Source organism: Mya arenaria, chromosome 13 (genome assembly GCF_026914265.1).
Source record: "Mya arenaria isolate MELC-2E11 chromosome 13, ASM2691426v1".
Lineage (NCBI taxonomy): Eukaryota > Metazoa > Mollusca > Bivalvia > Myida > Myidae > Mya > Mya arenaria.
Genome location: NC_069134.1, coordinates 10,693,995 through 10,744,544, shown reverse-complemented (window position 1 = coordinate 10,744,544; position 50,550 = coordinate 10,693,995). Strand labels below are relative to the sequence as shown.

The window sequence follows — 50,550 nt, the reverse complement described above, 5'->3', positions numbered from 1 at the left end:
ACAAATATATGAAACTGAAGATTCAAAGTGTTATGAGCCGCAACTGTAGTGTTCCGTTACATTCAATGATTGGTAGAATTGATTACTAATCAGTCGTTTTAATCATTATAACTTGGGACCAATAACACAAGTCAAAAAGGCCCACTTCAAAAAGGCCCGCTACCAGAAAGACCAAGTACCAGAAAGGCCTGGTCCAGAAAGGCCAAGTACAAGGAAGGCCTGGTCCAGAAAGGCCCAGTACCAGAATGGACCTGGTCTAGAAAGGCCCAGTACTAAGGCCTGGTCCAGAAAGGCCCAGTACCAGGAAGGCCCAGTACCAGAAAAGCCCAGTACCAGAAAGGCCTGGTCCAGAAAGGCCCAGTACCAGAAAGGCCCAGTACAAGAAAGGCCTGGTCCAGAAAGTGGCCCTGAGTACCAGAGCGGCCCGGAACGAGAAAGGCCAAGTACGAGAAAGGCCCCGTACCAGAAAGGCCCAGTACCAGAAAGGTCTGGTATGAGAAAGACCCAGTACCAGAAAGGCCCAGTTCCAGAAAGGCCTGGTCCAGTAATTTTTAACATTAATATGTTTGGTTTTAAAAAATAAAAGATGTAACATATAAATAATATTAATCGCGTCCCCCTCTAAAATCGTCCAAGTTTACTTTTTATGTCATTATAGAAGAAAAAAATAAAATACACATATAATGCATCATTTCCGACAACAAATTGTTAAAATTTTCTTGATTGAAACACTGACCAAAATTGAATATCAATCATCAATTCAATTGAAGTTGAATTATGAAACAGGTATCTCTAGTGATTGCGAAGCAAAGTTTTCATAATGGTAATTATCTTTGAAATTTACCAAAAGATGAATATACAACCGGCCTAGAATTTAAAGTTAGGATTTTTAGATGTATTAACAGCCCATATGTGTTTTGTAAAACAAGGAAGTGGGCCTGTAGGCTTGATGTGTGACTATAAAATAGAATCCTACCTTTTAATAAAGTGTGTTGTGGTGATTTGTGGTCTAGCGAAAACACACTTGCATTTTTAATGCCCCACCACACTACTAAATACTGGGAGGAATGTTAAATGGGGGTCCCATGTGAAAGTGCTTTACACTGGTGCACGTTGAAGATCAAGCTCAGCTCTTACCAGGGCAACATTCTGTCTGTGCACTATGCTCCAAAAACCTAATATTACAAACAATATTATTGGAGCAATCGCCGAATGGGCCGAAAAAACTCAAAATCCCAACTCAGAAAGTGTCCATCACCTTGACCTTCAAACCCGAATATCAGATCCAGATAGGACAACCAACTAGTAAAAACCATTATAATAAAACCAAACAAATGACAAGGTCTTAACTTTAGCCAAGCCTGAATTATATTTATACCAAGGTTTTAAACCAGAGATTCATCAGTGTAAATTAATGTTATCAATAATTCTGTTTCTGGCCTAACATTAAAAGGGACGACATTGTTCTCTCTATAGCATTGGTAAACACAACACAAGAGTACCGTTCACCAATGATTTATTATAAAAATATGCAAATCTGTAAATACATAACTGTCCAAACTTTCAATAACTTTTATTTTGCAGTGTTCATCTTAGAGATATATTTTATAGCATACCCCAAAAAATACAACCGGGATTTATCTATTAAAAAACAACCTATTAAACAACATTTTAAAATCTTATGTTTTAAGGCAGCTTAATTCAGTTCATTGCTTAAAAAAATTGCATTGCTAATTATAACTCTGAAAAGATATACTGCAAAGCATATACTGTTTGAAAAATAATTCAGCACTTCACAATGGCAAAATTTATATCACAGATTTTATATCGGAAAAGTGGAATGAAAAAAGATAATATCAGCATCATAAGGTGTGTCAAACCAAAATGTTTTATTGCACCGAAAGGTTAACGTTAATCCTGCCACTACCATAGCTTTTATCCAGCGTGCCGTTAAACGTAACAGGCTGAAACTGGAAGATGTCAGGGTGACCGAAATGTGGGCATGCTGCAGCGAAGTCTGCCTTACTCCATTGGAAGGGAGGTAACTGGTCGTAAGTCGGTCCACTTATGGCAATAAACTCCAGGCGTTGGAACATCTCAGAATTTGTCAGCTGAAATCAAATACAGTGTTTGTAGGAATAGCAAATCACAATGATCTTACTTAAATGGTTTTATGCTGCAAATTAAAACTGTGAGCTCACAAAAGTGGAGTAATTTTATGCCTTAAAAATAGTAAAAGCATGGTGATAATGGTTTAAGCTTTTAGATTTACAATTTGTATGGTTCTATACATAATACAATCACCAAACAAGTTTTTCTTTCACATGAAAATCAGATATTCTACAATTTGATCTTTAAACCATAGTCTTAAATCATTACAAATTGGTAACATTCTATTCAAAAGGGCTTGTAGTACTACTATATTCAAAAACAATTATGCCAATTGACCTACTTTCATGTCAGTGCCCCCATGTGACCTATGCCCCAGGGCCCCAAACGGATATGTCCCATTAGCAGGGTTGAGGTCACACCTAGCAGAGATACCATTCTCCCCACTATAGGGCGGGGTACAGTTGCAGCGGGCCAGAGGGTCATGCTGGAAATCATTGTACCTGTAATTTAAGCATATATTTGAAATTGGGCTTACTTTCAAAATTATATAAAAAATATCAGAAAATAGATAGGATCATTGTTATATAACAGAACGTTTTTTTATTCTGGTATCAGTTTACATAATCTGAAAAACAACTTTAGGTCTAAAATTATAGCAACTTTTACTAGACACTTATACAATCATTTATATCACATATATAGAAAACTCCAGTAACTCATACTGTTCACCTCATAAGAGCCTGCATGGACTTCAAGTCAGTGACCTTGCCATGGTCTCGCTTGAAAATCTGAGCCCGGGGAGCCTTGTCGTATGTGAACCAATCTCCATACTTCTGCACGTTGTCCCAGCAACCACTCTTGTTGAAAATCTCTGGGTAAAACCTGGATTGTAGCAGATTGTTGTATTGTTGGTTTCCCCGGTAATCAATAATTTCTATGGAAGGACATTGGGATCTGACAACAGATACTCAATGGATACTTGTGGATACCCAATAAGTCATGTATGTAATACATCATACATGTCCTTTGCTTACTGTTTTTTATGTTCTATTTGCAATAAACAGCAGCAATCGATCTTAAACAAAGGCAAATGTCAAACAAACGCAACATTAGATCTTAATGAATAAGGTTTTTTCACCTGCCCTGATATACTCACGCAATATTGTAGCTTGGCCAGTAGGTCTGTTTTGTGAGCAAATCTGTCTGATCATCAAATACCACTGAGCCTCTACAATAAAATTGTATCCTCTTCTGAATTATTCTTATATACAGTAAAATTATGAAAGCAAGTATAACCTATTTATACATCTTTCATTTATTCAAAGGAATTGAACTTTAAATATTCAATATCCTTTTTTTGGTATTTGCTGTAATTTTACTTAAAATTCATCACCAAAGATTACTCTTATAACTGGAATGTTAAAAACTGCATTTTAGTGATTCATTGACAAAGAAACTTTTAATCAATTTCAAAAAATGCATGAAACCATATTTTTTACGTTACGTCCATCAGACATGTTGAACAAGAGGCACATCAGTGCCTGTGCTCCACTGGCCAAAAGGTTCAAGCAAAGATTACCTAACGAACATTTTCGTCAAGTTTCATAGAAATACAATCATCAATTTTTGAGGAGAAGTTATTTAAAAAAATTTTTTACTTTAATAGCTCTGGCTGCCATGTTGTGCAGTGGACCGAAATGATTTGGGCAATTTGAGTAAAGGAGCACCAAACAAACATTTCTGTCAAGTTTTATCGAAAAAAAGGTCATCGGTTTCGACGACAAGTCGTATAAAGTTTTTTTTATTTTTTAGCTCTGGCAGCCATGGTGTGCAGTGGACTGGAACCATTTAACAAATTTTGGTTAATGACCACCCAAGGAACATTTCTGTCAAGTTTCATCAAAATCTGATCATCGGTTTCTGAGGAGAAGTCGTTTAAAGGTTTTTCTATTTTTACCTCTGGGGGCCATCTTGTGCAGTGGACCGAAACCATTGAAGCAAATTTGATAAAGGACCATCCAAGGAACATTTCTGTTAAGTTTCATCAAAATCTGATCATCGGTTTCTGAGAAGATGTTCTTTAAAGGTTTTTCTATTTTTTTTGCCCTGGCAGCCATGTTGTGCAGCGGACCGGAACCATTTGAGCAATTTTGGTTAAGGACCACCCAAGGAACAATTCTGTCAAGTTTCATCAAAATCTGCCTATCCGTTTCAGAGGAGATGTCGTTTAAAGATTTTGCTATTTTTAGCTGTGGCGGCCATATTGTGCAATGGACCAGAACCATTTGAGCAATTTTAATAAAGGACCACCCAAGGAACATTTCTGTCAAGTTTCATCAAAATCTGCCGAACCGTTTCAGAGGAGATGTCGTTTAAAGATTTTGCTATTTTTAGCTCTGGCGGCCATATTGTGCAATGGACCGGAACCATTTGAGCAATTTTGGTAAATTTGATAAAGGACCATCCAAGGAACATTTCTATTAAGTTTCATCAAAATCTGATCATCGGTTTCTGAGAAGATGTTCTTTAAAGGTTTTTCTATTTTTTTGCCCTGGCAGCCATGTTGTGCAGCGGACCGGAACCATTTGAGCAATTTTGGTTAAGGACCACCCAAGGAACAATTCTGTCAAGTTTCATCAAAATCTGCCTATCCGTTTCAGAGGAGATGTCGTTTAAAGATTTTGCTATTTTTAGCTGTGGCGGCCATATTGTGCAATGGACCAGAACCATTTGAGCAATTTTAATAAAGGACCACCCAAGGAACATTACTGTCAAGTTTCATCAAAATCTGCCGAACCGTTTCAGAGGAGATGTCGTTTAAAGATTTTGCTATTTTTAGCTCTGGCGGCCATATTGTGCAATGGACCGGAACCATTTGAGCAATTTTGGTAAAGGACCACCAAAGGAACATTCCTGTGAAGTTTTGTCAAAATCCGCTTATCAGTTTCAGAGGAGATGTCGTTTAAAGTAAAAGTTTACGCACGCACGCACGCACTCACGACGGACAATCTGTGACGACATAAGCTCCATGGCCTTCGGCCAGTGGAGCTAAAAATTAAGCGATTAATTCGAACAATTGTTTTTTAACAAATTACTTTTAGTAAGGTGAAATTTATGCATAGCAATTTTCATAAACAGAAAAAGTACAGTATGTAAATGGATGCCTATATCTGAACAATGATTAAGTAGACAAAGGCAATAATACGGTATCTGTTCCAGCACAGTTAAAAGTCCCTTGGTAGGCGTGAAGCCGGGCAGAAAATGTCGGTAGTCCACCACCATCCACTGGTTGTTGTACCTAGTGATAGTATAAATTTATTTATAAAAATTAAACATCAAGGATGTAGGAGTTTTTTTATTCAAGGAATGCTTCCCCTGCATATTGAAGTCTTAGAAAATAATGTACAGGTCAGAGTCTGGTACAATTTTATGTAAGCACTATAGACCTGTCTGACCGTCAGACAGGTCTATAGTGCTTACATATAATTGTACCAGAACAATATCACATATGAATCATATTATGCTGTTATCTGAAGAATTTCTCTTCACACTGTTTTTTAAGAAGGCAAAGGTGTCTGTTGACCACATCGCCATCATCCACTTACCAGAACAAACATTCAAACTTGAATACAATCAATATATCTGCCACATCAGTATGTCAAAAGTTATTGCCACTGAACATAATAATGCCAGTTTTAACATTGTTACCACTCAAGCACCTTCAATTCTTCATTTATCCTTATTTTATTTAATATGAAAATGTATGACCGTAACATCTCAGCCAAGTTTGATTATGGGCAAAATCTGACCTTTAAGTAAAGAGTTATACCCTTGAATAATAAAAAAATGCTATTTTTTATATCATAGCCACCGTAGCACCTTCATTCTTCATCAATCCTATTAATTTTCAAAAAGAAAACTTATGACCATTAATAATAATAAGATATCAGCCAAGTTGCATTATGGGCCAAATCTGACCAGTAGTTCAAGAGTTATAGCCCTTGCTTTATGAAAAATATGTAATATTAAACATCTTCATTTCTTTACCAATATCTTATTAAAATGAAAATGTGTGACTCTAAGATCTTGGCAAATTTCATTTATGGGCCATGACCAGAGTTCCATATATCAGGTGACCAACCGAGGGCCTTATTGGCCCTCTTGCTAATCAAAATGATTAACAATTGAAAAGACTGCATGCAAACATAAACAACTGATCTATTTCATATAACATTTAAAGCAAGGTTTTATTCTAAAATGGTGAGTTATTATTTATCATGTTATATAATCTACATAAAATATACATTTTTTAAGAAATTTCTCCCAAAGTATTTATGTCCAACATTCATCTTTTGGATTGTCATAATGCTATATCCCACCAACTTACGTTCCACTGTTGTACTGCGAGAAGAGGGTAGCCCAGTCTTTCCCATTGGTACCCAGCCTGTTGGCCACCATGGTCCGTGTACCCTCCAAAACCGTGTTGGATGTCACATACTTGTAGAGGGACGGATTACTGTTCCCTATTGTTGTCTCTAAAGAAGCCTGTAAATAGCATTGAAAAAAGCATTTAGGATTAACAGTCATGATGATAATCCTTTCATGGCTTGTACTATAAACCACCTTACTGACATAAGTGTTTTATAGGTAACTAAGGAGACCAAACTCATGGCTCCATTTAGCCTATCATGTTTATCTAAGACAAAAAAGCTAGCAAATGAAGAAATCAATTGCACATGAAATGTAGTAGACTACGGTAGGAACACATTGAAACAAATATTTTCTATTTTTGTTGCAAAGTTTGTATTGTTTTGGATGACAAGAAATTACCATTCCAGATGAGATCAAATAGTAGTCATCTCCTGACAACAGTACTCCTGGGTAGGATGACATGGTTATCACCTTGCCTGGAACCGAGTCTGAAATATCCACTTGCATTTATATTTACCATTTGTGTTGCATTGAAAAGAAATGTAGTTCAGTGGAATTGGACTACTTGATACTAAAAAAACTAAGCTTAACAGACTCAATCAGTAAAACAAAGCACAATCCCAATACCATCAGACGACTAGTTTTATTTGCTTCAACAGCGGCTTCTAACACTGTTACAGTCAGTTTCATTACTCAAAAAAAGTATTGTTTGTCACAGCTGCGTTCTTGGGGCTTAGTTTAAAGTTGTAGCAGGGGTATGAGCCAACCTCTTCAGAAGTATGTTCCTGGTGATACAACAAAGAATTATGCCAAATCGCTGATGGTTGCAGTTTGTTACTTTTGACGGTTTTAAGATGTTACGCTTGATTAAAAATGAACTCCAAAAGGGCTCACTTAAAGCCACAAACATAACAACTTGTATCATGCTTTAAAACCCTGAAATACTAAGTTTATTTGCGAAATGTAGTTATTTCCGCAATAAGCATGGGATAGACCATAAACCATGAACAATTATATACAAGGGTTATTTCTTGTTTAATATCTGTACGGCAGCTGTGTATGGTAAAATTTGAAATAACTTTTTCTAAAGAAGATATTATATATTTTTGATGTCCCTGGTGACAAAAACATTTTATCATTGAAAAAACAAAACAAAAAAAGAATACCTCCACTCATCAAGTGAAATCCAAAGCTGTATTTTTTCAGCACCCTAAGCATGCTTTGGTAAGAATCCCAAGTGTCATGTGACACATAGAGGTCCTTGTTGCCTGGCAACAGTTTAATGAGGGCAGAACATGACCCTGATCCTTTGACTTTTGGTCTCCTGGTGGGGTTCATGGCATTGGGAATGTCCTCCATATCTCCGCTGAGTGACAGGACGCTGAAAAAAATAGGCAAGGTAATCTTTTATACGACAAGTACAGAGCTTTTTCACCATCTTTAGAAGAGGCTGGAATTCAACTACTTCCAAAAATTTTAGACATTTGTTTCCATATACACATTTGTTTCCATATTTTTTTTTGGAACAACTTTTGCAGATGTTATAGTTGTGCTTGATTCTAATTCTATGTCATTGCATTTTTTGCATAAAAGCCTGAAGTAGGTATATGCATTAAACTTTCCAAATTTAAAGTGCTTACACGTTAAACTTTCCCTAAATGAAAAGGCCAAACCTCTTCACAATTTCCGTTGAAAATGTCCTTGAAAATTATATGACTTTGGTATATTTTTAATAACATATAAAGTTGACATTCTTAATAACTAATTAATTTCGTGAGCTTTAAAGAAATAAAAATGATTTATAAGTCCATCTGACACACATACTATAAGCCAAATGGGTCAATATCTGTGGATGCATGGCCTGGCTTGTTAAAATATCCATCGGTCAGACCACGAACTTGAATAAGGAACAGCCTAACCTGTAAAACAGTATAACTCAAACATACATTTATTAAAATTATAGTATTGAATTTTTTTAAAGATTAAACAGATTTTAAATTTTAAAATAAATGTTTAGCTAAATGAATAAATTTAAAGTCAATAATGATAAGTGTGCTAACTTTATGATTTATTTCAGTATCAAGAATCTTTTACCATGTTCCAGTAATCATTTTGCTTTTCTTTTATCTGTTGCTGCATCCAAGCTAGGTTATTCTGCAGGAAGTTTCTCAACTTCTCACACCCAGGGTTCAAGGGACGCTCACAAAACTGACCTATTAAGATGAAACATTTGTACAAAAGCTATGCAATTTCAGAGAACTGCTTCTGAATACATAAGAAAAAAACCATTTGTTAAACTTTAGATACTGTCTAAAAATTAAAAGGCTGTTATAAATATCACCTGCAACAGTGTTTTGCCAGTGCATGGTAATGAGGTCCTTGGAAATGAATCCCTCAACAAGACCTGCTGCATAGGACTGGTCGCCATCATCATACGCATCATTGGTTTCAACTGACAGATAACCCCATCTAAAATATATCATATAAACACAATGAAAAAATGTAACAAGCCCTGTTACATAAAGTATTAGTCAAGGGCTAGCAGGCTTATGCTATATTCGACCACTGTATTATATACACTTCTTGCGATTAATGATAATAATTCTCCAATTATGATAATAATTCTCAATTTTAATGTCTGATATTAATATCATATTTCAAAATTGTATTGTCAACAAAAATAAAATAATTACACCAGCAGTAAACAAAGGCAGACAAAAAGGAATTATGGATTAAACTGATATCTGTAAAAAGGTATTCATAGCAAAAGCTCTTTGAACTTGAAAATTTACATAACTCTGACATAGATTTTGAAATGGTAGAATGTTTATACCAATTTGAATTAGCACAATTGTGAAGAAAGCTTTCAGCTTATTTTAAATAAACACTCTCAAATCTGCTTCTTGGGTCTAAAACACCAGAACTGAGTGTCCATTTGAGAGGCAACAAGAGCATTTCCCAACTGGGGATCAAACCCGGGACTTCTTGGTCAGGAGGTGGACACTCTAGCCCCAAGAATGTGTAAAAAGCTTTTCACTGCTTGGATTAAAGGATCATTAGCATGTCGGCACAATAAAGAATCAGTCCAAATAATTGTACGTTGGCGAAAAATTTTACGATTTTTGATATGGCAAATCCTTCACGTGCAAATTGTTTTGTACCAAAAGTGGGTAGTTGTTTGATTGAGATTCCGGGTTAAAGCATATTGCGTCCATAAAATATCATAAAAACAAGTAATAATACCAGATTATGTTATTTTATATTAGTTCCGTACACAAAAAATAAATATCCAACGAATAATTATGAGTTTGACGGGTTTTCTTCAATTCATTCTGTCAAAACATAACGATATATACATGATGGGCACCTGCAAGGCTTCAGGGCACAACTTTAAAACAATCAGAACATTTCGGCCATGGCCGAGTTGATATGATTGTATTTACGAGGTCTATCTCGAAGCTTGTCGGAGGTGGCCGACTTATTACGATTGGGTCAAGATGTTCCACTTGGCATAATTGTTGTCTGTGTCAGTCAACTTTCGTTTTGTTGGAAAGGTAAATAATGTGTTTTAATGCATAAAATGCTTGTTTTGTGCAAAATAACTTTTCATTTACATGGTAAAATATACATATAAACCTTTATGATCAATTTCAACCATAAAATACTTCACTTAATACAATTTCAATATTTTTCAAACACCCCTGGTTTTTGCACAATCCGGTTTAGACATTAGGGATTGGATGAATCTCGTATATGGCAACAGTCAATTGTAACCACGCCCCCTCCCCCCCCCCTCCCCAGGTCAGGGGGTACATCTGGGATAGCTGGGGAAATGGGCCGTGTTTTTACTTTTCAGATGGCCCCGCAGTGCCGGGTGACTGCGGTGGTTTTGTCTTATCACCAAATTTAGCTGGAAATTATCCTTATCTAGGGTCCCTTGGGTGCGGGGGCATTTGGCGGGGTTTTTACCAGCAGATTGTCCCCGCAGGAAGGAGACTTTGCCCAGACTTGACTGGACCGAAAGTCAATGTCCCCACTATTCCCCAGACCTGGGGGGGCCGTGGTTACAAATGACTGGTGCATAACACATCTATTATTTTAGACTAAATAAAGAATGTGTTGAAATTAAGCTTGCCAGTGGATGACCCAACTTGTTAGAAGAATGTGTATTTCAAGTTTAATCTTTAAGGAGCTGACTGAAATCCTACTTAGTATTTACCCAATTGATTAAAATATATGAAGCATAAATTTGACAACATTTGTATCACTTATTTCAGTATTTGAGAAAATAGAAAATTACCCGGTTTTGTTCACAAAATTGTCAAAATCAGCACGTGCAACCCAGCCTCCTGAGCAGTCGCTGTTTATCTTGAAGTTTCCACTATCATTTTTCACGACACATGCAGACTCTAAAGCATTGGCTCCTAGAAAAGCACCCAGGAACAAAAAATAAAAAACTGACAAATATGTTTGTGCTTTGGACATTTTGGATTTATCACATGATTGTCACATGATGTGTAATCGGCTACATATAACTATTATTTTGGACATCGATCATATGACGGAGAGAAAATACGACAACTCTCATGCGCACAGTTCAGAGAGAGAGCAATATTTGATAAGTATTTAGATAGCTGATTTTTTCTACATTCTGTACTTTACCCTGTGCGTAGTAGAAACACTATTGTTTTTGTTTTTATAATAATAATAATAATAATAATAATAATAATAATAATAATAATAATAATTAATAAGTGTGTGTCACGGCTTTCCTCGGCTCGGGTGGGCGGAAAAGCATTTTATTCTCTAAAGCAAACCATACAAGATTCCGCATCTAGTTTGACGCAAAAAAAATCCCGATTGACATGTGTTTTAATATTATTTCTATTTAATATCACATTGAACATGTTGCTCTGTTTTAACGAGTGCTAGTTTTGAGTGATATACTGTCCATGTGTTGAGTGATAGCAAGCGATAATCCCCTGCTTGGTGGATATGCCACGACCCGCAGAAGTGCAATTTCAATATAACTGATAGGCCCAAGTTGCTCATTTTCAGAGTAAAAAAACAACAGTTTTCCTATTTAGAAGCCTCATTAGAATACAATATATGCGCTCAACGTGACACTCTCGGGGCAGTGCTTAAAATGCAACGCAAGTGACGGGTAAATGCTGCAACTCAATGCTCAACGTCAATGTTAAACGTAATGTGGTCAGGTGGCTATCCGCAGTGCCTTAGAATGCAGATCGATGGTCATCGTCAATGTTAGACGTAATGTGGTCAGGTGTTTATCCACAGTGCTTTTGAATGCAGCTCGATGGTCATCGTCAATGTTAGACGTAATGTGGTCAGGTGGTTATCCACAGGGCTTTAGAATGCAGCTCGATGGTAATTGTCAATGTTGAACGTAATATGGTCATGCAGGTGGCTATCCATAGTGTTTTTGAATGCAGCTCGATTGTCATTGTCAATGTTAAACGCAATATGGTCATGCAGGTGGTTATCCACAGTGCTTTTGAATGCAGCTCGATGGTCATTGTCAATGTTAAACGTAATATGGTCATGCAGGTGGCTATCCATAGTGCTTTAGAATGCAGCTCGATGGTCATCGTCAATGTTAGACGTAATGTGGTCAGGTGGTTATCCACAGTGCTTTTGAATGCAGCTCGATGGTCATTGTCAATGTTAAACGTAATATGGTCATGCAGGTGGCTATCCACAGTGCTTTATAATGCAGCTCGATGGTCATCGTCAATTTTAGACGTAATGTGGTCAGGTGGCTATCCACAGTGCTTTAGAATGCAGCTCGATGGTCATCGTCAATGTTAGACGTAATAAAGTCAGGTGAATGTAACGCAGTAGTATCTAGTCATGGTGTCATTGTCAATGCTAAACAATTTTTATACATCTCTTAAGTTCATCTCTAAGTTCATAAAACACACACACACACACACACACACATACACACACGTACGCACGCACGCAGGCAGGCACGGTCACACACACACGCACGCACGCACGCGCACACACACACGTGTATATCTGGTGTTGTATGTAAACTCTATAACGACTGTTGTTGGTCGATGTAAATTAATTTTGTTAACTTTTGTCATAAATTCAAGTTATATACATGTACAAGGGTTATTCGTGAAAAGTGATGTCATAAAGTATTTATTACATAAAAATTAACAACAAAAGTTTGACATTTTTTTTTATAAAATATTATGATTTTTTGAACAACGGTGACGGGTATGTGGCCAAATGTCATTGCCGACATATCCACAACAGCATAAATTTTCAAACAGTTCGTTACCTCTCAGTATTTTTCAAAAATATTCTCCACCGAACACGATGCAATTTTTACTATTTTCCCCCCATGCATAGTAACTTCATTTTGTAATCATGTACGAATCATGTGTGTGTGTGTGTGTGTGTGTGTGTGTGTGTGTGCGTGTGTGTGTGTGTGTGTGTCGGGGGCGGGGGGGGGGGGGGGAGGTATATCGTATATCGCCGACTGAACTGCACTGGGCGTCAATGCGTCAATGTCATCAACTTGCCGTGCCGTTTAACGTCGTTTGACCTCGCCGTAGGGACTGCCTTTGTCTTGTGAAAACATTCGTTATAAATTTTGTAAAATAAATAATACATATACTGTATTAATCTACAAAATGGAAAAGTTTAATTGCGTTTTGAAAACAAAATGACATCTTATTTGAGTAGCCTTATAGTAGTATTGGTAGTCTGTTTATCAAAGCCTCGGCAATTTATTTCTTAAAATTATACATGAGATTTTTTGTTTATTCAAAGTATAAATGTATTGAAACACCGTTAATGTAGAACGTTATGTTGGTGAAAATCGTATAAAACACTGCATGGTTTACATAAATCAGAGACGTCTGTCCATAGACAGATAAAATATTACATTTAATAAATGTTTTAAGAACACAGTTTCTGTTTCTTAAATGCAACTGCAAATTAACAGTGTCATCATTACAAGAAAAATTTACTCCATCCCCAGATAAACTCTTCGTCAGCCGGACATGTTTGTCGGAACACTAAACTTTCTTCCCCGCATTTGATATACGCATTAAGAGCAGAAAATTCTCCTGGAATTTCATAGTTCTTGTAGTGTCGCCCGGCTACCTGCACATGTCGCAGTTTCGGGAGCACCTGGCAATCTGCCTCCGTCAGCTTGTCACACATGAGATATTCAGTTGACGAGTTCCTCGATTCAATGTACGAATTCAGCTTTCCTAATTCTGCTGTCAGTTCCACTCGTAGCTGGTGATCTTTGTCCTTATCCTTATTTTTCATCAGAGCTGCGAATTTCGGGAAAAAAGCCGTTGGAATACCTTCAAAACCGCTCGGAACTAATTCTGTAATAAATATGCATTTATATCAACTCTTCATTATCACCTTTTTGATCTGAGTATTAACTGGACCCATCTAAAAAATGTGACATTTAAACAAGGTTTGTATCCGGGAAACCAGATAACACGAAAGTGTACTAACCTGGCTTAGAAAAGAGCGTTGATAAATATTTCACAATTTCTTCTGAATCTGGTACAATCTTATTCCGTTCCGTTCTGTCGATTAAGACAGGCACCTTTCCATCGGGATAGAGTTTTAGAAACCATCCTGGCTTGTCCACAGTACTGACTGGGGTGACATCTATGTCCTCGGGATTAAGAACCAGTTTTGAGAACATGTTGGCGCGTTGAGAAAACGGACAGTCACCTACACACTTCCCGTCTTGCCCTGCTATAACAAGAAGTTGAAACCTTGGACCACCTCTAGACATTGTGCGTATAAATGATGTAAACCTGAAATGGCAATACAGATATATTATTATATTTTTATTAATAAATAAAAAATATATCTCTTTATCCCACCTTTCTATAAAAGTTGTATGACTGGTTTCAATAGCTGATTACAGAGTCAAACCTTCGATAAATCTTAAACAATATACCGAACGTCCGATATACTTAAGTTATCCGAAATATAATTAATTGTAAAGTAAATTCTTTGGAATGCAGAATACGATCGATGACATTTAAAGGTTTTACCTGCACAGACAACCTTTCAACCAGAGTTCATTCACTACATACACATTCAAGCTTCCCTTCAGTCACAAAGGCATCAAATTTCATTAAAATGCTTACTCATTACGTTTGTGGTGAACGTTTGTTTACAAATGATGGCCACGCCTTTCCGGTGATTATACTAATGTTGTCTCTTTAAATAAGCCCTCAAATTTCTTTTCCGTGACAATGCAGTAATGTCAATGTATGCTGTTTGTAAAGTATAAACTAGCGTGTTGTTTGCTTAACAGCACAGAGGATCTGGTAACATAAAATATCCGCAGGTCGAGCCAACACGAGAATCCTTACGACATGGTTGATCTGCATTCAGTTTCTTGCCATTTCTGTAGTTTTTAAAATTGCAAGATTACTGTTACCATGAGGGGTATATCATGGAAATCAGAACAAAATTGTACGCTGTTCTTTGTATTTTAATTTATGTATAATTTCAAATAATTGACGCATTTTTTTTTTGTGAACGAGTTCTGTAATTAATGAAGATGACGCGTACTGAATACAGTAACATGAATTTATAAGCTCAAAACTTATCATACACAACCTTTTAAGCCCTATATTTTATAAATAAAAATGTATTTTCCGAAAGGGCATATGTCCAAGATTATTATTGTCATCATTTTTTTCGAATAAAAAACAAAGCCTATTTGGTGTTGAAAAAGAGAGCTTGCAAATTTTGACGTCCTTTTTTCGATTTATTTCTTTGTCCGACTTTTGGATCATGGCAATATCTGACATATAATTTAAAAAAAATGTAAAAATTGCTTTAATTAGAAAATACGTTTTTCAATTATTGACAAATTTGTGCTAACAGTCACACCACTCAAAATTAATGTTAAGTTTACGTTCCTTGGCGGTGGTCACATCATTGTAGTAGCTAGGTGTGTTATGTTTTTTTTTAATTAAGTACAATTTAGTTTTGATTGTCGCAAGTCATGTTAGAAATATTGACTTTCTATTTGGGCAATTTATGTTCACGTCGTGCTATTAAATGCTCATGTGAGAATATACTGCCATATTGTGAATAAAAGTTTAATTTACGGACATGATTTGATAAAAAAAAATGCCAAAACACGAAACAGTTCGACTTTAAATTCAAGATATATAAAATGTCAAAGCTTAATTCACACGGTTTAAAACAAGAAGTAAAATGGCCAATAACACTGATTGAGAAATCCAAGTTGAATAAATATTGTCCACACAAATGATGTATCGCTTTAAAGCTGCACTCTCACAGATTGAACCTTTTGACAACTTTTTTTATTTTTTGTCTTGGAACGAGACACTTTTTACGAAAATCCATGGAAACCAGTTATATAAGACTGCTGACAAAAAAATAGATCGCAGATTTTTATATTTAAGTTCAAAAATTGATGTTTTATGCATTTTTCGTAAAAAAAACCCCATAAGTAACTGTTTAAGCCATAAAACATTAATTTTCGAACAGAAATATGAAAATCTACGATCTGATTTTTGTCAGCAATCTTATATCGTTGGTTTGCAGATATCTACGCAAAAATTTGCCCTTTCCAAGACAAAAAAAAGTTGTTATAATGGTAAATTTGTGAGAGTGCAGCTTTAAACAAAAACATCAGAATTAATTATTTACTTTCTTTTCAATGTGACTGGCCGTCGGTCAGACACAGCAGTTCTTTCCCTATGTCAAGTGAAAACACTGTGCTTTAAAATCGCTATATGTACGCGGCGGCGCATACTTGTCGTAACTTTTAACGACAAGAATCACAATGTTAAATTAGCAATTGTTATAATTGTAGTTGCAACTCAATTGACTGCCATCTTATCCACCCGATAGCTTCGTGGGAGAGCGTTCGGATGCGAAAGGTCGGGGTTCAAAACGTGTCACGCAAACCGAAAGTTGTTAAAACTATGGTACCGGTAGCTTCCGTCCCTTACGCTCAGCATTTAAGGGAAGTATTGGGAAATGATGTTATGGTTTAATCTAAGAAAGTTATATACCGTATATCGGTGCAATACCCGCAGCGAGCACGTTAAAGAACCAATTAAAGATGCACTCTTTATCCCAAATAAGATTTGCCACAATTGATGCAGTTGTTTTGTATACCAAAAAGAATGAATAGATGTCGAAAATAATGTTTCTTGTGAAGGGTACCGTGTTTAATTTGAAAGAAAGGTGCAGAAAACACGAAATTTCTATCTTATGAGAGGATTGTAGATCACAGTAACTCTTTTAGTACTCACCAATCATTTAATATGTTTGCGTTTTCAGCTATTAAAAACACGGTTACAGTCTTGTTATCAGTAGTTTAAATGTTCCATAAATGGATTTTGAATAAAAGTGTCCCTTTAAGGTCTCTCTTCACAGAGAGCTCGGGAATCGCATCCGGATCTCTTGTATCTCTATTCCTATATCTGGATGTGAATGGGTATTATTGCAGTTACTTCGATCTCATGTCACTAATGGCATTTAAACAAAATTCCGTGATGGAGTCACGGCAGGGTCATGCCGTAATGCAGCGAATAGGAGCTAGCAGGTCTTGACAAACTAATGGTACAAACAAACATTCACGGTATTACTAGTTCAATATTTATAGAGTTGGGAGCGTAAGTAATACCATACGTTATATCACAGACTGTTTAACAAAGAATTAAGAATGATATCTATACTAAATCACAACATAAAAAATGCACACATACGTTACTAAATAGCTCAAATTTGTAAGACATACTGTATATATAGCACAGAATAACCCATTAAAGTTATTCAACCCATTTCAAATGGGATCCTCAAGAAAAAAAAATATATGTGTTTGCCAGATCTCAGGTGTTGGCTGTTTAAGTTAGGTTTTTTCATACAAATAAATAAAACACTCTGACTAGTTAAAGAATGATTAAGTGTATGATATTAAAATTCCTCTTTACAGTTATATTACCACAGCCCGGGGAAAAACGTATGACGTACACGTACTATATATGACCAAATATCTGAGAACTACTATGCAAGCTTAAAATCAGAATGGATCACAATTAATAAAATATAAAATCTGCAAATTCTGCACACTTAACAATACCAACAATGAGGTGTGATTTCACTTTTTTTTAGTATTCTTATTTTACAACTTTTTAACTGTATTGGAAGGCGATTGGCACACGAGTGATAATCCTCTACCAAAACGATAAAAAAGTGTCTTAAAATTGTCCACCAACTTTAAATTCTGGCAATTCAACATCAAATGGTCACAAAATGGTAGTTAATTAGCTTCTCTGTGTGAAGTTCATTTCCATTCATTTTAGAGAGGAAAACTACTAATTAGTTTCAACTTCAAATCTCTACGCTGCATGCTTGCATCATATTTATACAATGAATGATAGTTTTATCTTAAATATCAAAATAAGAGTAAAATGATAAAATATTTAATTACATGACCGAATTTTTAGATAAATTTACACATTAGATTTTGTATATGGTCATGTAAGTCCCTTCAATACAAGTTATAAATAACAAAATGTATTTGAACACGATCTATGATTTTTACTTTTTTGCATTTAATCTCTGGAAAGTATAAAATAAATATAACAGTATTATGATGCATTATACATTTGATGCATGTACGATTATGTTTTAATAGTATGTATAGAGGATACTTGTATGTTTCATACGTAATATACTTGCTTTGGGTGTTCATAAGGTGAAAGATATTGCGATCTAACACTGTAACTACAACAACAACAACAACAACAATTACCTGTATTTGCCATGGTAACATTTGTTACAACAGACTATAAAGTTCAATAAAGCATCGGTAAACAAGATGGTTATGAATATTCCGTTACAATATATTTGCTTAGATAGTTCTATGCTATCGAAGTGAAATTATTACGCAATATAATAATGTGCAACTGAAATAAAGCTTCATAAACGTATTTGCGGGTTCAGTGACATGGGTAAAGTTAGTTAAACAATTCATTTTAACATTTTGAAGTAAAATGTTTTGGAGAGGAAAATTTGGATATTTGTGGTATAAGTATTTTTCTGCAAGTAAATAGATATCTAAAACAAAAAAACAAAAACAGAAACCCTAACAGATTATTATACATGTACATGTACATACATCGTTCATTCTATTTGATAGTATAAATACTGCTATGAAAACATTACCCTTTAGTGTAATCTGGCACAAATAGATACAAAGTGCGGGTCATTTACGGAAAAATATTTCTCCCACCTCAGATAAGTAGGTCCAATAATTCAACCATGCTAGAATTTTTTATCTTGCCCACGGGCGAAGATAAAACGCCCGTGTGGAACTCCCTTTTAATGGTCACCACGTTGTAATTACCTCTCTTGTTGAAGACTGTTGTCAGTATCATCATGGAAACCTTGTCTTGTGGCAATATTTAGAACGCTAATTAAGTTTTTCTCGCTTCAATTGTCACCATCAAGAAGTTTTCACGCACCTTTCAAGAAATAATGCTTCACTCTCCTCAGAACTATTTAAAGACTCGGTAAACCTCGTTTGCGCAAAACACCCTACGCTCGAGTCGGAATGAACCTGTCTTACACAATCGGCCATGGAAGATACTTATATTCTGTAGTAATCAGCACACCATGAAAATCCACGTGCAAAATACAATTGTGAACGAATGTGTTTATTTAAACTTTAAAAGTGAATGACAGTCCAGCGTGGATATAGTAGCAGCAGATAGGTTTGAGCTTTATTTTATTGTTGGGTAGGCAATTACATTTTAAATAAGAAAAAAATGCACATTTGCCTAGATTATTCAAAACCGTGATAATTTTGCTATTCAGAAGCTCTGCGAATTTAATTATATTTAGATTTTGCCAATAATATCTCGGGATCAAGGCTTGCCTTTTGGTGCGAAATTCGGAACATTCCGAGTATATAGTGGAAACTGTCTCCTATATGGTATTTTTACAAAAAGGACAATGTCTTTCGTTGTAAGGAATACCTCGTCACGCATGTGTTTCAATAGGGAATTTAAAATTACAACTCCTTAATTTATAAATTCCCAAAGCTGTAATCCGTGGAAGATTCGGTAAATAACTCTCAAGCTTATTTTTTTCTTTAAAATTACTGTATAATACACCTTTCTGCGATACGTTCATTTTCTCTTGCCAGACTTGCACATTTTGGTCTTTTAGGGTTTGTGTCACTAAAGTATAGACATTTTTGCTGGTCAACGTTTCTTGGTTATCACATAGATACGTAAATCCAGTGTTGTTCAACAACGACTTTACATAATTTAGCCAATTGAAATTTAAGCCACTTTCAGCCATTGTTCTATATATATACCAATGCTGTATATGAATCCTTTTCAATGACATGTTTGTTCCGGAAATTGATCCTAATTTTTATTTAATTGTTTTTTGTTTTTGTTTTTTTTTAAAATTGCATTTATGTGTTTTTTTTTGGAATGATTTCTTTATCTCTGATTTCATATGATCATAAACGCTCTCATTCTTTTTTATCCCGGGCCGACACGGACTACTTTTCATTTTAATAGTTGTACGTAACCTGTACAACCGGAAATAAACAATCACATGATAAACAATTTTAGTCGACACCGGTAGTACCGGAAATGAATGTCTAATCATATGAAAAACTGACTAAAAGCTACTAATTTCATGATGGATTACGAACCGCGAGGCCCAACGAAGAGCATGGGTGTTTCATCCTACCCTGTCTATTACAGTGTTTATTTATTAGCAACAACAGCGATCACAATCATTGGTAACCATGAAAAAGTGTTTTCAGTTCGACTAAAATGAAAATTATATATGGCGAAACTAGTCCAAATAATTGTACGTTGACGGATTTTTTTTTAGATTTTTGATATGGCAAATCCTTCACGTACAAATTGTTAAGTATCAAAAGTGGGTAGTTGTTCCGATCAGGATTCCGGGTTAAAGCATATAGCGTCTATAAAATATCATAAAAACAAGAAATATTACCAGATAATGTTATTTTATATTAGTTCCGTACACAAAAAATAAATATCCAACTTATAATTATGAGTTTGACGGCTTTTTTTCATTTCATTCTGTCAAAACATAACGATATATACATGAAGGGCACCTGCAAGGCTTCAGGGCACAGTTTTAAATCGCTCGGAACATTTCGGCCATGGCCGAGTTGTTACGATTGTATAACAAGGTCTATCTCGAAGCTTTGTCGGAGGAGGCCGAGTTATTAAGATTGTATCAAGTTGTTCCCCTTCGCATAATTGTTTTCTGTGTCAGTCAACTTTCGTTTTATTGGAAAGGTAAACAACTTGTTTTAATGCATGTTTAGTGCAAAATAACATTTCACTTACATGGTAAAATATGAATATAACTCTTTATGATCAATTTCAACCATAAAATACTTCACTTAAAACAATTTCAATATTTTTAAAACACCCCCGTTTTTTGCACATTCCAGTTTAGACGTTAGGGATTGGAAGAATCCCGTATAACACGTCTATTATTTTAGACTAATGGCGAAACGGACTGACTTCTGAAGTACTGTTGAAAATTTAATATTGTTAAGCCAAATATAATATACATGAGTACATTTAATTACCACTGGTAGAGCGAAGATAATTTTATATTAATTATATTAATTCCATAGTTAAGAGTTGTCATGCACATAATGAGATTAGTGACATTGAATTTTAAAATACAATATAAAGTTTACCTGGGACATAAAGCGTGCTGGTGTGCACACATACAGTGCTTTAACCAAGTGAGCTAACAGAGTGGCTGGTTCTTGCCCAACCACATAACACTTCCACATTAACCTTTCAGCCAATCCAGGCACTCTTGCCTTTTACTTCTGACACCAGTAAAGTAAACCTTGGAGGAAAAGTGCACTTGGTGTAGAGCTTAAACCTACCACCTTCGGATCATTAGCAATTGAACAAAGATTTCCATTGAACTACATATAGTTCTGGCAAATATCTGTGGAATGATTAAAACAAAACAAAAAAAAACTGTTATCCTTAGCACCCACTCAGTATGCACTCAGGGAGGCAACTTTAGTTTGTTTATTTTCTTTTAATGAATTTTGTCATTAATTGACATCAGACACTTAACTTTATTTTTTGAAGAAAAAGAATTGAAATTTTAAAAACAGTCTGATTTAAGACTTTTATTTATAGGCAAGAAACATTTGAGAGGATCTAGTCAGCGCCTTCCTGTTATGTGGTTAATCTTCATGTACATGGTATAAATAATGAAGATTAAGGCCTGTTTTTAAAGGTGATTTCATTTGGGATTAACAGCTGTCCGAGTGAAACAGGAAAATGTCCATTTGATAAATAAGTTTCTTTAAATGCCATTTAGTGTGGCCAAGTACTGTAGCTTGGAAAGCCAATATAAAAGCATATAAATATATATTCTTTCAAAAAGCCTTGAATCAAAGCATTCACCTGGACTCAAATTTTAACTAAAAAGTAAAAAGCAAATTGCAGTATTCCAATCATAGACTAAACTTGTTTTTTTATTAAGTCAAAACTACCCATCAAATATGGGATTGAATTAAAACCCAATTAAACTTGATTTGTTCAAGCTCAACTGTTGATATTTATAATTGCTACACCTTTAAATGCTGTCACCCAGACTGGGCCTGGGAGATATAATTATTATATTTAATCAGAACCGTGATTCATAATTCAATGTTATACATTGTAATTCGATGTATAATGATTAAATATAACTATAATTATTTGCAGAACTGAGTAGAATTAAAATTATTTGTATTTTGTAGCTGGTATAAGCGAAGGAATCTTTTTTTTCCAGTTGGCTACTACATATTGACTGGGCAAGGTGGAAGATTTGACATAGGATGGTAATACATGAACATCTTATGCAAACAAAAAATGTTGAAACATTCTTCTCTTTTGCAAAAGCATCTTATTTTGAACAAATATAAGTTGTCGTAAATAAGAATTTGTGCTTATTTTTTACACTGTATATAATGTCATGAGACAAAAGAGAAATTCTGCTTAACAAAATGCAAAACTTGTTCTTAGAAAAAACACTAATCTGGTTATGAATAAAAGAGAATCCAGTTTCACATGTTTTGTATGAATTGCAGGTTACTGAGCAGCATATCACCATATATGTGGGCGTGCCTTGGCATTGGTCTGGCTATTTCACTGTCAGTTGTTGGAGCAGCTTGGTAAGTCAATATTCATTATTTTTTATCCCCAGCCGAATTGAAGATTTCGGGAGGGGGATATTGGTTTGGCGCTGTCCGTCCGTCATTCCGTCCTTCTGTCTGTCCCTCCATCCGGTACCATATCTTGGAAGGCATTGATCAGAAAATGTTCAAACTTGGTCAGAATGTTCCCCTTGATCATATCTCGACTACTTTTAAAAATGGGTCACATGGGGTCAAAAACTAGGTCACTATATATATTATATATATATATATATCTAAGAAAAATCTTTTGAACATACTATAGGCATAATACATGGTCAAATATTCATGAAACTTTATCAGAATGTTTTCCTTGATGAACTCTTGGTCGTAAATAAAACTGGGTCACATATGATGAAAAACAGGTCACTAGGTCAAATCTTAGAAAAATATTGTCCAGAACCATATCATGGTAATGATTGGTCAAGTTATGTTCAAAATTGGTCATGATGTTCCCCCTTCAAAATTATGGACCACTTTAAAAAGTGGGTTACATGGGGTCAAAAACTAGGCCAGTAGGTCAAATCTTAGAAAAATCTTTGGAACATACAAGAGGAATTATACATGGTCAAATATTCATAAAACTTAATCAGAATGTTTTCCTTGATGAAATCTTGGACCAATTTAAAACTGGGTCACATATGATCGAAAATTAGGTCACAAGGTCAAATCTGAGAATTTTTTGTCCGGAATGGAAATTATTGGTCGGATTATGTTAAAACTTGGTCATGATGTACCCCTTGATGAAATATGGACCACTTGTGAAAGTGGGGCATATGGGGTCAAAAATAAGGTCACTAGGTCAAATTTTAGAAAAACACATTAGAGGCAATATGTATGGTCTAATATTCATGAAACTTGACCAGAACGTTTTCCTTGATGAACTCTTCGACATGTTTTAAACTGGGTCACATGTGATAAGAAATTAGGTCACTAGGTTTAATCTTTCAAAAATCTTGTCCGAAACTATTTTATGATGGTGATTGGTCTGATTAAGTTTAAACATGGTCAGAATGTTCTCTTAGGTTAAATTTTATGTTTTAAAAGTGGGTCATATGGGTCAACAACTAGGTCACTAGGTCATATCTTACAGAAATCTTGGGAACACTCTAGAGTGCCTTGATGAAATCTTGGAATAGTTTGAAACTAGTAGGTCATGTTGGGTCAAAATGAGGTCACTGAGTCAAATCTTATAAAAACCTTGTGGACACTCTAGAGGCTTTATTTTTTGCATATAGCAGAATGTTTGCCTTGATGAAACCTTAGATTAGTTTGGAACTGGGTAACATGGAGTCATAAACTAGGTTTCTTGGTCAATTCTAAATGTTACATTATATACAATATTTTTTTTATTTCAAACAGTTGCAATCAAACTCAAACTCATATATATATATATTTCATCAACAATTGATTTCCATTCCTTGACTTAGCCCAATCAGGCGGGGGATATCAATTCAACGATGTTGCTTGTTTAGATAAGTGCTACTGTATGACTATTATTAATTTAAATAACTTGGTAATATGTTTTTATCTACTACTAGTACTTCTTTTGACCCACTAAACAAATTTAAACATACCGCAAATGTTCACCATAGTTGTTTTATGAAAGACAAAAGCTATGTCATAATTCGGTCAGAAAAATCATTTATTATTATTAGCTATAAGATTTGGAGAAATTATATGAGTGTTACATGCTACTATATTACCATTTGTCAGAAATGATACTGTTGCCTTTCAGGGGAATATTAACCACTGGCGCAAGTATTCTTGGTGGTGGTGTAAAGGCTCCGAGAATCAAAACTAAAAACCTCATCAGTATCATCTTCTGTGAAGCTGTGGCCATTTACGGAATCATTATGGCTATTGTGATAACAAATAATATTGGGGTAATATACTTTATCATATATTGGCATGTTTTCCCAAAAGAAGTTTCAAAACAGTAATATATAAAGCAAAATTACAAAAGCAATATTAGAAGTAAGTGTTATTGATTTGAAGATAAATCATAATCATATAACCTGAAAAATTGACCATGCATGGAGTCCATATTAAAGAAATATTGAAGAGGATTATCTATTTATATGGGTCAAATAAATAATATATACTATGTATAAATATATACAGCACATATAATAGAAACCTTTGCTGGAAGTTGTGCTATTACCATCGTAAAGTAATTAGTGGAGTCTCTGTGTTACCATTCAGATGATGATACAATATTGTATTTGCTTGTATTGTTTCTTTGCAGAGTTTTAATCAATATACTGACTCTGAAGATGCTGTCCTAAAAAGTTACCAAGCAGGTGAATGTCTTCATCATTATTGTCATTGTTACATGTATTTGTATATATCAATGTTAATATAAAGGTTAGTATTTACTATTATAATAAATATGTTTGATGAACTTTACTGATCAAGTTGATAATATAATATAAGATATATATTTATATGATCAAGGTGTATATTATCCCATAGCATTGTATATTCTATCTGCAGCATATCAAAGTGTGTCTGTTTTACCATTCCACTGTAGTCATGACTTCCAGTATAATGTTTTAAAGGTTATTATGTTCCTCGCTATTGCAGGGTATAAGATGTTTGCGGCTGGCCTCACTGTTGGAGTGTGTAACATCTCTTGTGGAATCTGCGTAGGCATCGTGGGCTCCGGTGCCGCCCTTGCCGATGCCCAGAACTCCACTCTCTTTGTGAAAATCCTTATCATTGAAATCTTTGGCAGTGCTATCGGCCTGTTTGGAGTCATTGTCTCTATTCTACAGGTTTGTTAAATTATCCATGTTTGAATATGTTTGTGGCGGTGTTTTTATTTTAGCCACATTAGATTTTAGGTCTTAACCTTATGAAAGACCACAAACACAATTTTTCACTGTTTCCTTCTTTATTTATACAGTTTTAACAATTTTAATTCCAATAACAATTCACAGTTATTGTCCTAAATAGTGAATAGTAAGTAATGAATTTATTTCCAGATGTTAACACTTCTAACTATTATAATCCAACAATTTGTCATATAATACAATTTATAATTGATAGTCCGATGTTATAAACTTTTTTAAATTATTTTTATTTAACTCCTTTTAAATCACTTTTAACTCTTTTTAATTCTAACTCCTTTTAATTCACTTTTTAACTCTTTTTGATTCTAACTTTTTTTTTAACTCTTTTCTAAACGCCCAACAAAGGCCTTTTATACTATTATTTACCGCCAAAACAAACACGAAGTGCACGAGTATTGTGAGTAGCACGAATTCATGTGTTATTCGTGCAACTCCGCCGGAGCAATGACACCGTTGAATAACACCGGTAGACTCATAGCGATTAGTTACAAGGTCAACAGTGCAAATGAAAAAATGTTATACTTAAACGATTAAACTGTAATATTGTAAAAAACTTAAGGTAATACAAATTAAAGTTTAAACAAATGATAACCATATAGCATCTGTATAACATAAGAATCAATCTCAAAAGTATTGTATATTTAACTAACTCATATTAAAATAAAAGTCTGTTATTTTGCGATGTTCGCGACAATGTTTTTGTGCTGATTTGTCAGATTTATTTATTTTCAATATATCATAGAATCTTAGTTTATATTGATGAAAGTATTGTATGAATACATGGTTATACATAGCTTGATTTATAAAACAAAAAGAATCAAAGGAATGCTATAGATTTGTATTCGTAATAGTTTGTAAAGTTTGTACTTGGCATAAATACAGATTCATAATTGCTTAAATAGCCTAATGCTCTTATGCAACCAAAAAGCAATAGGAAACCATGGTGTACATTGTTTCTCCTTTTCTTTCAAATATTCATCAACAAATTGCTCTTTGAATTTCAGATTGCAGGCTCAAAGATAGGTACAGATTAGTCAGGTGGATACCTGGAGAAGAGAACAAAGAATCCTTCATGTCATGCTCCTTCTTTAGCTATGACTGATGTGAAATCCATTGGATGGTTCTTGTGACTATTTACTTTCTGTTATGTGTACATTCATTTTAGAGTAGCTGAGTTGTTACCTGGAAATAAATTTGATTTGTTTATACAGACTGTTAGTAAATGACAGATGCATCACATTTAACATTCCAGTACATTTTCCTATTAGTTGAATTTTCTCCATGATGATGTCATAGCAATAGCCTGGCTGTCTGAACTGTTGTGTATTTAGAATGTGTTACTAGTATACCTTCATTTTTAGATCATGTATGGCATTTTCACAGCCAGTTTAAAGTGATCATGACTGTCTCTTATTATAATGCTTCACACATTTGTTACACTAACTATAAATGAGTCTGGCCGATGTAATTCAAACTTTATTAAAATCTTAAAAGCTTTTCTTGTAATTGAATTCTCTGTCTGACTAAACACGTCTGTAGATTCATGCACTTGCATCAGTTAGACATTAGATAATAGCTAAAATTTACAAGCTGGTTGAATTTTGATGAAATTACTTTAGTATGTATAAAGGATGCATTAATCTGTTATTTACTGAAATGTTTTGATAAGCATCTTTAAAAAATGAACATGGGGAAAAAAGGCAAAATAAAACTAACATAACATGTTTTTCCTGATAATATTGTGTATACACCAGATAATTGATATATTGTTATGTTTACATGTAGTTGTGTATTATATGTGTATATAAAATAATAAAAGAGGATATCATTTGCTGCCTTAAAAAATACAACTTTTAACAAATTCTTTGAAAGATGAAAAGGACTGTACAGCCCTTGTGTCTATTTGTTTGGATTCCGATGAATAACTCCAAACCAACTAAACCAAGGGTCCTCAATTCTCACAAAAAGGTTTGCCATGACAAGAAGTTCACATCTTCACTTGGAAATAAAAAGGTCGAGGTAACAGTGATGTTTATCAATAGATGACCATTATCCCATAAATTAGCAGGTCTAGGGCTCTCAAATATTTGTATACTGGCCATGACAAGCAGATGGCACCTATTGAGGCCAAAAGGGCAAGGTCACACTGACCTTGAGCAACAAAAATGGTTTCCAATGAATTACTAAAAAAATCGAGAAATTTCAAATGAAGGTTGGTCATGACAATTAGATAATCCCTGTTGATATTGGGTTCAAAGGTTCAAGAATACAGTGACCTGCAATGTAATGGTCTCTGATATATATAACTAAAGACAAATGGATAGCTGAAGGTTTGAAAATTACGAGAAGATAGTTTGAGACCAAAAAATGCACCACTATTTAAGGTCAGTGTCAGAAAGACGTTCTCATTCATCAGAGGTTTGAAAATGATGAATCTGTGGTATCATAGCATCATGTACAAGCGCGCAGAAAGACTACTTGAGACTAAAAAGGGTTTAAGATAACTGATACAAATTGTCACTCAAGGTTCTTTAAATTTTACTAGGTTTGTTATGACCCGTAGATGCTGTATTAAGATAAGGGTCAAGGTCAAGGTCACAGTAAACTTTTGTAATAATTTTGTAATGCTATAAAAGGTCAATTACTTTAAAGCAGCAGGTCATGGTCTTCAATATTACGAGAAGAATAACCTTGAAGTATTTGGACCCTTATTATTTTGGGGTCAAACATTAAAGCTGCACTCTCAAAGATTAATTGTTTTGACAACTTTTTTATTATTTGTCTTGGAAAGAGAATTTTTTGCATTTATATCTGCAAACCAATGAGATAAGACTGCTGACAAAAAATCAGATTGCAGATTTTTATATTTCCAGTCGAATATTTTAAGGCTTAAACCGTTACTAACGGTTTACAAAAAAGGCATAAAACATCATTTTTTTAACTTAAATATGAAGTTCTCTGTTCTAATTTTTTGTCAGCAGTCTTATATCACTGGCTTTCATAGATTTTCGCAAAAATTGGCTCGTTCTGGGACAAAAATAAAAATGTTGTCAAAACACTCAATCTGTGAGAGTACAATTTTAAAGGGACTGTACACCAGATTGGCACCAAAAAAAGTTTTTCTGAAACGACAGTGGACAATTATTTAATAAAATGTTTTACTCTTTTATATCGTAATTGTAAAAAAAAATACCCAAATGTAACAAAAAATCATTCGGAGGCCAGGTTCGAACCGGTGTCGGCCAAATTGGATTCCAGTGTTGTATCCACTGTGTTACGAAGGCTGTCTCTAAATGGTTGGAATATTAAAAATATAATACTTACTTGGTGAGATCACGTGATAACATCGACTAGCCAATCACGCATAAGGAATTAATTCTACTAGGTAGACATACCTAGTAATCTTTTTAATGGAAAAATACGAAAAAACTGCGAAACATCAATTGATTGTAAACTATGTGGTACTTCAGTTAGTAAGTTTCAATGCATTGTACACATCGATACCAAGTTTATGTCAAGTTTTGACAATTTTCTTCTCTTTTTTTTTTTCGTTATTTCATCATACGGAGTACAGCCCCTTTAAGGTCACAGTGATCTTTACCTAGCAAAAGGTTCCATAATTGGTTTGATGGGTCACGGACATTACGGACCATGGACATTACGGATCAGATTTGGGAACATTACGGACCATCGGGTGGTTGAACTCCATCCACAAAAGTGTTTAGTCATCCATATATACCTTTTCTACCAGACACTCATCTGCCCAATAATGGAGTATGGAAGAATCATCACGGATCGTCATACCAAAGAGAACATTAGCAAAATTAAAATGTTCCAGCGCAGATCAGCCAGATGTGCAACTGGAGATCATCACAGAACTACATGCAGTAGTGCTTCTGCCATATATGTTTTAAAAGCTTCATTGACCCACCTTACAGAAAAGACGCGCGCAAGCTAAAACTGTTATTATTTATTGCATTGAGTCAACCATCAGAGAGCCATGCCCCTGACCAACCACATGTCAGCAAATACCTTGGGAGGCCATCACCAGAAAGTCCTGCTACCTTTCGCAAGGAACATGGTTTACCATAGTGTACCAACACTCCTTCTTTCCAGATGGTATCCAGTCAGTTGTTTACAGCGCCTCCCTGACACTTTCAAATCAGGGTTGCAGGCCATTCAGCTCCGACGAGTCTTGTGTACCGTTTTTACCTGCACTGTAAATATATATATTTTAACCTACACGAGATGTTCTTGGTTTGCACCTGCAAGTTTCTTTTATATATGTACGACGACCTACCAGAGTGTGGACTGTACCTATTTGGAATAAGAAAGAAGAACAGCATGCAAACTCAAAATAAAACCTAAAATGCTCATACATGTTGAACATTCCACTTTGACTGAAAAACGAACTGTCGGTAAAAATATAAATTTAGGCCCAGGTTCAAAGGTGAAATGAAATAATTCTCTTCTGGTTCTCTGGTTACTGTTATTCCATACAGTAACGATAACGATAGTGTTAGGGGAAGGAACTGCAGACTAAACACTCGAGCTACACTTTTTCTTTTTTTCAATTTTTCTTTGAGTTCCACATCCGAAATCCGAATGTTTAGCTTTTAACACAGTTAAACAATTGCATGAAATAAACAATTGTTGACTGTTAATGTTGTGAATATTTCTATGAAATATGTATATATTTAGTAAAAAAACAGTTTCTAGAATTCTTAATTTCGTAAGTATTGAGAGTTAAATGTGTTATTAGCTTATAAGTGATGCAAACATGTTGCAACACATTTCTTATATAAAAATCAAATAATAATAATAATATCATTGCAGTGAGCTAGTGCCATTTTGTTACTGTACTGGCTCAGGTCACAAATCCGAACACTTGAAGTTTTTAACAATTCTCTTGGAGAGTTTTTGTTGTAGTAAGATAAAATTGCGTATGGAACATCTTTGGTTAATGTGACAATATCTGCCAAAGTACAGATTCACGATGTCATCAATTTTATGTCGAAAATCGTTTAGTTTATGGACAGTAAATCACCCTTAAATTTATGCTATGGAGGGCAAAAATACTGAACACTTGCAAAGCGAAAATACATGGTCATACTGTACAATTATAAAAATTTGCTATATTAAATAAACACTTAGGAGTAAAGTAATTTATTGTTTCCGATGATTTTTCAAAACATGCAATTCAAATGTAAAGCGTGATTTCTATTTATAAATATCTTGAATGTAGGTCAACATAACTGCAAAACCTAAAGATGCGCGTGCCCCCTCTGACGTCATTCCCCCATGTGCTACATTTTGATCTTTAAGCCAAAAACATTGAATGGCATTTTTTTAGAAAAATACTTAACAAAACAAGATGAAATTTTGCAAGTGTGACCAAGGCAAGCCTCTGTATTGATCTAGATCATCAAATAATCGATCACGGTAAACAAACGCGTGTTTAAGCCGGTGTTGGGGATTTGTGCCCTGTTCGGAAATGTACCGTCAACCAGTATTGTTAAATTGTCAGTTTGTTCTTAAAATTTGAAAACAAACACTACCAAACGCTTATATTCAAAGTGAAGTATTGTATAGTGTCTCCCTGACAGAATTTTTTTTTTTGGCCAGCCAGAAATAATTGTTTAGATTTACAACTCTACTCACCTCAAATTAATGGCTCTCTATCAGTTAGATGGAATTTACGCATACTTGTCATCTCTTCAGAATGATATAGCACATCAGAAATCAGGAACAAAATCCTTTCAACATCCACTTATTTGGACTGCCTATGCCTATAGCAACCAACATTTGACAGCCTCATGCAATTAAGAAAATATTAACAGTGGGTGTACATGGGGTGGTAGTACAGTAGAAACTCACTAAACCGGACAAGGTCCGGACTGGGCAAAATTTCCGGTTTAGTGAGGATTCCGGTTTAGTGAAAATTTGATGTACGGAGTAAGTTTACTCAAAATATTAACCGAGTTAACCTTTAAAGGGAAGTTCAATTCTTAGACGTTTAGACAGAGGTTGAGACATGATTAAAGCATATGCAAAAGTGATAAACATAATTAAACATTTCTGCATTTTTATAATCATCTTTTTTTGGAAGTCTTAAAATAAAACAACTCGCGAAAATGACCACTTCATCACCAATCAAAGTTCTTGATTTGAGTAACAAACACACAAATTATCCGATTATCTGTAAGTTAATGCTTGTTAAGTATGTTTGATAGTTTAATTAACGCACCGCTCTAATTTGATTCAATCATAGAAGTCTTTAGATAAAACAACCCTCCAAAATGATCACTTAATAACCATTTCTAGTTCTTTATTTTATGCAACAAACAAATTAATGTTTCAATCAATTTTCTTTTCACAATTCTGATTTTCGTGCGGCAGTCAATCCACAGCGCAATCATCATTATCGAGTTAACACAACATCACAGGTGTAATATTTAACAACGCACTGGCTGTCAAAACAAAGTGACACGCGATTTGAGAATTCCTAATACACAAAATCATTTTGACATGTTGGAACAAATATAATTATGTCCGGTTTTGTCAGGTAAAATTACATTGACAACTCACACGTTTTCTCGAATTTTCGTCCGGAATTCCGGGGTTCGGGTTTTGTAGGGATTTTTTTTTATCCTCCGCCTTGAAAAGGCAAGGGGATATTGTAATGGTAGGTGCGCTTCTGTGGGTGCGTGCGTGTGTGCGTCCGTTCGTCCCACATTCATTTCTTTGCATCTCCTCTTACATTTCTCATGCGATTTCTACCAAACTTTCACAGATTGATGATCATAAAGTGAAGCAGCGCATATAGTCCGGCTTTCCCGATTTGACCATTTTTGAAAGAGTAATTGCCCTTTGCTTATTTTACATTTAAAATTGGTTTCTTCGCAACTCCTCTTACTTTTTCATGCGATTTCTACCAAACTTTCACAGATTGATGATCATAAAGTGAAGCAGCATATGGTGTCAACCTTTCCCGATTCGACCATTTTTGAAAGAATCATAAAGTGAAGCAGCGCATATAGTCCGGCTTTCCCGATTTGACCATTTTTGAAAGAGTAATTGCCCTTTGCTTATTTTACATTTAAATTTGGTTTCTTCGCAACTCCTCTTACGTTTTTCATGCGATTTCTACCAAACTTTCACAGATTGATGATCATAAAGTGAAGCAGCATATGGTGTCAACCTTTCCCGATTCGACCATTTTTGAAAGAGTAATTGCCCTTTGCTTATTTTACATTTAAAATTGGTTTCTTTGCAATTCCTCTTACGTTTTTCATGCGATTTCTACCAAACTTTCACAGATTGATGATCATAAAGTGAAGCAGCGCATATTGTCGGCCTTTCCCGATTCGACTATTTTTAAAAGAGTTATTGCCCTTTGCTTATTTTATATCTAAAATTTGTTTCTTCGCAACTGCTCTTACGTTTTTCATGCGATTTCTACCAAACTTTCACAGATTGATGATCATAAAGTGAAGCAGCGCATATAGTCGGGCTTTCCTGATTTGACCATTTTTTAAAGAGTTATTGCCCTCAGCTTATTTTACATTTAAAATTGGTTTCTTCGCAACTTCTCTTACGTTTTTCATGCGATTTCTACCAAACTTTCACAAATTGATGATCATAAAGTGAAGCAGTGCATATTGTCAGGCTTTTCTTATTTGACCATTTTTGAAAGAGTTATTGCCCTTTGCTTATTTTACATTTAAAATTGGTTTCTTTTCAACTCCTCTTACGTTTTTCATACGATTTCTACCAAACTTTCACAGATTGACTATCATTAAGTAAAGCAGCGCATATTGTCCGGCTTTCCTGATTCGACTATTTTTGAATGAGTTATTGCCCTTTGCTTATTTTACATTTAAAATTGGTTTCTTCGCAACTGCTCTTACGTTTTTCATGTGATTTCTACCAAACTTTCACAGATTGATGATCCTAAAATGAAGCAGCACATATTGTCGGGCTTTCCTGATTTGACCATTTTTGAAAGAGTTATTGCCCTTTGCTTATTTTACATTTAAAATTGGTTTCTTCTCAACTCCCTTTACGTTTTTCATGCGATTTCTACCAAACTTTCACAGATTGATGACCATAAAGTGAAGCAGCGCATATTGTCGGTCTTTCGCGGTTTTGACCATTTTTGAAATAGTTATTGCCCTTTCTTTATTTTACATTTAAAATTGGTTTCTTCGCAACTCCTCTTGCGTTTATGACTATATAGTGACGCAGCACATATTATCAGGCTTTTGCAATTTGACATTTTTTGAAAGAGTTATTCCCCTTTCATAATTTTACGCATTTCTTATGTTCCTGAGAAACTACCCTTACCATTGATTGGCTTTCGTTACAAAAAATGCCCCCATGAGGCGGGGGATATAGCTGTCTGTGACCGCTCTTGTTCACATTGAAAATAGAAGGGGAAAACCAGGACTCTGAAAAAATTCCAGTATCCCGAGGATTCCGGTTTTGTGGAGTTCCGGTTTAGTGAGTTTCTGCTGTACATATAAATTAGTCAGCCTCTTCAGAGTCTTTGACAATTTTTGTTTTGGCAAACAAATTTCCAATTGTTTAAAAGTTCCATTATTAATTTATTACACATTTTAGTGGCTAGTTGGGTTTTATAATGCCGATCTGATCGGTTCATTATCTAAGGTATGTTATGTTATGGAGGTATACATACAAATATAAGAATGACACTAAATGTGCTCTAACTATTTATTGTGACATGTATTGTAAGATATCTAAACTAGAACTGTTAAACATGCGGCAGTGTCTAGGTATTTAAATCACTAGGGCAGATATCCGTTAGACGAAAAAGCTATCATGTAACAAGGTAAATGGGCAAAATTTACACTTCAGGTCGTGATAGAGCTGTTTTTTGCATTGATATGGTTTGAACATTTGTTGATGTTCAAAAGAAAGTATTCTTGCAATATTTTAGTATATGTTTATATTGAGTTTTAAAAACTAAAATTGATAATCGCCTATTTTGTAGTCCTAAAATTGATTTTCAACAAAACTATCATTGTTTTATCACTACTTTTAGTTTCAATTTTGAATATTAATGATATCAAGCAGTTAAGTTGCGGTTAACAATTACCTGTTAAATCTTTAAACATCCAAAACATGCAAATAGGAATATATGTTTGTCACCTTCATAGTTTATTGAATATGGTTATGACACTGCCATGTGTATTTAATACCAACTGGGGCAAAATAAACATTAAAGGGACTGTGTCACAGATTGGCACCAAAAACATTTTTTTTCTGTAAATCTCAGGACATTTATCTAATTGGAATGTGTTACGCTTTGATATCATAATTGTAAAAAAAAAGTACCAAAATGTAAAAAAAAAATTGTGTCAGAGACCGGGTTCGAACCTGCGTCGCCAAAAAAAGACCAGCGCCCTACCGACTGAGCTTTTAAGGCTTATTCTAATCGGATGACATAATTAAGCTATACACCTACCTCGGTAATATCAGGTGATAACACCGACTAGCCAATCACGCATAATGAATGAATTCTACCTGGTAGACATACCCAGTAATCTTTTTCAATGGAAAAATACGAAATAACTGCTAAACTTAAATAAATTGTATACTATGACTGTGGTACTTCAGTTAGTAAGTTTCAATGCTTTGTACACATCGATGCCAATTTTGTCATTTTTCGACAATTTTTTTTTTTTTTGCTATTTTATCATGTGTGAGACAGCCCCTTTAATGCCATGTGCACTTAGAAATATAGGCTATAAAGCCAGCATCAGGCAAGCACAAATTTTGTTCCTTTTACATTTTACGTTGTACATCAAACCCATCACCCCTCTCAGCACATGCAGACACTACAGTGCCACAATATTAGCTTGTCTTTAAGTGAGACAGATTAAATACCACTACGGTACTTAAAGATACCTATTTACATGAAGTTATTGTAAAAGATGTCATTGAAAAATAACTGCAATATATAAATATATTTATCTAATTTCAGCTTTGCTTTGGTGTTGTGGTATTGGCTTGGGTGTACACAATCATAGCTGGCAGGTGGGCGGGGCAGCGGTACTTGAAGGACTTGCTTGCAGAAGAAGCAGCAACACAGGTAGGACCAAACACTATGATATTTCAATATATTTAAATATATATTGTATTTAAGATATGTAACATAGATAATTATGTTTAAATTGGGCATGTATCTTTTACCTAAGTGACAGGGTAATCTCTGTTAAGAAGTAAGGGATTCACAGACACTGATTAAATAAAGAAAATTCTTGCATACCGGACGTGTGTTTCCGGTCATGTGACCGGTGCTGGAAAAACTCATCTTGTAAACCCCATGTAAGATGAGTCATGCGCAACAGCATGCCACTTCTTAATTCTTTTATTTTATGGTTAATGAAAAATATATTATGCCATTTTAATAAAAGCGCAATCAAATATATATGTTTGCAAGACTTAATTTAAACTGAAAATAAATAATCGTATAAAAACGCTTTTTTCAGTTATTCAAAAGTACTGCGCTCTATGATGTCAGTAAACAACGTCGCACCTGCGTTTTGGTGTTATTGTTCAAAAATTTGTTTTGAACATCCTTTTTCCCACAAATTGATAAATTTAAAAATTCAAGAAAAAATATCAATCATGTTTTTCCAATCCGGATAGAAAAATCCGACCCTCGGGCACGCTGCGAGGCCGGTAACGAGGCTTGCTTGCTTACGCAAGTGCCCTTGAGTCAGATTTTTCTATCCGTACCGGAAACACATGATAGATACTTATAATCTGCATGAATCAAGACAGAAACTTAATATTTAATTTTCATAAGGCGATATACAAACAGATCAAAATATGTAGAAAATATAAAGATCATTCAATGTGGAAACCAATGATTCAAATGGTCAGATTTACTAGTATAACTATAAGAAAAGAACATTTTTCATCTTTCAAGTCTGGAGTTGGGAGAAAAATATACCATCAATAAGTATGAAGAATTCTGACAGTGTTCTTCTTTTGTGAATAAACAGCATTATTCTATATACCAGTAACAGGCTAAAATAGGCCCTGTTTCAAATGTATACATTATTCTGATGGCTTAATAATGGACTGTACTAACCAAATATTAGGTCTGGAAAATGTTGATCAGTTTAAGAATTTCACTTTCACACGAACCTCAAGCCACCTATGCCGTGTCAGTTGCCACAGATTTTTCTTATAAATACAACTTTCACGTAGTACAAGTAAGTAAATATAAAAAAAAACACAAGGACATAATAGAAACTTATTTTCTAATAGTTTTTTTGCACAGTTTTTGCACAGTGACAAATTCAAGCCACTTATACAGGTTTTGTCATGGAATGGATCATAATATGTATTTGATCATTATGCAAATATGGTTATCAAATTAACACTTGGGTTTATTCCCTACAGTACTGAAAAAGAAGAATGATTTTTTTTCAAATTAACATGCTTTTATTAATTTTCTTTTTCAGGCATTGTAATGGAGGTAAAAAAGGAGAAATCTGCTATGCTGAGCAACTATGAGGTCTTAGCGCTCTTGCAGGACATTCAGAAAGGTCACAACAAGCAGAAAAAGATGCACACAAACATTGCTACTGTCTCTTATGAAATAATCCAGCACTTAGAAAACACTGCCTGTGCTAAACAATCTCCAGAGGTGATCTCAAATTTTATGAAAGCACTTGAGCCATATAAATTAACAAAAGCGGAAAAACTTCAGTTTTTAAACCTCCGTCCTAGGACAGCTGTAGAGATTCAGTTGATTGTTGAAGAGAGTGAGGAGAGGCTGACAGAAGATCAGATCTATGAGCTTCTGGACCTCTTAGGCCAACATCTCCCTGGAGATGACACTGAACAGGAACAGGAGGAGATGGAAGAGGAAGAGATTGTGGACCAAGAATAGTTTGCTAGTAGACACAATTATATATATGAAGTGTAGATTGTAGAGTGTGTGAAGTGAATACTAAGTGAATGGTACAATACATTAGGCCAATAACAATAGTAAAGTTTTAAATATTGTCAATCTTTATACTCCCTGAAGGGAGAGCATGTAGTAGCAGCTTTGTCCATCCATGCCTCTTTCCTCAACAAACTTTGCCATATAGATATATCTGGTATTTTAAAAAAAGCACTTGAAAAGTACCATTTTCCAATTGGTGCTTTTCTGAATTTGTACCCTGTCCGGGAGCATACATCATTTCTGATGATAGTCATGTTACATTGTGTCTGAAGATGTAAACATGTGTCACATCAAACCTTAAGACTGCATCTCTTAGTAAGGAAACACTTAATAAATTGTTTTTGCCATGATAAAGCTTGTGTTTTTATACTTGAATGACATTCATGTATATTGTTAGTGTATGCACTATATTATGAAGATGATTATACGCAATTAAACTTCTGATATCTAACTTTTCCGATGTTGCCTGCGAACAAAAAACAAATATTCTGCCTGCTACTCATGATAATTTGAAACACTGCAGAAGTTGGGTTTTAGGTAACCATTAGGTTGGGAATTGGTTCCAGTTTGACTGCTATTGATAATCGGCATTTTATTAATTAATAATTATTTTATGTGAAAGTTTGAAATTAATTAGTGCTGTTGTTGCTTTTGGCCATATTGTTGAAGATAACAACTGAACACTCAATGTATAAATTAACTCAAAGGAGAAAATTGGCAGAAATTAGCCAAATGCAAATAAGGAGAGGAACAAAAAAAACAACTTGCCGTTTAAACTGGTGATCGATTATGACCAAATACAATCCATTGTCGCTGATAACAGGCCCAGCTTATCACTTTTTTATTATAATGGATTATCGGGACTTCACTTGTAACCATATTCACAACAATAACTATTTTGATAAATTCAAGAGATATTACTAAGAGGTAACTGTGACTAACGTGATCTCCCTCATAACTGAATATATTAGATATACTGCATATAACTAAGTTTGGTGGATTGGATTGTTTTTGATGCTACCAACCCGGCAGGCAAACCATACGGTGTCCTGTATTTCACATGGGCATATACATGTAACAATGAGCTGTTGCTATGCAATTAATTGTTGACCGTCAATCACAAACTCTACTTTGACAATTTTATTATAGACCCAAGGATATTGGGCTTTAAACTTTTCAATTATGTTTATTGATTGTTAAAAAAAAATCTCAATAACCACATAATATTGTTCTGATCACCAATTATTTCTGTATTAAGCTCATTGCTATAAATATGTTTAACAATAACTTATCCAGAACTTTCTGCCTCATATGCTTGGAAACAGTTTAAGTGTTAACTTTTCTTCTGAATGACACTCCACAAGATATTGACAGAAATGAAAAACAAACACTTCACATTTCTGTTATTTATATTTCAGTAAGCAGTGTAAAAAAACAAATAAGACATCACAGCACATAACATATTTACCTATTACATCTGGGAGACTAGGACAGTCAAGATAATAGTAGCGTGAAATTAAGGCAGTTCATAATATTTATCTTGCACATTCTCTATTGAAAACACACTTTACAATATAACTAATCATATAAATCATATCAAGTCAATCTAACTTAATTGTCTTATGGTCCTGAACAACTATGTGAAGTATCAAGTCAATTGAATAAACGCTTTTTGAGATATGACTACCGGTATATGCTAGCGTCCTATACACAGTATAATATGGTAAAAATCCTGACTTTTCTTTAAACTTTAACCAAACTCTTAATTGATCAAGGGCCATAATTAGTATTCAAGAGCACGGATATAATTGCCCTAAAAATTGAAACAAATTTCCTAAGTCAATCAAAGGTCATAATTTGTAATTAAGATCATATAGAGTTGTCTAACTTAATTGTCTAATGGCCCTGAACAACCATGTGAAGTATCGAGTCTTTTATACAACCTGTATTTATTCAAGATTTGAGTGAACATCCAGACTTTCTGATTTTTTTTTAACCCAACACGGACTCCCAACGTTTAATTAAAATGCCCTAAATGTTCTTAACAGTCCTGCTAATTGAAATGATTGCAACCCACATTCACTAGCACAACTAAACAATAAGCCTTTAAATATACCCAGATAAAGCAAACACAATTAAAAGATAAAAGAATCACATGACTAATATGAGTAATTGAATTAATCATATAAATATACAACTAAAAGTAACCATCCAAGAGTATTTACATTGTTTTATACCCTTTGATTAATACAACCAGTTGAGATAATACATTTGCAATACTAAAATGATTATTCTGCTAGAGGATCATGATTTAAAGCAATACAAATAAAAAGTTAGTGGAAATTACCAGTACCACTTACAGAAAAAACATATGCAAAACTCTACAAACATCATTGTTGGAAACCTCTGACACACTATTGCGGTATGCTTCGTGTAGATTTGGCTAAGAAAATCTTGTCATCACTAATGATTCATTTGTTCCCTAGGGAACCAATGCGGAAATTTGCACTGACACACATACTGACATTTTCCCATAGTAAAAATAATCTGGCGAAATCTCCAGTATCTAATGGTAACATACAATTTTACTGGAAGAAGAGTTGTCTCCCCTGCATGAGGCATATTCATTCAAATGAGAGTTTATCAGTCAATTTTCCCATGGTATGACTATAGTGTAATGACAGAAAATACCGTTGGTGCAGGCAATGTAAAAATCATATGTGAAGAATACAATATGTCTAAAACATTTGTATTTCTACCATTTTTACATTCTATCCAAAATCATTTATCTTAACAATAACATATATACATGCATACAATATCTCTACATACATTTGTGACAACAATCATATGTTGACAGATGTCACTAAAACACCAGTCTACAATTGTTATACAATCTAACTTGAGTATTCCTTCCATTATTGACATAAAATATAAAATCTATCGGGTAAACAAGAGAGCCATTATGGTCCTATATTACTCGCCCGAAAACCTGGACAAAATTGAGGGAAGCAAGCTTTTATAAGGAAGTAAGCCATGGTCTAGAAAGTTATTGGTAAATAAGAAAAATGTGATTTACAAGGGAAGTTAGTGGTTGCTAATGAGGTCCATTGGCCTTTTTGTAGGTCACCGCATGAAGATTCCTATGAAGTTTCATTGAATTTGGCCCAATTGTTTCAGAGTAGATTTCTTTCAAGCAACTGTTGATGGAAGTACCTTGGTCACAGACTGATCATATAAGCTCACCTGGAGCACATTAAGCTCAGGTGAGCTAACTAACGCTGGACCCTGGCATTTTTTTTACAAACCAACATTCTCAGCTTCAAGGAATTTGGTAGGACACCCAAAGAACATTTCTATGAATTCATATTGAAAGCAGTTTCTGATGGGAAGATTTTCATTTTTTGTCCATATCAACTTATATCGGTAGTAAAAACTATGCCTGCCCCATTGGTGACCATGTTGTTTTAAGGAACCAACATGGCTTCAAGGAATTCGATAGAAATTCTCCTCAGGAACATTTCATTGAATTTCTGAGATTTTTTTCTTTCATTGTTCTGCATGGAACCACTCTTTTGAAGGAATGTAAAAGGATCAACCAAGGAACATTCCTGTTAGGTTGAAATTGGCCCAGTAATTTATGACAAGATGACATTTGAAGGAAAATCTTGACGACATCAGACAGTCTCTATCACAATGGTTCACATTTGAGCTCTACGAGCCCAGGTGAGCTTTCAACAAAATGACTAGTAATTTATGAATGACTTGTGAACAGAACATAGTATGATCACCATCAGTGGCGTAGCTACATAAAAGCTTTGTAGGCCTGGGCCTGCAACTTTTTTGAGAAATGACAAAATTTAAATAACCCCAAAATGCAATAAAAACTAATAACAACTCTTATATATAAACAACAAGTTATATTAAAGTTATTATAATAAAAGTAAGTCTAGTGTTTATTTAAACTATGTGCTGCGTGTATTGCTTGATTTTACTGTAATCATTGCACATACATTTAAGTTTGTGTAATGTGCATATAAAATGGATGTAATTTTGCTTTTTGTTTTTCTCCTGGATGCTCCCAAATTGCACTATTTTGCTTCTAATTAAGACAGAAATTTTGTGGGTGGGTATCCACTAATTCACCTAGAACCATCGGGCCTACAAGTTTTTAAGGCCTAGCTACGCCCCTGACCATATATGAAAAACAAAACCTGAGAGTTAACTACTGAGTATACTGATTTTATACACATATATACCATTTTATACACATTTTTGTAAACACTTTTCATCCACAGATACTTGAAATAGTGTTAAAACTTTTTTAACCAAGCTGGTTCTTAAATTTGGCTGTCCCAGGGTTCACAAATATTCTTTTGGACACACATATTTTATACATAATATAACCATTTTACAATTTTTAGGAGGATTTAATCTCATTTAAAAAGAACCCATACCTCCTGGATTTTCTAGGGAACATTTAATTAATAACATCTATATCAACCTTTAATTTCAATAATATCCTATTACCATTATTTGTACAACAACAAGGATGTCTCATGGCAAGGTTTTTTTGGTCCATCACATGAGCCATTGTCACATACAAGTAGTAAGCAGTTACAGACAATATAAGTTTTAGGCCATTTTTAATGTACAGTCGTAACTTGTTATATCGACTTCGTCGGGACCTGGTGAAAAAAGTCGAGACAATGGGCATTCGACACATCCTAATTACAAAAAAATATCAACAATCACAACACATTTAAGTTCTGACTTTTGCAAATGAATGGTCCTGAAACCGTCTTGAAAACAGCAAACGTATTATTTAAAAATAACGCCATAAAAATAACGCCAAAAAGATAGAATTATTTGCTTCAAATTTAATTAATTTACGTTAAATGACAACAACTTAAAATAGCACATTCGTTATGCCTGTTTGATTTCTACATGCAGTATAGTTTCTTTGTCACGTAACTTTCAATGTTGTCGAATTTTCCGATGATCCCAGCGGCGTCGTTGTGCGTATCAATTAATAGCTTGAGCTTTAAATGTCTCTAGAATCAAACAAACAATGTTATTATTCACACTTACCAATTAACCTCCAATTATGACATTTTGTAATTTTGACCCTCACGGTAATTTAGCGACATGCCGCAAATCGTCATGGATATTTTCGCACCTACAACCCGATCTACAGTTTGACTTAAGAAACAAGGAAAATGTATGAAATTCGACCACAGGGACTGAAATAGGATGTCGACATAGCGAAAAAATTGAGATAAAAAATTGACACAAGCAGATTAATTTCATAAAGAATAAGAAGGAATAAATTCGGAACCGGAGAAAAAAGTCGACACAACCAGAAAGTCGAGTTATCCGACGTCGACATAGCGAGTTTGGACTGTATATCAATTGCATTTGAACACTAGGCCAAAACACATTGTGACCATGTTAGTTAAAAATTGCACAATAATTGTTTAAATCAAAGCTTGGACAAAAATTGTTCAAGGTATAATGTTAATTAAGCTAACATTTTGCATTTCAATGGCCATAACTATCTGGCCAATAAATGTTCAGCTTCTTTACTAAGTTTGTTGATCATACGATAAACATTGCTCAAATAAGATAATGCTCTGCAGACAACATTAATTTGGTCCAACTTTGAAAATTCAAGCTTACAACCATACAGTGATATGGTATTAATGTATGATTCATAAATACCCTCAAAAATATAGTAGTAATCAAACTGATTGCAAATATAATGCCAATACATATTGATTATATGAAAAAAAGTTAGGGGACTGGGGGCAGACGAGGGGAGCAAAGCTGACTGACTGAAACATTTAGGCATTTTAGATATTCACTAAAAAGCATCTAAGCAACACATTTTGGCATTCCAGAGAGTCTATAACTCCGACCCCCTCTCCGCTGAAAACCCCCCACATCAGATTAGCATAGATCTCAAAAGTGCCCAGGAGTCACTCATCTGGAATTCCGGTTTCACCCGAATTTTAGAGCCCCTGTCATAAATTTTGCATTAAGATAAATAGGCCATAAAAAGTTTAAAAGGCACATGGTTAATTAAAAAATATATACTTTCAGAGTTTGTAAATGTCCAAAGTAAGAAAGAATTTATCCCCTTTGTAAAAGTATACAGTTATTTCATTTATAAAAGCAAACAACTGTATAGTGTATAGAATTATAAAACACATTCTTTTTAAACATAACTGCATAACATTATGATCAAAATAAAAAAGTAGGTACTAAAATATGTACAAGTAATTAACAATAACAAAGTTTGACCTTGCAGTGCCTTCAGAATAAAATAATTCCTTAAATAAAAAAAATTTCTCTTAGAAATAAATAAAATGAGACATTGTTCACACCTTGTACAAAAATAATTATCTAAAGAGGTATTGCAAAAAAGGTAAAACATCCAAAATAAAAACTTTACACAGATACAACTTGTTGGTTCTCCAAATATGGCCTTTCAGTTGGTTCCAACTCATGGCACATTGACTGAAAACAACTGTACTCTTCCGTGCCATGCAAACAACAAGGTATTTTTCCTGATCCCAGGGGGTGAAAACACTGATAGTATGTCAGTTGAAAGAACAAGTGTAAAAATACACTGAGTGTCACAGCAAAAAATGCTGGCAAATAAAACCATTCACTCTTATCCTCTGTAAAGTAAAACCAAAATCCCATCATACACCAGTTTTCCGCATAAAAAATGAAGTAAAACAACATCATTCTATATCTTGTTCTTCCATCTCTTACATTCAGGAAACAGAAGACTAACACATAACCACACACAAAGTTGAAGCATTTCTCTTCACATCTGTTTTGATAAAACTTTGTATTCTGGCAAACTAACCACATTGACATCAATAACCAATGAACACCTACAACAATGAAAACTCCCCAGCTGAACTGAGACGCAAACATTCCCAAGGCTATAACTCTTGGACCAATTTCTGTTGCTCTCCAAAGGAAGCAGAGCATCATTCCTGGAATTCGCATGTTTTCCTTGTCTGTGTGTGAAAGTCGAAGAGATTTATGGTAGGAGACCATGCACCACGACAGACTTGCCCATGACGACAGGATAGATGCAGCTCTTATTCCCTCTGAAATATTAGATGCTTAAGAGTTGAATCAAGATATTCCTGTGAACTAGGAACTAAATAAGCAAGAAAGTCTAAAAGCAAAACACCTCATAATCAGGTAAATCATTTTACAAACCAATAAGCCAAGTCCCTTCCTTTTCCCTGTATTCCATCAGGATGTATATTTGAAGCATAAGTTGTGGAGCAGCTTCAAGGAAGCATTCAAACATCCGTATACAGCAAGCATCAACATCTTCACACCGCATTACCTTGTAATGGCGCTCTCTTTCCTTTGGGGGGAGTTTTTTGTCAGAGCTTTTTATTCCATTGTAGATATATTCAATTTGTCTGAAAGAAAAAAGTTAACACATCAATTTCTAATTTATAAACATGGTAAATATACAATGCGCCTGCAACTGTAAAATACATTCTTGCATACCGGACGTGTGTTTCCGGTCATGTGACCGGTGCTAGAAAACTCATCTTACACCCCCCATGTAAGATGAGTCACGCGCAACAACGTGCCACTTTTTATTTCTTTTATTGAATGGTTTATGATAAGTATAGTATGCATTTTCAATAAAGCGGAATCAAAACTATAAGTATACAATAAATTATCGTAAAAGCGCGATTTTTAAAGGAACTATTTGATGTCGAAAGTGATTTAAAATTACTGCGCTTTGTGACGTCAGTACACAAAGTCGCACGCGCTTTTTGGTGAAATGTACAAAAGTGCATTTTCTACGTCAATTTTCCCACAAATTCATAATTTTAGGTATGCAAGGAAAATATCAATAATGTTTTTCCGGTCCAATCAAAAAATCCTACCCTCAGGCACGCCGCGTGACTGGTAACTCGGCAAGCCTCTTTACCGGCTTACACATGTGCCCTCGGGTCGGATTTTTCTATCTGTACCGGAAACACATGATAGATACTTATCCATACTAAATCCATAGATTTAGACCCATAGAAAACACTCTATTCAATTCAATAATATCATATATGGTAGTACAGACTAACCCATGTCAAACACAGAAAAATCATAAAAAAAATCCAATATTCTCAAATTGTTTCGGAAATTTCCAACTTTTTAGATATTGATTTAAATAATCTGGAATGGTTCAATGGTAGCGCTTATGACAACAATGAAGAATGATGAAGGTTCAAATCAGATTATCTGACCAAACTTTTTCCAACAATCATTTCTTACCAAAAGCCTTAAAACAAAACTTTAAGCAAACATTTATACCACAGTAGTAAAGTATTGTTATCAAAATGTTTGGCTCTGGTTCAGCCTACATGTATGTTCCTTTTAAAAACTGAACACAAAAAAGCATAAAAGAATAAAGTTACTTCTTTAATGTCTTGTTATAAATAGCAAACTTAAAAATCATCAGATCTTCACACAAGCAAAACACTGAAGTTGAATTGAGACAGATGTTGAGACATTTGATTAACGTCAAATAATATAAGTGAGTTTAAATGCAGTCAATGCATGTGGAGATGTAGTCTAACTCTAATACAAATTTTTTGGACTCTTTTATATTTTATCAACCATACATTAAAAATCCTTCTAACATATTAATTTAGGACTAGTTGATGATGACACCATGTAAAATTCATAATGACCTCAGCCCAAATTAAAAAAAGCAGTATCCTATCAACAATCCCCAACACAAACAAAGGTAAGATAAGATAATCGTTATTTAACGTCAGTTATATGCAAACAGGGAAACAATAGCTACAAGCTTACACCATTATCCAATAACAAGCAAAAAACGTCCTGTAAAAAGATAATAATCAAACATTCATCACAAGAGTACAATTAAGTAGATAAAACATATCCCGGAACAACCTGTTTTCGACCACCTAAGGATTATTTACATTTAAACCATAAATAAAATAATAAAAGATAAATGTTTGTGTGTACCATTTTAAGCAATCATTCATCGTTGAAAAACAATCCAACTGTCACATGTTGTATTTGACCTAGAAACAACCTGTTTTCAACTATGACCTTTAACCATACTTCACAACAAAAGTTTGTGCACAATATTTTTCATGTTAATTTGTATAACTTGTTTAAACTATTAAAAGTATTTTTTTTTTTTGAAGTAATTAAATGATTATATATTTGCCATACAGTCACTGTATAGTTTCTTATCACCACAAGAGAGGCAAAGCAATGCATCATCCCTTCTTACGGCTTTCACATGGGTACAAAATGATAAATTCACCCATCATGAACTCTGGTATCACTGGCCCAACTCTGAATGAGCCTCATATGACCTGCCTAGGCTGCAATATGTATAATTTCATGATAACTGAGAGCCCAATTGCAATTCAATATAGTCACCTGTAGAAAAATGTCAACAATTTTAGAATAAGCAATATACCATATTTTGATGCGCTTTTAATGTTGTGCGCTATCACGGACCTATAAACCATGGTTTATAGGTCCATGGCGCTATACTTAGAAAACGATAGGGCATAGGTTTTAAGCCTTGTTAGATATGTAAAATCTGGCAAACAAAAACAACACAATTTTAAAGAAGTAATTAACACGTGACATCATTCTAAATGAAGGGTTTAATTTGGCATTAATTAACAAGAGCTGTCACAGAGCTCGACTATTCCGCTGCTTTTCGGTGTATGGATTGAAAAGTTTTGGCGAAACATGCATGGATCACTGTTGGACATTAAAATTTAAAACTGGAAGTATGAACTTCCTGACCATCAATATTGGAAGTTTTTCACTGAAATTTGGAAGTTAAGTTTCCCTGAGGACAATTTTCGTTCTTGTTTTTTCCAATTTTTTTTAAATAGTTTGTCAAAAATCAAATAATTTGAATCAATATCTTGCCAAATTCACAGATTTATGTTATAATAAATCATAATACTTCAAGACTGATTGAAATTGTGAGCATAAAAGTAATATTGACACCAGGTTTTGAAATTTTGAACTTCCAAGCTTTTGTCTTTGAAAGTTTTCTTCAAAATTATGGAAGTTTTTGTACTTCCAAGGAATTAAGTTTGGAAGTTTTAACCCATTTCTAGGGAGTAATATACTTCCAAACTTCCTTTAACGAAAGCCCTGTGTTGGATTAGATTTCATTGCATTACATGATGTGCTGAGATATTTATATGAATTGGAAAATATTTGAGGTGGTACGCAAACTTTAACGTAAATTCTAAGTTGAAAAAGGGGCATAATTTTGTCAAAGTGCTTGATAGAGTTACCTCCTCCTGTGTACAGGTTGGGAGCATGATGGTGAACAAGCGTGCTTAGTTTCAAAGCCAGATGTCAATGGACTTTGAAAATATTTGAGGTGGTACGCAAACTTTTACGTAAGTGGTTACGCCGATGCCGACGCTCGGGTGACTAGGATAGCTCTCCTTATTCTTTGAATAGTCGAGCTAAAAATGACTAGTTGGTGTTGTTTCAAGTAAAACTGAAGTTTTTTTTAACACTACGTAGCATTCCCATTCTTTTTCAAATGAAGTTTTCTGACAGTTCTACTGTTATGGTTAACAATTGAAGCTTATTGTTACCGGTAGTGGAGCAAAATATAAGTGTTTTACCTATTTTCAGGGAACGGTCGAAAATAGGATGTGGTCGAAAATAGGTTGTTCCGGGATATAGAATCGTCATACAAACTCTTAGTATATACATATCAGGAACATACTACAAACCTATATAAAAGTGATAAGTTAACATAATATAATTGATAATATGCAAATATACTGACCACCCTTGAGGGTAACAGAACTTTGTGCAAAAACATCATATAGGGTCACAGACATTACGGACCATGGACATTACGGTCAAACATTATGGACCAGATTTGGGGACATTACGGACCATGATATATAATTTTACTCACAGTTTGTTTTAAATTTATAACATTGTCATACCATATTAACTCAAAGTTTGTTTAAACTTTATAATGTAAAATATTCCGGGACATTACGGACCATGATTTATAAATTCACTCATAGTTTGTTTAAACTTTATAACATACCATATTTACGGAAAATGATTTATAGTTTAACTCGCAGTTGTTGTTTTTTTACTTATAATGTACCATATTTCATGACATTACAGACCATGAATAATAATTTTACTCACTGGATGTTTTAACTTTATATTTACATACCATATTTGAGGACATCACGGCCAATGATTTATAATTTTGTGCAACTTTTATATATTTGTGAATGTGAATATTTATATGTTCTTATAGGTGCTCGATTGCTTTCTAAAATAAATTTTGGATTGTCATAAATCAGACATATATGTTTGTTTTCCGTTACAACTGTTCCAATTAAATGGTTCAGTGAAAGTGCGCCATCAAGATGGGTTTTCACACTTTAATGATTGCCAATTTAAGGTTGTCAGTATAATGTCTATTTCTTTGATAATTTACCACGGATTATTACCGGCCACAATAACAAATAAATTATACTGATTAAATGCAACCAAAATTACCAGTATTAAAGTGAAACTCAAAATCAATAGAGTCATACACATGTATAAAAACATCGATTTTGAGTTATAAACCTTTAAAAACTACTTACTAAATAATGCATTTATGGAAAATATGAATTACTGATAAAAAATTGATCACCAATACAATTAGAATCACAAAGATGGCAATTTCTGTCATTTATGTTTATATATATTCCTCAAACTACCTACTTCAACTGGAAAATTTGTTTCTTGTTCTAAATCGTATAACATAATTCAATAATTTTGGAGGTGTTTTAACAAGAAGTTCTCAAATTGAAAAATAATGTTAATAACACTATAGATCATGGTCTGTTATGTTTCTCAAAATGGTCCGTAATGTCCCGAATTATGGTCCGTAATGTCCCGAATTATGGTCCGTAATGTCCCCAAATCTGGTCCGTTTTGTCTGGTCCCTAATGACCATGGTCCGTTACGTCCGTAATTCATATAGTATACCTGATAACTGGTCCCATCATCAATCCAGTCATAAGCATTCTTACAATCCATAACACTGAACTTGTCTGCTTTACATTTTTAGAACCATGTTGCTTGACCAACCATTGTTGGCTTTCATAGTCAAGAAAGTACCATCTTATATTAAGGACTGATGTAATTATACTTGGCCCAATCACAAAGGCAGCTGTCAAGCCAAACGGCCACATTCGACCTTGATGAAAGTAATCTCGAGCTAATAAGACATCTGTTACAACATCAAAGAAAAAGAAAGCTATTGATGAAAGTCCAATGATAATATCTAGATAGTCAAATGATGGACCTCTGTGGATATCATCTTTTTGCAATTTCACCCTATTCTTCTGAGAAACATTGTCGAATTCCTCATATTTAACGTTAGATGTAGAGTCACCAGTATCCTGATCGACACAACATGGTGCATCGCAAGCTTCTGTTACTAAATCCGGTTCGTCTGTTATGCAATAGCAATTAACGGCGAAATTTTCAGAGTTATTACATCGTCGTGAACGCGGAAGCTTCTTTTTGGACGCCATGTTGTTTCTTATAATAAGTCCAAAGTAAAACTATAATAAGTATAAGGCTACACTATACTAGTAGTTAGAGGTGCGATATATGGCATCCTAGGCAATTCTGTCCTTGGGTACAAGTATAGGCGCTAATATGCTAATATCCTGCTTTCATCGAATTTCGCTATATAGCAACGTACATCAACATTCAGTTTGAATACTTCTTTTCAAAAGAAGAAGACTATACAGCAGAAGAGTTTGCTGATAACACAGGGCTGAATACCGTCAGTT

The 50,550-nt window shown here is 34.4% G+C and overlaps 5 protein-coding genes across 6 annotated transcripts; 2 read left to right on the top strand and 3 right to left on the bottom strand.

Moving 5' to 3' along the window:
• Positions 1 to 1,499: 1,499 nt before the first annotated feature.
• On the bottom strand, positions 1,500 to 11,046 carry LOC128214950 (putative phospholipase B-like 2). Its single transcript, XM_052921671.1, has 12 exons — positions 10,844 to 11,046; positions 8,885 to 9,012; positions 8,638 to 8,756; positions 8,368 to 8,462; positions 7,710 to 7,924; positions 6,943 to 7,031; positions 6,500 to 6,657; positions 5,318 to 5,410; positions 3,269 to 3,340; positions 2,842 to 2,994; positions 2,453 to 2,612; positions 1,500 to 2,111 (listed from the first exon to the last, which is right to left on the bottom strand). Exons 1-12 carry the CDS (start codon positions 11,026 to 11,028, stop codon positions 1,890 to 1,892), a joined length of 1,689 nt encoding a protein of 562 aa, XP_052777631.1. The 5' UTR covers positions 11,029 to 11,046; the 3' UTR covers positions 1,500 to 1,889.
• A 2,241-nt stretch (positions 11,047 to 13,287) lies between these two features.
• On the bottom strand, positions 13,288 to 14,757 carry LOC128214460 (chloride intracellular channel protein 2-like). Of its 2 annotated transcripts, none has more exons than XM_052920940.1 (3): positions 14,706 to 14,757; positions 14,056 to 14,366; positions 13,288 to 13,919 (listed from the first exon to the last, which is right to left on the bottom strand). In XM_052920940.1, exons 2-3 carry the CDS (start codon positions 14,342 to 14,344, stop codon positions 13,534 to 13,536), a joined length of 675 nt encoding a protein of 224 aa, XP_052776900.1. In that variant the 5' UTR covers positions 14,345 to 14,366; positions 14,706 to 14,757; the 3' UTR covers positions 13,288 to 13,533. The 2 variants fall into 2 exon arrangements, with proteins under 2 accessions (XP_052776900.1, XP_052776897.1); XM_052920937.1 differs by having other exon boundaries at positions 14,610 to 14,744.
• A 5,439-nt stretch (positions 14,758 to 20,196) lies between these two features.
• Positions 20,197 to 27,507, top strand: LOC128214963 (V-type proton ATPase 21 kDa proteolipid subunit c''-like). The gene is made up of 7 exons (XM_052921686.1): positions 20,197 to 20,371; positions 22,420 to 22,468; positions 22,718 to 22,801; positions 24,561 to 24,708; positions 25,071 to 25,125; positions 25,409 to 25,599; positions 26,682 to 27,507. Exons 1-7 carry the CDS (start codon positions 20,266 to 20,268, stop codon positions 26,709 to 26,711), a joined length of 663 nt encoding a protein of 220 aa, XP_052777646.1. The 5' UTR covers positions 20,197 to 20,265; the 3' UTR covers positions 26,712 to 27,507.
• A 2,764-nt stretch (positions 27,508 to 30,271) lies between these two features.
• On the top strand, positions 30,272 to 38,161 carry LOC128214250 (DNA-directed RNA polymerase III subunit RPC9-like). The gene is made up of 3 exons (XM_052920626.1): positions 30,272 to 30,409; positions 35,684 to 35,791; positions 37,176 to 38,161. The coding sequence occupies exon 3, from the start codon at positions 37,184 to 37,186 to the stop codon at positions 37,604 to 37,606; it is 423 nt and encodes a 140-aa protein (XP_052776586.1). The 5' UTR covers positions 30,272 to 30,409; positions 35,684 to 35,791; positions 37,176 to 37,183; the 3' UTR covers positions 37,607 to 38,161.
• An 878-nt stretch (positions 38,162 to 39,039) lies between these two features.
• LOC128214089 (XK-related protein 4-like) lies at positions 39,040 to 50,286 on the bottom strand. Its single transcript, XM_052920343.1, has 3 exons — positions 49,736 to 50,286; positions 44,906 to 45,117; positions 39,040 to 44,790 (listed from the first exon to the last, which is right to left on the bottom strand). The coding sequence occupies exons 1-3, from the start codon at positions 50,284 to 50,286 to the stop codon at positions 44,114 to 44,116; spliced, it is 1,440 nt and encodes a 479-aa protein (XP_052776303.1). The 3' UTR covers positions 39,040 to 44,113.
• Positions 50,287 to 50,550: the final 264 nt, after the last annotated feature.

Excerpts from the sequence above, each read along its gene's own strand:
- LOC128214950 (XM_052921671.1), bottom strand. The coding sequence starts at position 11,028 with ATGTCCAAAGCACAAACATATTTGTCAGTTTTTTATTTTTTGTTCCTG. Across the intron at positions 5,411-6,499 it reads TCGCAGTACAACAGTGGAAC|GTACAACAACCAGTGGATGG; the intron begins GTAAGTTGGTGG and ends TACTATCACTAG. Across the intron at positions 2,995-3,268 it reads TGGCCAAGCTACAATATTGC|GTTTTACCCAGAGATTTTCA; the intron begins GTGAGTATATCA and ends GCTACAATCCAG.
- LOC128214460 (XM_052920940.1), bottom strand. The coding sequence starts at position 14,344 with ATGTCTAGAGGTGGTCCAAGGTTTCAACTTCTTGTTATAGCAGGGCAA. Across the intron at positions 13,920-14,055 it reads AACGCTCTTTTCTAAGCCAG|AATTAGTTCCGAGCGGTTTT; the intron begins GTTAGTACACTT and ends TATTTATTACAG.
- LOC128214963 (XM_052921686.1), top strand. The coding sequence starts at position 20,266 with ATGATGGATTACGAACCGCGAGGCCCAACGAAGAGCATGGGTGTTTCA. Across the intron at positions 22,802-24,560 it reads TCAGTTGTTGGAGCAGCTTG|GGGAATATTAACCACTGGCG; the intron begins GTAAGTCAATAT and ends GTTGCCTTTCAG. Across the intron at positions 25,126-25,408 it reads CCTAAAAAGTTACCAAGCAG|GGTATAAGATGTTTGCGGCT; the intron begins GTGAATGTCTTC and ends TCGCTATTGCAG.
- LOC128214250 (XM_052920626.1), top strand. The coding sequence starts at position 37,184 with ATGGAGGTAAAAAAGGAGAAATCTGCTATGCTGAGCAACTATGAGGTC.
- LOC128214089 (XM_052920343.1), bottom strand. The coding sequence starts at position 50,286 with ATGGCGTCCAAAAAGAAGCTTCCGCGTTCACGACGATGTAATAACTCT. Across the intron at positions 45,118-49,735 it reads ATGATGGGACCAGTTATCAG|ACAAATTGAATATATCTACA; the intron begins GTATACTATATG and ends TTTTTCTTTCAG. Across the intron at positions 44,791-44,905 it reads GGAAGGGACTTGGCTTATTG|AGGGAATAAGAGCTGCATCT; the intron begins GTTTGTAAAATG and ends CTAATATTTCAG.